Below are 69459 nucleotides of genomic sequence, written 5' to 3' on the forward strand. Positions count from 1 at the left end.
GTACTATTATCTGCCCAGGGGCTATGCATATATGCATATAAGTTCTTTGGTTAATCTCTTCCCGCCTTCCTCCTCTGAAATATGTCAGTCTGTTGCATGTTCAATGTCTCTGGATATATTTTGTTCATCAGTTTGTTTTGTTCATTAAATTCCACATATGAGTGAGGTCATATGATACTTGTCTTTCTCGGACTGACTTATTTCATTTAGCATAATACTCTCCAGGTCCCTCCATGCTGTCTCAAACGGTGAGAGATTCTTCTTTTTTAGAGTTGCATAGTATTCCATTGTGTACATGTACCACAATTTTTTAATCCATTCAACTACCAATGGGTACTTGGGCTGTTTCCAGACCTTAGCTATTGTAAACTGGGCTGCTCTGAACATAGGGGTGCATATATTATTTCTAATTGGTGTTTCAGGCTTCTTAGGATATATTCCTAGAAGTGGGATCACTGGGTCAAATGGCAGCTCCATTTGTAATTTTTTGAGGAAATGCCACACTGTTTTCCACAGTAGTTGCACCAAGTGAATGATAATTCAATATGGTTGCTGTCCTTGTAGGAACAGACACAGTGGCAGACAGGGAAAACGCCATGGGAAAACGCAGACACAGGGCAGAAGGAGGCCCTGTGACAACAGAGGCAGACATTGGCCTCAGCAGCTGTCAGCCAAGCTCTGCCAGGAACAACCAAAAGCCAGGAGAGAGATGGCTCTTGCTCTCTAATTCTAGCCTTCAGGACGGCGAGAGAACACAATACCAGTTTTGTTTTCCTATTTTTTAAAAATATATATATTATTGATTTTTTACAGAGAGGAAGGGAGAGGGATAGAGTTAGAAACATCGATCAGCTGCCTCCTGCACACCCCCTACTGGGGATGTGCCCGCAACCAAGGTACATGCCCTTGACCAGAATTGAACCTGGGACCCCACGCTCTATCCACTGAGCCAAACCGGTGAGGGCTGTTTTTCTATTTTTACTGAGACATAACTAACATATAACATTATATTAGTTTCAGATGTACAACATAATAATGTGATATTTGTATATATTGTGAAAATATCACCACAGTTAGTCTAGTTAACATCTACCACTACACAAAGTTACAATTTTTTTCTAGTGATGAGAAGTGTTAGATCTACTCTTCTAAAAGCCTTCAGTGTGCAGAGAGTGTTATTAATTATGGTCGGTCACCCTGCTCTGCAACGCATCCCATGACTTGTTTAGTTTCTATCTGGAAGTGTGTGCCTTTTGAGCACAAGAGTAGTGATTCTGGAATTGGGAGTTTTTCACTGTAAAGAGCAAAAGTTATGGTGAGGAGGACCTGGTTGGGGCGGGGTGAAATATTACAAGAATTACGGCCCTGCGTAATAGGTGGGCGGAGCCACCCAAATGAGAATGTCCACATTCAATCTTCAGTTCGCGCTCGGACTGGGTTGGACTGCACTACCCGTGGGATCGCCTCCGCGCTTCTGGCCTCGATGGTGGGGACTGTGGGGACCACGTTGAGCCCCGTCTTCTTGCTCTGGATTCTGCCACAGCACTCCGCCTGGGCTGCGCCTCTCGGTGAGTTCGGTGAGCTCGGGGAGCCCGGGGAGCTCGGGGAGCTCGGGGAGCTCGGGGAGCCCGGGGAGCTCGGGGAGCTCAGGGAGTTCGGGGAGCCCGGGGAGTCCGGGGATGAAATCTGCGTTTGGGAAAGGGACAAGCATTAACCTGCGAACCGGAGTGGGGGAACCAGAGGGGATGCCCTTGAGGGGTTCGGGAACCCTGTGGCCGGGTGGCGCCGTGACACAGCCGACCCCTCCTCAATCGTCCCCGCGGCTGCCCGGTCTGCACAGCGGGTCGTCAGTCCCCTTCCAGGCGAGAAGAGGGACTGAAACGAGCAGGGGGGGGGGGGGGGGGACTTGGTAGCTGGCTCCTTGGTAAAGGCCTCCTCCCCGACCCGCGGGCCTCGCTAGCGCGCCCCCTCCCCCTCCCCTCTCCTCCCCCCTCCCCTAGCTAGCGCCCCTCCCCTTCCCCCTCCCCCTCCCCTCCCCCTCCCTCCTACCCTCCCCTCCCTCCTCCCATCGCTAGCGCGCCTCTAACCCTAACCCTCCCCTCCCCCTCCCCTCCCCCTCCCCTCTCCCCGCCCCCCTCCCCCGCCCCTCCCCTCCCCTCGCTAGCGCGCCCCCTCCCCTCCCCCTCCCCTCCCCCTCCCCTCCCCCTCCCCTCACTAGCGCGCCTCCGCCCCCTCCCCTTCCCCCTCCCCTCCCCTCCCCCCTCCCCTCTCCTCCCCCCTCCCCTCCCCTCCCCTCCCTCCCTACCCCCCCCCCCACCTTGCAGCACTGGAGGCTTCTCGGGAAGTGGGAGCCCGAGGCCCTGGCCTGTGGGATGTGGGGCGGGGACAGGACAGGGGGCATCTCTCACGTTAGTAACTCAAGGACAGCTGCGGGCCCCTCTTCTGCTCGCATGGCTTTCCCTGGGAAAACTGCTCTTGAACTTCTAAGCTCCTCTAGCAGTCAACCACGGCTTCAACCTGAAGTCCGACACACACACACACACACACACACACACACACGCGCGCGCGCGCGCTCACTTCCCTAATGAGTCACCGCCGCTCCTCACCCCAGCTCACATTGTTTTAAACTCAGTTTGTTGGCGTCCTAAGAACCAGTGCCTGCAACACCTTCCCATTCTGAAGTGACCCTCCCTCCACCAGTGTCACCTGACCTCCTCACCTGAGGACACCCCCAGCAGAAGCCTCTGCACCTGGCCCACAGAACCCGGAGCGGGGGAGGGGGGAGGGGGGCAGGAAGCATCGAAAGCTAGGAGAGAGAGATGGCTCTCCTGACACCGTGATGTCTAATTCTAGCCTTCAGAACTGCAAAAGAACACAATTCCAGTTTTGCTTTTTTGTTTTTCTATACTTTTTGCAAAGTAGACCCCTGAGAATGGTGGTAAAAAAGGGCACTCTCCCTCTACCTATGGTCCCAAACCCATATTTTCTAGCTACTGGGGAGGTAGCAACATATAAAGGTCATACACGGGGACAGGTGTCTGCAAACCTTTTCATGTCCTTTTTAAAAGTATTTTAATTTTATGTGTGTGTGTGTGTGTGTGTGTGTGTGTTATTGATTTCAGAGAGGAAAAAAAAGAGAGATACATCAATGATGAGAGAGTCATTGATTGGCTGCCTCCTGCACGCCACACTCTGGGGATCAAGCCCACAACCCAGGCACGGAACCGTGACCTCCCCATTCATAGGTAGAGGCTCAACCACTGAGCCACGCCAGCCGGGCTCTTTATTATTTTTTTTTTTTGAAAAAAATCTTCCATATGTTTTGAGTTATACTGCCATTCATTGTAACTTTTGTTGTTTGTTTTTTATTCAGTTACCATTTACATTCAGTATTATTTAGTATTAGTTCTAGGTGTATGGCTTAGTGGTTAGGCAACTCATACTTTACAAAGTGTCACACCTTTACATTTCAAGTACTCAGCCCTTTTTACATCTCCCCCATCCCTGCCAGTTTCAATGTGACTTCTTCTGAAAATCCTTGATATAAGGCTACTGATCAGCTAGTCTTCTGTTGGTTATTCAGGTTAATTGTTTTATATTTTTGCTGTACTTCTAGTTTGCTCCTGGGAGGAGGTGAGTGTAACTTCCACCTACTTTGCCACCATCTTGGATCTGCCTTCCTGCAAACTTTTTTTACAAAGAGCGATAATGAATGTCAGGCCACTTACTATCTGCCTCTGTATACAACAGGCACCTTCATGTTTGCAGAGGGAAAGCACAACATGCAAGTGAGTGGGGAACCAGATTTGGATACTGTCATAGTTTCCTGGCCCCACATTTAGGGTGTCCCACATATGGATGTCATGCCTGTTAGAAAATCATCTCCTAGGGTTCCTGCAGGGTGTGTTGAAGAGCTAGAAACATGCCCTATTTTGCCTGTGGCTTCTGGATGGAGTGAATGTGAGAGGATGTGGGTCCCACAGCTGGGGGCCTTTTCTCCCCTCCTTTCTGTAGACTGGATTCCTTGATCCCAGGAGACTGTGAGAGACACGGATGGAGCTTTAGGGCTCTGCTGGTGCAACATTTCTGGTATCAAGATCAGCATCTCATTCATTCCCTGTGACCCTGCTCATCTCAGTGCCTGAAGAATCATTTCTGTCTTGTGACCACTGCGTTTATTTGACTTAGTGACACTCATGATGGGAAACTCTAATAGTCCATAGCCAGAGGCCTCATCTCTACCATCCCCTGGTGCTTTACCACAGCCTCTTTAAGTGATCTATCATCTGCAAAGCCTGAAATACTTCTAGTCAGCGGTTCTCAACCTGTGGGTCGCGACCCCTTTGGCGGTCGAACGACCCTTTCACAGGGGTCGCCTAAGACCACCCTGCAACTTAGATATTTACATGACGATTCATAACAGTAGCAACATGACAGGTATGAAGTAGCAACGAAAATAATTTATGGTTGGCTCACAACATGAGGAACTGCATTTAAAGGGCCAGAAGGTTGAGAACCACTGCTTTAAGTGATGTGGATTTCCCTGCTGCAAGTGACATGGCCTTGCTTCTGAACACTAGGGATCTGAGCTGTGATTCTCCAGTAGAAATGCCATGAAGGCCCTATAGCACCTTGTGCTACTACAGGTATTTCTGGTATCCTTGGTCTGCTGGGCCTTATGCCTCAAGAACAAGGTCCATTCACATTCACGTATTGTCGATGACTTCTTTCATGTTACCACAGCAGTGCTGAGTAGTTGCAGCTGAGATCTATCATCTGCAAAGCCTGAAATACTTACTGGATACTCATTTATTGAAAGTTTTTTGGACCAGGCTGGCAATTAAATAGGAGGAAAAAATGATCATACCCCTGCAATCTTAGAGAGGTTTTAAGATTGGTACTCTTCTCTATCATTTTGTCCAGGATAAAATACTACTTTAACAATCTATTAGGAAAAAAGAAATAACAGTTTCAGAAGGTTGCACTTGAATTCCCCTACTGTGTAGCACTCAACCTACAAGAAATTCACTAACTACAATAATTTCCTATTCTTGTTACAAACCTGGGGAATGCGAAATGACCAGTGTGTGGGTGGCTGGATTAAATGATAGCACTGTGAGCAGGACCTGGGGCAGGTGTCTGTTCATTACCGGCGCCCCCACACCATGCACCACTTTAGTAACAGGGCCCAAGATGATACCTCTCATCTCTGGGAATGATGTCTCACACACTAGCTCCAATGTGAATGTAGGTATGTAGGTGGTTTCTGTTTCCCAGTGTACACTTAGCCAAGTCAATGACCATTTGGCACTTGCTGTCAGCTTGAAGGGTCCCTCCTCATGGGAACCGGGCCTCTCCTTCTAGTAATGGGTTACGGATCTCAGAAGTGGCTCCGTTCTCAAAACTGGGAAAAGAGCCAGCCTCTTTCTAGGGAGGCTGCTTTTAGCCTCCCAAGTATTTATCCTTGTGTTTTGTCTCTGATTTTATTACTTACGTCCAGCACTCTCTGAGTTGGCTGTTTATGTATTTTGTCTCTAGGATCACTGTGTTCCCTGAGCCAAAGGAACCTTTCTGGTCGTTTCAGTAATGGCACTCTGCTTGCTTGTGCCAGTTGAGCTCCTATATCTAATCCCATCATTTTGTCCAGGATAAGACACTGTTTTATTCTGTCAGGATTTTCATCTCCATTACTACTGGGAGCCCATTTCTGAAATACTACCTCCACTTGATAATTCTTGGCATCAGAGACAGCCAGCACTGACACTCCTGACAATGGTGTTCCCTTCTTACTGTCGGGGAGGAAGAATTTTTCCTCCACTCATCTAGGTTCTTCTGGCTGGTCTAACACTTAAATTAACGTCAGACACATTAACATGTAAAAATCAAATTTTAATATGGTATGTACAGGAGATCATAGAAATCGGAAACTCTCTGAAGTAACCACAGTAAGCAGATTTTATGCTTTTAAACAAAGAAATCATAAATTTGTGAAGAATTAACAAAGGCATTTTGGCTTGGAGTGGTAAATTAGCAATGAAGCAAGAAGGTTATGTTATACAGCCTTCTTGGCCCTAAATTCCCTATCTCTGGTGCTAAGAATGTCTCTCTACCTCCTGGTATAGGGAAAGTACATTTCGCATAGATTTGTTGCCTGCTTTCAGTGGGACAAAGGACGGTCAGAGTATCCTTCTTGCACCAGCTGTTTCTTAAATAACTTTAATTCAAAATTATCAATATGCCAAAGTGACACATTTAAACCCTGGCATCATCAAGCATTCATAATAAGTTCGATAAAGAATCCTTCATGCATTCCCTTGAGCAAAGTTGATGGACATTTTCTGGTTGTTCTGACTTTTCATACTATGACCATTCTGAGTCTATGCATTTCCCTGAGTCTTTTAATCCCTCCCTGTACTATCTGTGTTGGAGGCTCCTGATATTCTCTTTCATACAGTGTAGCCATCCATTTCCTCAAACTCCTAATACCTATCCTAGTAGCAGGTAAGCACCCTCTCCCAGGGCTGTGCTAAATCCTGTGACCTATAGTTGTCAACTCCCCCTCTTCAACATTGGGTTCCCTTCTCACTCTGTCCCCACTATCATCCGGTTTCCTCAGGAGCAGCCCGCTGCACACTCAAACATCTCCCCACAATCCTCTGGCATCAAGACCTTTTTCTCCCCTATGAAACCTGGTACATCCCTGGACTTGTTATAGGCTCACTGATGCTGGTTATTGGCCTGGAGGATAGAGGGGACATACTGGGGATTGTGTGGTCTCCTGCCAGGCAGTGGCCTCCAGGGCCTCCTCAAGCAAGGGAGGGTCACTGGCCTTCACCTGGTGATTAGAGGGGCCTGGCAGAGTCAGTTCTTGCTCTACCAGCCCAGCCCAGCCCATCAGAGGGATTCACTTGCTGTCAAGAGATGGGGGAGAGGCACTTGTGGGCACTTTTCTTCCAACCCCAACCTTCACTTGCATTTTTCCCTCACAGGTGCTATCTCTCTTAGCTATAAATTCACCATTACTCCTGATGGACAACCATGGTGTAAGATTCAAGGCCAGATCAATGGAAATGAATTTCTTGATTATAACTGTAATAGCCAGAAGAATGCCACAGAGGTCTGGGAGAGACAGACTAAAACTCTAAAAGGCCTGATGGGAGAGCTCAAAAAGAACCTGCTTGACATTAAACCAGAAATTATTAAAATCATTGGTAAGTTTGCAAGGCCCATGGTAGGAGTAGAACACCGTGATAGCGTTAGGGAACAATTGCATTTATGTAAATACTAGAGGCCCAGAACACAAAAGTTGTGCATGGGTGGGGTCCCTAGGCCTGGCTGGTGATTAGGGACTATCGGGGCCACTTCACCCAGTCCTGATCAGGGCCGGGCTGGCTGGAGCCTTCCAGTTGCTGGCCAGGGCCTGTCAGATGGGCGGAGGGACAGGGGGAGGGACTGCAGGAGGCTTGCTGGCCATGGGAGGTTGGCTGTGGGGGGCGCACTGACCACCAGGGGGCAGATCATGCATTGAGTATCTGCCCCGTGGTGGTCAGTACACGTCATAGTGACTGGTTGACTGGTCGTTCTGGTCATTTGGTCGTACTAGTCGCTTAGGCTTTTATATATATAGATTGGAAGTTGGTTCCACCTAAGAGGCCCAGCAGCCAGGATAGGACACAGAAGACAGAGCAAGACTAGGAGATAGGAGGGAAGAGAGGGCTGGACACAAGGTGGTAGCAAAGGATGTATCAAGACCCAAAGCTGACCTCTTTCCCATGGTGGTAGGGATAGATTCTTTCTCCCTGCAGGGCACCATGATGTGTAAGCAGGAATCCAATGGACACAACAATGCATCCTGGAAGTTTGGCTTTAATGGACATAAATCTCTCCTCTTTAACGTGGAGAACAAAAGCTGGACAGTGTTGCGACCTGAAGGGCAACCGTTAAAGGAGACATTGGCCAGTGACAGAGCTATGACTGGTGAACTTGTTAGTATCGCTACTCAAGATTGTATAGACTGGCTTCAACAAGTTTCCGGAACCCAGGGTGAAGTTCTGAGCACAAAAGGTAACTGTGCAGAGGGGATGACATTGTACAGGTCTCTTGAAATTACATTGACGTTGTGTGTGTGTGTCTGTGTGTTGTGTGTGGTTTGAAAAAGTGATCCAACCGAGGGGTTTTGGGGGTTTTTTTGGAGTCTAACAGTCATTGGTATGTTCTGAAATCCCTCCTTTCCCTTGTCACCTCCTCTTCTTCACTGCACATAACCCTAGAACACTCACTGTGGCTTTCTTGCTGACCCCAAGGGCATCATTGGGCTATAGAACTTTTTCCTTGTACTGTTTCCTCTTTGTAGCATTACTTTCCTTCTTCATCTCAACTGGCCTACTTTTGGAAATCCTTCAAAACCACCTCAAATCAGCTCCTGAGAGGACTTCTCAATCACCTTCCTCAATCACCTTGTGTCGCAGCAGGAGTGACTGGGTATATTGTAACCTTTGCTTCCCCCATTAGCTGTGTGAGCTTCAAGGGGACAGGGCCCATCTCCGCTCTTTGTTCCAACCCCAGGATCTGTCACATTGGCTGCCACATGTAGAGGGGTAGAAACTGTTTGCATTGCAGGATTGCCTGAGACAGCACCTCAGATTTGGGTTCTGCACAGGATGTCACTCTGTGTTTCCACTACAGCTCCATCAACCATTGCCGCAGCCACAGTTCCGTCCAAGGCCACAACCAGCATGCCCATCATTTCGATCCTCCCTGTGATCCTCACCGGCTTGATCATAGTAGGTATCCGCTGCTGGGGCCTTATAGTAACGGGTGCTGAGGGCAGGATTGAGTGGGAAGTGAAAGGCAGATGGCCAGGGGTGAGGGAGGTGAATTCCCAACCTGACCCCTGATCCCGCCTCACTGAAACTTCTCCTCCTGGAAATTAGACCAGGAGACTAACACATGTTATCACTGAACAGCAGTAAGTTGCACAAGCTCAGCCCTGAGTTCCGCTGTCTCCTCACTGTTGATGCCAGTGGGAAAGGGAGAGGCCCACACCAAGGCTTAAGGCCTATAGATGCTGAAGGGGTTTAGGGATTTCAGTTCTGACTCAAATTCTCTATTTGGGAATAGTTTGGGGTCCCAATGTGGGTGGAGTGGAGACAGCAGGCACAGAGGACATGGGCAGTGCTCACATTCGGGTGAGAGTAGTATGCTGGCTCCGTGTGATATGTCCAAGGAAGGGGAATATCCAGGGGACTGGATCTAATCCCAGGAAGAGTGTTGGAAGGCCTTGCAAACCCAACTCAAGAAGCTGAAGTTCACAGAAAGTGGTTTTGAACAGTCCAGTAAGGAGGGAGGCAAACAGTAAGGACGGTGCAGGGAGGCAAGAGTAAGGTTAGAAGGGGCCAGTTCTCAGTGAACCCCTGAGATTCCTGGCTGAACCCTGATGCAGTCACCTGGCAGACAGCGTCTTCCACACTCCAGATCCTGAGCCACTGAGTGGCCCAGGGCAGAGGTGACTCAGGACATAGGTGGGGCGGACCACGAATGGATGGGGCGGGGCAGGGGCCTTCATACTGAGAGCTCCATGTGCGGCTAGGTAAGAGGCTGGGAGAGAAGGAAAAAGAAGGATGTTTGACTGCATCCCTCCCCAAGCTGCCAGGTGTTAGAATGTGCTCTCCTGTCCATCAGAGCTCCCACCAGGTCCTTTAGACCCTCCCACCCCCAGGAGAATCAGACTTGAGTGAAGGGAGCAGATTGACTCATTAACCCAGAACATCTATAGCAGGGCTGGGGTGACTCTGTGATGTGCAAAGGGTGGGAAGAGCTTGGTACAGGCTGCTGGTCCCAGGGCAGGGGTGGCAGGTTCAGGGAAGACGTGACTCTGGTGAGGGCAGGGCTGGAGATGGGGAGTGATTGGGGTGCTGTAACCCCAGGAGAACTGACCCAGGATTTCTTCAGCCACTGGGACCAACACTCGCCCTTTTCTGCAGGCTGCCGATGCGACCAAGGAGGCCCTGGTGGTGTGGACCATCTCAGCAACTCTGTCTTTTGCTTGGCTACCTCTGGATGACCTGCTGTTCTGTTTTTTAAAAATTAATTTATCTTTATTATTTTTAATCTTTATCGTTGCAAGTATTAGATATGCTATTCATTTTATTTAAAAAACTTTATGTTTAATTTATTGGCATGGCAGGTTAATAAAATTATATAGGTTTCAATTATATAATACATCATCTGTGCACTGTATTGTATGTTCACCACCCACTCCTTCCACCACCATTTATCTCCTTCACCCTCATCTACCTCCCCCAGCCCCCTTTACCTCTGATAATCACCATATTATTGTCTGTGTCTATGAGTTTGTGGGGTTTGCTTGATCCTTGACTATTTTCACCCAGCTCCCCTCCCCTCTAACAGCTGTCAGTCTGTTCTCTGTATCTATGAGTCTGTTTCTATTTTTTTAGCTTATTTTATTCTTTCTATTCTACATATAAGTGAGATCATATAGTATTTGTCTTTCTCTGACTGGCTTATTTCACTTAACATAATATTATCCAGGTCCATCCACTGTCGCAAAAGGTAAGGTTTCCTACCTTTTTTACAGCCGAGTAGTATTCCATTGTTTAAATGTACCAGAGCTGCTTTATCCACTCATCTATTGATGGGCACTGGGTCTCTTTCCAATCTGGGCTGTTGTAAATAATGCCGCAATGAACATAGGGGTGAATATATTCTTTCCAATCAGTGTTTCGGGTTTCTTTGGATATATTCCCAGAAGTGGAATCGCTGAGTCATATGGCAGTTCCACTTTTAATTGTTTGAGATATGGAGATTTGTTTTATAACCCAGTAGAGAATTCACAGCATCTCACTGTTCCTCCATGTTATGAGGTAAATAGTACCAGTGATTCTGCTAGAACGTCTTGTGGAAACAGAGAATGTAAGGGTCACTCTTCAGTTAGCAGGCATCTTTTATTGGTCTCAAACATTACCCTGATGCTCTGAATGCAAACAAATGTTCTAGGACTTAACCAATGAGAACCTTATGATTTCTCCAAATCCCCCACCCAACACAGTGACTTTCCTGTCATCTCTCCCCCTGACTCACCTCCTTCAGCTAGAAGTAAGTCTTCTCAGCAGAAACATCCCTACTTCGCAAATATTTTTTTATTTCTTCACAGACGAAGGGTTCAGAATATCCTGGGTGTCCCAAACAAATGTATGGCTGCCTTGGTGCAACAGCAGAGCTGAGTAGTTGCAACAGACTTTTAGGCCTGGAATATGTAATAGACACACATTCACAGAAGTCTCAGACCAGGTTGCTATCAAAGAGAGATGGGATAGGGATCATGCACCCGCATCCTTTTAGGTAAAGGCTACTAATCTCTGTCATTTCGTGCAGGATACAATACTGCTTTAACATTCTCCTTGGGAAAGAGGGACGAAAAATGAGAAGGAAGTACTTGTATGTCCCCACTGTGGTAGCCCTCACCCCATAGAAAATTCACTAACTACAAAGATCTCTCCATTCTTGGTACAAATATGGAGAATGTAAAGTGATCGTTGTTGCATCTGTGGATGCAGTGAAACCTCTATGAGAAGGACCTGGACAGATTTACATTCATTGCCTGCCCTTGTCCCCATGCACCACTTCAACAACAGGGGAGCCATGAGGATGCTTTCAATGCCCAGGGATGATGTCAATCACACACCTGGTCCAACCTGTCTCATAAGTTCTGGATTTTCTATTCCATGTTGTGTGTTCAACCCTGGTTTCAAACTCCAAAGACCCATCCTACTAGAAGATTAGCTCCATCTCCGAGAGCCATGCTAAACTCCATGACCCATCACTGTTAACTCTCCCTTCGCCAACATTGGGTTCTCTCTTCCTCAGCTTTCTCAGGATCAGACCCTACACACTCTACCTTCTCCCTGCAGAACCCTGGCATGTTTTTGCCAGTCCTCTGGCATCTAGACCTTTTCTTCCCCTAGCTGGCCTGGCATGTCCCAGTGTTGGTTATAGACTGACGGATGCTGAGTACTGGCCTAGTGGACAAAGAGGACGTATCCGGGGATATGTGGTTTCCTGCCAGGCAGAGGCTTCCTGATCCACCCCAAGCAAGGGAGCCCCTTCCATTTGGGGCTCAGCTTAGTGTTGCCCATAGCGGGTGGCTCTCCGATCTGGAAGGACAGCACAAGAACCCCACCAGGGCTGCGGGGGTCCGCTGGGCAAGCGGGAAGATGGCGGCGGCATGGGTCTCTATGACTTCTGGGTCTCAGTTCTCAAACATCTTAGCTGAACCATCAAGGTCTAATGGAAGTATGCTTCGCCATTCCTCATCTTCATATGTGGTGTATCCACCAGATAAGCCTTTCCTTAATTGTGATCTACGATGCTCCCCAAATAAGCCTTCACTTGCCTATCCAGTAAGCAACAGCGAAGCCATATTTTCTGCTCTGAAGAATCTTCAAGAAAAAGACTCAACACTTAGAACATGAAAGGATTCAGGTAGAAGAAAGTGTGAAAACCTTGTCTAGAGAAACAATTGAATATAGGAAAGTATTGGATGAACAGATACAAGGAAGGGAGAATTCAAAAAATGAGGAATCAAAGGAAAATCAGAACTGACATCTCAGTTATTAGCTGCAGAAAGTAAATGCAATCTTTTAGAAAAGCAATTAGAATACATGTGTAATATGATAAAGGATGCAGAAATGGAAAGGACATCTGTCTTAGAGAAACAGGTTTCCCTTGAAAGAGAATGACAACATGATCAAACACATGTTCAGAGCCAACTTGGAAAATTGGATCTACTTGAGCAGGAATATAACAAACTACACACAATGCAGACCCTTGACTGGTTATATGAACCCTTGTTCCCCCCATTAGCTGTATAGGCTCCATGAAAACAGGCTCCAGCCCCACCCTCCTTTCCACCCCAAGGCCTGTCTCAGCAGCTGCCCCAAAGTAGAGGGGTAGAAACTGTCTGTATTTTAGGGTGACCTGGTGCAGCAGAAAGTGAGGAGGCATCTCCTCAGATTAAGTGCCTGGACAAAGGCTTTCACTCTTGTGTTTTCATTTCAGCACCACCAATCACAGCCCAGGCACAGCTCCATCCAAGACCAAGTCCATCACTTCAGTTCCTCAAACCCCTGTAATTCCCTAACTTACTCAATCCTCCTTGGCAGAGTAATATAGGGTAATAGGTACTGTGGGCAGCACTGAGAGTCAATCAAGAAGCAGATACACTGGCATGAGGACGGCAAAGGTGAATTCCCAGCCAAATCCTGCCCCATTGCCTGGCCATCTCATCCTGGAAATTAACTCAGCTGAATATGTGTAAGTCAGGGTTCTCCTGAGAACCAGAATCAATAGGAGATATAGAGCCAGACTACAGATAGAGAGAGGTAGAGGTAGAGATAGAGAGATAGAGATAGAGGATTCTGGAAAAAATATTTTGAGGAATGAACAATAAATTAGATACTATCTGTGTGGGGGAGGGGGAAGGACCTTTGTGGGTGCTGTGAGATCTAGCAGCATACGCTGAGGGACCCAGGACAAGTCTCATTCAACTATGAGTCTGGTAATGGGCACCAGAACTCTGTTCAGGGTGAGGAAACTGCCGAGGCCCCTCTCTCTGCAGTGGAAGAAGAACCCTGGTGAGTGCTGAGCTGTGCAGATACCCACAGGGGAGAGTTGCAGAAGGCCAGCCTTCCCTGGGAGGGATTCCAGCACAGAACTGGAGGAGAAAAGTAGGACTCTTGCCGCAGCCAAAGCAGAGGTGAGAGAAACCTTCCCGGAGCTTCCCTCCTCCCACGGCCCACTGCTGATCTCTCTGAGGCAGGGACCTCTCTGAGGTGGATGGCAGTGGGGACTGAGTACCCCGGCTACCTCAGTGGTGTGGGATGATGCTGGAGAAATCAGTTTCTCTCCAGTGACACCCAGAGTTCTGCGAGGGCACCTCTATGAGAAGCGGAGGGGGGCGGGGGAGATTGGGAAAGAGGCACATAAGGGATGTAACTCCTGGTGACTGTACTTTGCCACAAGCAGGGAGTACCACACCCAAGGATCTTGCTATCAGGTCTGTGAGCACCCCAAAAGCACAAGTGCTAACGCCACACACACACACACACACACACACACACACACACACACATGCACACACACTCACGGACACACACACACACATTCTGCAGCTGTGTAGTGTCTGTGTGCGGTGTGGGAGAGCTCAATACACAGAAAGTGTGCATCTGAAAACAGGCCGCACTAGGCTATCAGCGGTATTCTGGCAGAAACCCGCAAGGCCAGCACACGTGAAATGAGTTATTAAAGTGTTGAAAGAAACTATTTTCCAACCAGAATACCCAGTCTGTCAATGTGAAGCAGAATAATGACTTTCCTATAGAAACAAAAGCTGAGGGAGTTCATCACTAGACTTTCTTTGCAAGAACTACTGAAAGGAGTTTTCAAGCTGAAATTTAAAAAAAAAAAAAAAGCTAATGAAGGAAGGCCTGCTTCCCGCCCCCCTTCCCCTCCCTCCCACGAGATGGGCTGTCGAGTGACTGCGGCGCGTCCTGGCTGGAGAGCACAGCATGAAGCAGTGGGGAAGAGAAAATACTACAGAGTAGCTAATGGATGTGAAAATGATGTTTTATTTTTGTGGCCAGCATCTGTGAGATCTGTAATAAAATGACGGCTGCCTGTGACTCATGGTTCATCCAAACAGGAAATCGAATGAGTTAATCTGCGCCTTCTCTAACTTCCCTGAACTTGCCATTTGTCTGCAAACAACGTTCACCCGCTCAGCCTGCCTGGTCAGCACGTGCTCTGCTATCTGTTTGTAAACAAACGGCGCCCTCTGTCGACAGGCGATGCCTGGGGATCTCCTTGACAAGCCAGCCTTACTGTCAGCGGAGCACGGGGGACCCACAGGTAGGCGATGCTCCCCTTTTGCTGTAACTGGATTCCTTGCCCCACGAAGGCCACCAGGGACACCCCGTGAAGCTATAGGTGTGAGCCGAGCCCTGCTGGTGCAACATTTCTGGTGTCGGGATCAATCCCCTGCATTTGTTTTCTTTCTTTTTCTATTTTTATTGAGATACTAGAGGCCCAGCGCGCGAACCCTGAGTGACTTTCTCCCGCGCGGGGCCCTGACTGGCTCCCTCCCGCGCGGAGCCCTGACTCCCTCCCGCGCTGGGACCAGTCTCCTTCCCGCGTGGGGACCAGACTCCCTCCCGCGCGGGGACCAGACTCCCTCCCGCGCTGGGACCAGACTCCCTCCCGCGCGGGGACCAGACTCCCTTCCCCTCGGGGACCAGACTCCCTCCCGCTCGGGGACCAGACTCCCTCCCGCGCGGGGACCAGAATCCCTCCCGCGCGGGGACCAGTCTCCCTCCCGCGCGGGGACCAGAATCCCTCCCGCGCGGGGACCAGACTCCCTCCCGCGCGGGGACCAGACTCCCTCCCGCGCGGGGACCAGACTCCCTCCCGCGCTGGGACCAGTCTCCTTCCCGCGTGGGGACCAGACTCCCTCCGGCGCGGGGACCAGACTCCCTCCCGCGCGGGGACCAGACTCCCTCCCGCGCGGGGACCAGTCTCCTTCCCGCGCGGGGACCAGACTCCCTCCCGCGCTGGGACCAGACTCCCTCCCGCGCGGGGACCAGTCTCCTTCCCGCGCGGGGACCAGACTCCCTCCCGCGCGGGGACCAGTCTCCTTCCCGCGCGGGGACCAGACTCCCTCCCGCGCGGGGACCAGAATCCCTCCCGCGCGGGGACCAGTCTCCTTCCCGCGCGGGGACCAGACTCCCTCCCGCGCGGGGACCAGAATCCCTCCCGCGCGGGGACCAGTCTCCCTCCCGCGCGGGGACCAGACTCCCTCCCGCGCGGGGACCAGACTCCCTCCCGCGCGGGGACCAGACTCCCTCCCGCGCGGGGACCAGACTCCCTCCCGCGCGGGGACCAGAATCCCTCCCGCGCGGGGACCAGTCTCCCTCCCGCGCGGGGACCAGACTCCCTCCCGCGCGGGGACCAGACTCCCTCCCGCGCTGGGACCAGTCTCCTTCCCGCGTGGGGACCAGACTCCCTCCGGCGCGGGGACCAGACTCCCTCCCGCGCGGGGACCAGACTCCCTCCCGCGCGGGGACCAGTCTCCTTCCCGCGCGGGGACCAGACTCCCTCCCGCGCTGGGACCAGACTCCCTCCCGCGCGGGGACCAGTCTCCTTCCCGCGCGGGGACCAGACTCCCTCCCGCGCGGGGACCAGTCTCCTTCCCGCGCGGGGACCAGACTCCCTCCCGCGCGGGGACCAGAATCCCTCCCGCGCGGGGACCAGACTCCCTCCCGCGCGGGGACCAGACTCCCTCCCGCGCGGGGACCAGACTCCCTCCCGCGCGGGGACCAGACTCCCTCCCGCGCGGGGACCAGAATCCCTCCCGCGCGGGGACCAGACGCCCTCCGGCGCGGGGACCAGACTCCCTCCCGCTCGGGGACCAGACTCCCTTCCCCTCGGGGACCAGACTCCCTTCCCCTCGGGGACCAGACTCCCTCCCGCTCGGGGACCAGACTCCCTCCCGAGCGCGGCCCTGAGTGACTTTCTCCAGCGCGCGGCCGGACTGACTGCACCTCCCGGGAGCGAGCCGGGGGCGGGCCCGCGGCGGCTGGGGCTGGAGGAGGCGGAGACAAAGTGCGGGCTTTATAAAGGCGGCACCCGCCTCCGGGCGCCACACGGACACCGGGCGACCGCGCGTGCTGTTAACCTCGGGTCCCGGCTGTGCCCGCTCCGCTTTGGGTGGAGATGGAGCGGTCCGTAGGGCTCAGCGCCGTCTTCTTGCTCTTAGAGCTTCTGCTTTGGGACCCGGCTGCTCCTCTCTGTGAGTTGGGGAATGGAATGTGGGGCGAGGGACCGCCATTTAGACGGGAACCTGAGGATGTGATGGGAGGGAGCCCACGGTGGGGTTCGGAGCCTTCCCGCCGGGAGGGGCTCAGACCCGCCGACCCTCGGCCATCAGCTCTGCGGGCCCCTTTCCGTCTCCGGGGCGTCTGCTTAGCTGCCGCCTCTTTCCAGGGAACAGGGACAGGGATGGGGGATGCGGGCGAGGAGGGCGCTGCCTGCGGGGACTTCTGATGAAGCCCCTTCGCCACCCTGAGCCGCGACGCCCGCCCCCCCCCCCCAATAAAGGCTTCTTCAGAGCGTCCACAAAACACACCGTGACTCCGAGCCCGGGCTGCCGCGGCTCGTAGGCTTCCTCCCAGCGCCCCAGCCCGGTCGCTCCTGGCAGCGCCGGAGCGCGCACCGCAGGCCGGCTGCCGTGGCCCCTCCGCTGCCCGCAGAGAAGGAAGATGAGCAAGTGGAGTTGGCGTCCAGCCAGCCCTTGGCCTCCACGCGGGAGAGGACGGCGCTGAGAAGCGGGCGGGGCGGCCGGGAAAGCAGCCGCCCAAGGAGCCCAGCGAAGGGCCCACACCTGAGACCTCGGGGCGGACCACAGGGGAGCGAACAGGGCGCTGCCCGGACCCGGAAACCACGGCTCCAGGGAGGAAACCAGGGCAGACCCAGGGCACCGAAGAGGGAGGAAGAGGAGGGCATCTCGCAGGGGTCCGCCCAGGAGGAGCGGGGACCGGCCACCTGCTTCCTCCTTCTGGGATGGGCAGCTCCGCTCCCTCTGCCCCCGCCTCCCCGGCCTGCACCGCCTCACTACACGGCACAGCAGCCGGGCCTGCGGGTGGAGGGGGAGCAGTTTTCCTTTGGGCTCGGCTCCCAGCACCCAACACCCCCACGTGCACCCCCCCCTCCCCCGCCTCCTGACAAAGCTGGCGTCCCACTTAGCAGCACCCCGTGCCCGCCACATCCTGGCGCCCTGGGCGGTGGGGGCATTGCTGACTGGGCTCCTGGTTTAGGGGGTCCCTTCCCCACTCTTACCTCTGGCTTCCCATGAAGAGGGCCTCGGAATGCTCCCCTGGCCTTAAAGGGGCCTGAGCCCCATCTCACTCTGACATGCCCACTCCGCTGTCCTCCAGCAGCACCTGTGGCCATGGATAGGGCTGTTTGGCCCCAAGATGCCCCAACCAACCTGTGTCTCATCAGCTGCGGCTCACACTCTCTCTTCCACGAGGTCCTAGCCCTGCACTGGGTTGAACAGCGCCCCCCTGGGGCACAGAAGGGAAGGCAGGAGAGGTGTGAGCCCCAACACCATCTGCCTCCAGTGTCCTCCCCTCACATGGGGCACTAACAAGGAGCCAGCCTTGCCCACTCCCACTCCCTGCTCCTCCCCACCCCCAGGGTTCTGGTTCCATCTTTCCTCTGTTCACAAACTCCCTCTGGACAGTTGTGTTGTTTTTGTTCCATGTTCCATTCTTAGACATCTGTCATTGCTGTTGCTGCCAGCACCCAAAGTTCATCCTCACTGCCTCCTCTTCTGCCCACACTCCCCTCCAAGATGGTCTTAGGGAGGGGCCAGGGGAAAAGCAGGCAGGGAACCCACTGCCCCAGCCCAGGGAAGGTGGGGCTCTGCCCCCAGGATGCTGCAGCAGAGTGAGCAGGGGGCCTGTGTTGACAGCAGAGAGTGTAGGGCCACCTTCTCCCCCTGTTCTGCCTGAGAGGAGGTAGCCATGATTTGTCCCAGCCTGGGACCCTCCCTCTGGTTTCCTACTTGCAGTTACTTGAAGAAAAATATATCCTTTTCTGGAAAAATAAAGAAAGTGGAAGCCCGAGCCCCTGACATCTGGACCTGAACAGGACAAGGGCTGCCCAGCCATCAGGGGGATTCACTTCCTGTCAGGAATGGGAGAGGGACACTTAGGGTTACTTTTATTCCAACTACAACCTTCCCCTGCATTTTCTCCACACAGGTGCTAAATCTCTGGGCTATAAATTCACAGTCACTCCTAATGGACAACCATGGTGTGAAATTCAAGGCCAGGTCAATGGAAAAACATTTCTTCATTATACCTGTGGTAGCCAGGAAGTCAAACTCTTCAGTGTTCTGGATGTGAATGCCATACAGGCCTGGAATCAGCAGAGAGAAACTCTGCAAGATGTGGTGGACGAGCTCAAAAAGATCCCGCCTAACATGAAAGCAGAGATTACTGCACCCAGCGGTACGTTTACAAAACCCAGGGTAGAGGCAGAACAGGGTAGTAGAGTTAGGGAACAATTGTGTTTATGTGAATATTGGAAGTTGGTCCCACCCAAGAGACTCAGGAGCCACCGAGGACAGAGCAGGACCAGGAGATAAGAGGGAGCAGTGGGCTGGACACCAGGTGGGGACAAAGGCTCTGTCAAGACCCAAGGCTGACCTCTTTCCCTTGGTTTTGGGGACAGGTCCTCTCTCCCTGCAGAGCAGCATGATGTGTGAGCAGGAATCCAGTGGACCCACCAGAGCATCCTGGGAGTTTGGATTAGATGGACAGATATCTGTCCACTTTGACCCAAGGAATGGAAACTGGGCAGAGCTAAATGATGAAGGCAGACTGTTAAAGAAAACATTGATGCGTGACAAACATAGGACCGAACTCCTTAATAGGACCTCAGTTGGAGACTGTATGAAGTGGCTTAAAGACGTTTTGTGTCCCCAGGATGAAATTCTGAGCACAAAAGGTAATTCTGCAGAGGGAATGAAGTTGGAGGTCCCTTGAAATGACATTCACACTGTGTGTGTGTGTGTGTGTGTGTGTGTGTGTGTGTGTGTGTGTGTGTGTGTGTGTGGTTTGAAAAAGTGACCCACCTACCACACCGGAGTTTTCTGGAGGAAAAAGGCCTTAAATGTGCTCTGCAATCCCTGTTTGGTTTCTCTCTTCTTCACGTCTCTTCCTTTGGTTTCTCACTTCCTCACGTCTCTGCCTGAACATAACCTTGGAACACTCACCATGGATTTCTTGCTGACTGCAAACCTGTGGGCATTCTGTTTTCAGACCTTTTCCTTGTCCTGTTGCCCCTTCTCACCTTCACTTCTCTCTTCAACTCACCTGGCCTATTCTGAAAATCCTTTAACACCACCTCAAATCAGCTCCTGAGAGGATTCTCTACCATCTTCCTCATGTGTCACCGCCTCTTCTATCCCAGCAGGAGTAATTATTGTAACCCTTGCTTCCCCATTAGCTGTGTGAGTCCCAAGTGGCCAGGGCCCATCTCCACTCTTTGCTCCAAGCCCAGGATCTGTCACCTTAGCTGCCACACGTAGAGGGTAGACACTGTCTGAATCATAGGATTACCTGGGACAGTCTGGGCTGAGGAGGCATCTTCTCAGAATTGGGTTCTGCACAGATGTCACTCTTGTGTTCCATTGCAGCTGCATCAACCACTGCCACAGCGACAGTCCCATCCAAGGCCACAACCAACACGCCCATCGCCTGGTGGATCTACCCTGTGATCTTCACCTGTGTAACCATAGTTGGCATCTTAGTCTGGGTCCTTTACAGTAACAGGTATCGAGGGCTTAATTATGTGGAAAATGTTGGAAGGCCATGTAGACCCAATTCAAAAGGCTGAAGTTCACAGAAAGTGGCAGTGAACGGCCAGTTGGGGGGTGGGGGAGGCAAACAGAAAGGACTACTTAAGGAGGCAAACCTTAAGGCTAGAAGGAGGCCTGGAATTCCTGGCTGAGCCCTGGTGTACTCACCTGACAGCCAGCCTCTCCACGTTTCAGATCCTCAGCTACTGAGGAACCCCTATGAATAGGGCAGGGCTGGGACCTTCATACTGAGAGTTCCAGGTGCTGCTAGGTAAGAGGCTGGGAGAGAAGGGAAAAGAAGAATGATTGTCTGCAACCCTCCCCAGGCTGTCAGGTGTCAGGATGGGCCTTCCTGTCCATCAGAGCTCCCACCAGGTCCTTTAGACCCTCCCACGCCCAGGAGAATCAGACCTGAATGAAGGGAGCAATTGAGTCATTACTTTAGTCCTGAGCTCAGAACGTCTTTGGCAGGGTTGGGGTGACTCTGTGATGTGCAAAGGGTGGGCAGAGCTTGGTACAGGCTGCTGGCCCCGGGGCAGGGGTGGCAGCTTCAGGGAAGATGTGACTCTGCTGAGGTCAGGGCTGGAGATGGGGAGTCACTGGGGTGCTGGAGCCACAGGAGAACTGACCCAGGATTTCCTCCGCCACTGGGACCAACACTCGCCCTTTTCTGCAGGCTGCCGATGCGACCATGAAGGCCCTGGTGGTGTGAACCATCTCAGCGACTCTGCCTTTGCTTGGCTGCCTCTGGATGACCTGCTGCTCGTTTTTATTTTTATTTTTTTTTTTGAGGGGGGGGGGAGTCTCTAATTCTTCTCTGTCTCTTTCTTTTTTTTTTTTTTTTTTTTTTTTGCTCGTTTTTAGAACACGAGGAGTTCAAACCTTCTGTCCAGAGACCAGGGACAGATCAGGATGAGACAGTAGAGGCAGCATCTCATGTCCGTTATTGCATTTGCTGAGTATCCTCCTCAGGGCCTTTTAAACATATCATGTCACTTTCTGTGGTGCTAAGAGATGTAATTCCTGCATTTAGACATTAATAGCTTCAATAAGAAATCTCCACAAAAAGAACATTTTCCATCTTTTTCTGGAAGATCAATTACATCTCTGCATCATGACTTTTTATGCAAATGAATTACCAAAAAGTGCCAAACCTCACAATTTCTTTCTGTCCACAAAAGTAATTATGTATTTTTAAAGAACAAAATTATATTGACAATTGTTTCCATTAGTAGCTTATAACAGTACAATATTAAATAAACATGCTTATATTCTAAAAAAATGAATTCCTTTGTTGTTTTGTATTATTCTTTTTTTAGAGAATTTTTTAGTTTATCTGAGCCAAACATGACAAATACCAACAGCAAGATCTCAAACCCTAAGAATAACAAAGTGTTTTTTCTGTCTATGAGATTTTTGTTTGTTTTTTTTTCTTTCTTTTTTCTTTTTTTGCTTAATCCCTTCTATTTCACCCTGCACCCCAACACATCCCCTCTGACAGCTGTCAGTCTGTCCTCTGTATCCATGAGTCTGTCTGTTAGTTTATTTTGTTCATCAGATTCCACATATAAGTGAAAATATATAGTACTTGTCTTTCTCTGACTGGTTTATTTTACTTGGGATAATGCTCTCCAGTTCCATTCATGCTGTCTTAAGAGGTAAGGTTTCATTCTTCGTTCCCTCCTCCTCCTCCTCACTTCTTCCTTCTTTCTTCTCTTCCCCCACCCCTTCTCCTCCTTCTTTTTGGTCAGTCATCACCAGAGGATCTTTTTTCTATTGATTTTAGAGAGTGTGGAAGGGAGGGGGGAGAGTGTCCAGTGGCTCCAGCTGAGGGGAGGTCTTAGCTTGGTGTAAGGACTAGGAAGTCCTGAGTCCCACCCTGCCCCCATCCATGAGCCTTCTCCCCATTAAATAAGCAGCATAGACTAAGGCCTCCTGCTTCGAACACTCACCTAGTGAAGACAATGAGCTCCATGTGACAGTAAGTTCAATTGTCCTAAGACTGAAGATTGGTGGAGGAAGCCTATGCCAGGCCTCTCTCCTCTTAAACTGAGAGACAGAATAGCAGCAAACTCTGTGAATTAACAGATATAAAAGATATAGAAGGTTCTGGACTGACTCTCTAGAGCCATTATGCAAAAGGGGCCTGTGCTGTGTGCTTTGAAAGACAAGGGACATGTAGGGTTGGGCAGGGCACAGGCTTGGTTGGGATTAGATCTTGGTGGATCCAGGTGATCTATGTATAACAAGAGACTCCATGCATAGGGCTGGGGGACAGAAGCCTGGATTTAATCCCTGGCAGGAGGCAACCAGGAAGGGCCTGGGAGGCTCATCCCACAAGGCTGGGTGAAGGAGGGAAGTGACTGGGAGAACAGGAGGGAGGGGGGAGGCTGGCATGAAAGACCTGGCAAGAAGGCCAGGTGGGAGAAGGACGGACCTCTCTGGACACCTGCACATCCTGGTTCAGCCCAAAGCTTGTTCCTGGCCCCCAGACTCACACCAGACCCCAGGAGCTGGTGGGATCAGCTCCTGACGCTGTATTACTGGATGGGGACTATATCCCACACGTCCACACACAGGAATCAGGTATCTGGATGAATTTCTGGCTGATGTGCCTGTGCTAGTTCCTTCATCTTTCCATGCTCCCATTTCACATTTGTGATATAGGAAACGCTACCTGAGGGACTGAGAAGATTAGTGAGGAGACCATGCAAGTAGCCTGGTGCTGCCCTCCCAGAGGTTGGGGGCCAGGGACTCTAGGATGAGAGAGATGGGCCATGCACTGCGGGCCATGGCACTTCCTCTGTCGCTTGAGCTGCCTTTGAATGTGCGGCTATGAACCATACACCGAACCCTCTGAACAAGAATCAGGAGAGCTTCTCAGACTGAAGAGGCCATGGTTTTACTCTGGTTTAGGATGATTCTCCCCAGAGGATCCCCATGCTACTTAAGTGCTGGTTGGTGCTGTGTGAATGGTTGAAGGAATGAGACCAGTGTGAGGAGAAAAGGCCAGAGGCTAAAACCATTTGCAGAACTGAAAGCCTTAAGTGCCCTGAGCCCTATCAGAGGCCTCCAGGTGGCACTGTAGGCCTTTCAACACTTGCCTGCAGAACAAGCTTGGAAATAAAAATCCTGAATCAGTATTCCAAAGAGGGAGTACTTTAGTCAACAAAAAGCCTTGGGCTCCACTGGGATAGAAACCATTAGAAACACATGTTGATGAAGACAGCTAAGAATGTCTTCTACCTTTTTCTTTAAAAGGAAAGTGCTCTCGGACCGAAAATCTTGAGTCTTTAAGAAAAGAAGAAATGATCATGAAGTTGAAAAGGAGATGGAAAGCTGTAAGTGGTCAGGAGAATGGGGTGGAGGAAGGGGGCTGAGGGTCCCGAGGAGAAGGGATTGAAATGCTAGGGCACTTCCCCCAAGGAGCAGGTGCCCGCCTGGGGGAGAGGCAACCCAGAGGACCAGGGGCAGGGACGACACCCAGGGATTCATTCCCTCCTTGGACCCTACTGATGCGGTCCCAGGTAGCGATGGCGTGGACTGTGGGCAGCAAATTCGGTCTTGTCCTCCTGGCCCAGCTTCTACTACAGGACCGTCCCTGGGCAGAGCTCTGCAGTGAAGCCAGAAAGGAACCTGCTGGGCAGAGGGGGTGGGGGGCACTAGGACGGGGACCAGGACAGGGCGCCCACTGGGGTTCAGAAACTTCCCGAGGGTTGGTGCTGCCACACCTTGTTCAACTCCCCTCCCCGTGTACCAGGCAAGGCAAGGTCAGGGACACAAAACAGGGGACTTGGACTAAAGAGTGATGCTGGGCGAACGGGTGGGGTCACGGGGGTAGGGGAGGGAGCAGGAAATTCTGCTAATGCCCAGCCCTCACCCCACAGTTCCCAGCCCTCCCTGGGAAGAGGGCCCCCAGCCCGGGTCCTCCTGTGGATGAGGAATGTTCACGGGGTTCACGATCCACAGACTGGATATCCCAGCTCCACTCCACTTTCCCAGCAAACCCTCTAACACCCCCACTGCTCTCCACCTGGACCTTCCCAGCAGCTTTTCCAGAGGGTCACCCCAGGCAGTGCAGGCGCTCACTTCCCCAGTCTCACTGCAGCCACAGCCCCTCCCTAGTCACTGCTCCTCCCCCAGCCCAGCCACTGCATCACTGTCCATTTCACCAAGACCGTCCATGTATAAGTGGTTCTATTTGGCCTGTGGGTTCAGGCTGGAGTGAATGAGAGGATGTGGGACCCACTGGTAGGCCGGTGCTCCCCTCTTCCTGTAGAGTGGATCCCTTGCCCCACGAAGGCCACCAGGGACACCCCGTGAAGCTATGGGTGTGAGCCCAGTCCTGCTGGTGCAACATTTCTGGTGTCAGGATCAATCCCCTGCATTTGTTTTCTTTCTTTTTCTTTTTTTATTGAGATACTAGAAAACTTTGTGCACTGGTGGGGTGGGGGTGTCCCTCAGCCCCACTTGTGCCCTCTCACAGTCTGGGACCCTTCAGGAGATAATGACCTGATGGCTTAGGCTAGCTCCCGGGTGGCAGAGGGCAGGCCCAATCCCTAGGTGCAGCCCCTGGTTGGGCTCAGAGCAGGGCCAATTGGGGAGTTGGGGCACCGCCCCCTGTCATGCACAGAGCAGGGTGGATCGGAAGGTTGCAATGCCACCCTCAGTCATGCTCAGGGTAGGGCCGATTGGGGGGTTGGGGCGCCGCCCCCTGTTATCCTCAAGGCAGGGTCGATGGGCGCCACCCCCTGTCAGGCACAGAGCAGGGCCAGTCAGGGGGTTGGGGAGCTCCCCTCTGTCACACACAGAGTACAGCCGATAGGGGAGTTGGGGCACCGCCCCCTGTCACACACAGAGCAGGGAGGATCAAGGGGTTGGGGCACTCGCTGGCACTGTCACACTCAGGGCAGGGCCCATGGGAAGGTTGTGGCTCCACCCCGTCACACACAGGGCAGGGCCCATGGGGGGGTTGGGGCCCTGCACCCTGTCACACACAGAGCCGCAGGGCGATAGGGGGTTTGGGTGCTGCCCCCATCACTCTGCTCCAGGGGCCAGGAGGCCTTCTGGCTCCACTGATCCCAGTGCTGGGAGGCCTCATGGCTCTGCTTGACACAGGGGCAGTGAGGCCTCGCTGCTCCCCTGATCCCAGTGCTGGGAGGCCTCGCGGCTCTGCTGATCCCAGGTTTGGGAGGCCTCGTGGCTCCGCTGATCCTGGTGCTGGGAGGCATATTACCCTTTAACTATATAGGATAGAGACCTGGTGCACGGGGGCGGGGGGGGGGGGTGGCGGGGGGACAGCTGGTTTGCCCTGAAGGGTGTTCTTGATCAGGGTGGGGGTCCCGCTTGGGTCCCTGGCCAGCCTGGGTGAGAGGATGATGGCTGTTTGCAGCTGGTCACACCCCCTTCAGGGTGGGGGTCCCCACTGGGGTTCCTGGCCAGTCTGGGTGAGGGGTTGAGGGCCGTTTTCAGGCTGGCGGGTGACTGAAGCTCCCAATCTCTCCTTTTTTTCGTGTTTTTTTTTTTTTTTTAATTCTGGGATTTATTTACCTTCTATGGCTGTCACTGTAGCTGAGAGCCGGCTTTAGCTCTGAGGCTCGGCTCCAGCTCTGAGACCTCGGCTGCTGAAAGCAGGTATCTGGTTTTTTTGGCTTCTATAATTGAAACACTGTTGCAACTCCAGCTCAGCCAGCTGGCTGAAAGCATGGGGTTTGTTTAGCTTCTATAATTGCAACATTGTTTCTTAGAGTGCAAGCTCAGAGCCCAGCAGTGGAAGGGGGGGAACTTTGGCTTCCTCCTTCACTGGAGCAAGCAAGCCTCCTGTTCGCTTCAGCTGCCTGACTGCCGGCCGCCATCTTGGTTGGTAGTTAATTTGCATATTGCCCTGATTAGCCAATGGGAAGCGTGTCAGAGGTATGGTTAATTACCATGTTTGTCTATTATTAGACAGGACTAGAGGCCCAGTGCACAAAAATTTGTGCACTCGGGGGGGAGGGGGTGTCCCTTAGCCCGGCCTGTGCCCTCTTGCAGTCTGGGACCCCTCAGGGGATGACCATCTGCTGGCTTAGGCCCACTCCCCGGGGGATTTGGCCTAAGATGGCAATCAGACATTCCTCTAGCAGCCAGGCAGCGGGGAGCAGGCCTAAACTGCAGTCGGACATCCTTAGCGCTGCTGAGGAGGCAGGAGAGGCTCCCACCACCACCGCTGTACTGGCAGCCATCAGCCTGGCTTGTGGCTGAGCAGAGCTCCTCCCATGTGAGAGCGCCCTGACCACCAGAGGGCAGCTCCTGCATTGAGCGTCTGCCCCCTGGTGGTCAGTGTGTGTCATAGTAGTGACCAGTCATTCCCAGTCCTTCTGCTGTTAGGGTAGGTTTTCATATTACCCTTTTACTATATAGGATTGAGGCCTGGTGCATAGGAGGGGGCCGGCTGGTTTGCTCTGAAGGGTGTCCAGGATCAGGGTGGGGTGCCTGGCCAGCCTTGGTGAGGGGCTGATGGCTGTTTGCAGCTGGTCACACCCCCTTCAGGATGCAGGTCCCCACTGGTGTGCCTGACCAGCCTGGATGACGGGCTGATGGCTGTTTGCAGCTGGCCACACCCCCTTCAGGGTGGGGGTCCCCACTGGGGTGCCTGGCCAGTCTGGGTGAGGGGCTGAGGGCTGTTTTCAGGCTGGCGGTTGACTGAAGCTCCCAGCCTCTTTTTTTTTCTTCTTTTTTTTTCTGGGATTTATTTACCTTCTATAGCTGTCACTGGAGCTGAGAGCCTGCTCCAGCTCTGAGGCCACGGCTGGCTTAAAGCAGGTATCTGAGTTTGTTTAGCTTCTATAATTGCAACATTGTTGCATCTGGAGCTCAGAGCTGGGCTAAGGCAGGCGGGAAACCTTGGCTTCCTCCATCACTGGAGCAAGCAAGCCTCTACCATCTTTGTTGGCAGTTAATTTGCATATCCTGCTGATTAGCCAATGGGAAGGGTAGCAAAGTTACAATTAATTACCATGTTTCTTTATTATTAGATAGGATGATTGACATATAACATTGTATTCATTTCAAATGTACAACATAATGATTTGGTATTTGTATTTATTGTGAAAAGATCACCACAGTAAGTCTAGTTGACATCTATCACCACACATAGTTACAATGTTTTTGCTGTGAGAAGTGTTAGATGTGCCTCCTAATAACTCTCAGTTTACAATATAGTATTATAACCACAGTCCCCATGCTCTGCAGCCCCACGACTTGTTTAGTTTATACCTGGAAGTTTGTGCCTTGGATAGGCAATGGGGTGAAGAAGACCTGAGGTGGTATAAGGCCCAATGGGGTGGGGGTGGGAGTGGGGTATGTATGAAATATTACAAGAATTGCATTCCCTAACTGGTTTGGCTCAGTGGATAGAGTGTTGGCCTGCAGACTGAAGGGTCCGGGGTTCGATTCAGGTCAAGGGCATGTACCTTGGTTGCCGGCACATCCCCAGTAGGGGTTGTGCAGGAGGCAGCTGATCTATGTTTCTAACTCTCTATCCCTCTCCTTTCCTCTCTGTAAAAAATATATTTTAAAAATATATTTAAAAAGAAAGAAAAGAATTATAGCCCCAGGAATGGAGAGGGACTTAACAGATGAATGGCAGCCAAGCTGTGACACTATTGAGGTGTTTTCACTAAATAAAATTCCCTTCCTATCTATACCCCCTCACTTTGCACTCCTACCCCCAAACCACGGAGCTTGAGAGGTGGGGGTGAGGGGCCGGGCACAGGCCAAATCTGCGGGCAGTGGCAAGGGACCCGTAGTGAGGCCTGGAGCAGGGGGCACGGGTGGCGCGCGCGCAAGATGGGACAGCCAATGGGTAGCTGGGCGCAGGACAGGATAACCAAACACCAGACAAGCCGGGACAAGGGGGCGGGGCGCAACACAGAACAGCCAAAAGAGAGCCAATGGGGAGCGGGGCACCCCCGGGGGCGGGTCGGCAGCCACTTGACACCCCAGGCTAGCGGACTACCCAGACCAGGCACCCGCTGGTTCACCGGGCTCACCGCGCGCGTGCTGTGAACCCTCCAGTCCTGGCTGTGCCCTTTCCCGGTTTGGGTGGCAATGGAGGTGTCTGTGGTCTTCTTGCTCTTGCTTCTGCTTTGGGACCTGGCTACTGCACACTGTAGGTTGAGGAATGGAATGTGAGGCGAGGGACCGGCATTGAGACGGGAACCTGAGGGATGTGATGGGCGGGAGCCCACGGTGGGGTTCGGAGCCTTCCGCCGGGAGGAGCGCAGGCCCGCCGACCCTCCTCCATCGGCTCTGCGGGCGCCTTTCCGTCTCCGGGGCGTCTGCTTAGCTGCCGCCTCTTTCCAGGGAACAGGGACGGGGAGGAGGATAGGGGCGAGGAGGACGCTGCGGGGATTTCCGATGAAGCCCGTTCCCCCACCCGAGCCGCGACGCACGCCCTACCCCCGCCTCACTAAATGCTTCTTAAAGTGAAGGCAAAACCCACCGTGACTCTGAGTCCGGGCTGGCGAGGCTCCGAGAACGCATCTGGTTTTGCTAGTAGCGGCGGCGGCGGAGCCAGGCCGGTCGTCGGGGCCCGAGCACGCTGGCTCCTAGCAGCCCAGGAGCGCGCACCACAGGCCGGCGGCCGAGCTCGCGCATCCCGGCGTGGCCCCTCCGCTGCCCGCAGAGAAGGAAGATGAGCGAGTGGAGTTCGATCCAGCCAGCCCTTGGCCTCCACGCGGGAGAGGACGGCGCTGAGAAGCGGGCGGGGCGGCCGGGAAAGCAGCCGCCCGAGGAGCCCAGCGAAGCGCCCACACCTGGGGCCTCGGGGCGGACCACAGGGGAGCAAGCAGGGCGCTGCCCGGACCCGGAAACCACGGCTCCAGGGAGGAAGCCAGGGCAGACCCAGGACACGGGAGAGGGAGGAAGAGGAGGGCATCTCGCAGGGGTCCTCCGAGGAGGAGCAGCGACCGGCCACCTGCTTCCACCCGTGGAGCGTCTCCTTCTGGGATGGGCAGCTCCGCTCCCTCTGTCCCGCCTCCCCGCCCCGCCGTCGCCGCCTGCACCTCCACACTACTCTCTCCTCGCCCGCAGGACCGTGACTGAGCCCCTTCCTCCCCTAACAGGCGACCCGGACTGACTCCCTCCCTGGAGACGGGCTCGGACTGACTTCTTCCCAGAATGACCTCCAACTGCCCCCCCACCCCGACCCCCACCCCAACCACCACCACCACCCCCACCACCACCGCGGGACCCGACTGTCTCCCCCTGAGACAGTGGGACCCAGACTGACAAGCTCCCCTTGGCAGGTCCGGACTGATTCCCTCCGGGCCCGGGGCCAGACTGACTCATGCACAGGTGAGGGGGCGGGGAGCGGACCGGCCTTAGTGACTGGGTATCCAGGGCGGCAAGGGTCTCCGGGTGCCGCACCCACTCCTCAGCTCTGGAAGTGTGCGCTGCGGCTTTGGGTGGAGTGGTCTGTGGGGCTAAGCCCCTGCTTGTTGCTCTTGCTTCCACTTTGGAAACCGGCTGATCCTGGATGTGAGTTGGGGAGTGGAATGTGGCATTATTCTGTTTTCAGACCTGTTCCTCGTCCTGTTGCCTCTTCTCACCTTCACTTCTCTCTTCAACTCGCCTGGCCTATTCTGGAAATCCTTTAACACCACCTCAGAGCAGCTCCTGGGAGGATTCTCTACCACCTTCCTCATGTGTCACCGCCTCTTCTATCCCAGCAGGAGTAATTATTGTAACCCTTGCTTCCCCATTAGCCGTGAGCCCCAAGTGGCCAGGGCCCATCCCCTCTCTTTGCTCCAAGCCCAGGATCTGTCACCTTAGCTGCCACACGTAGAGGGTAGAAACTGTCTGCATCATAGGATTACCTGGTGCTGCAGGGGCTGAGGAGGCATCTTATCAGAATGGGGTGCTGCACAGGTGTCACTGTTGTGTTCCATTGCAGCTGCATCAACCACTGCCATCGCCACTGACCCATCCAAGGCCACAACCAACACACCCATCGCCTGGTGGATCTACCTTTTGATCTTCACCTGCGCAACCATAGTTGGCATCTTAGTCTGGGTCCTTTACAGTAACAGGTATTGAGGGCTTAATTGTGTGGGAAATGGTGGAAGGCCTTGTAGACCCAATTCAAAAGGCTGAGGTTCACAGAAAGTGGCTTAGAACGGCCAGTTAGGGGGTGGGGGGAGGCAAACAGAAAGGACTACTTAAGGAGGCAACTCTTACAGTTAGAAGGAAGCCTGGGATTCCTGACTGAGCCCTGGTGTAATCACCTGACAGCCAGCCTCCTGCACGTTTCAGATCCTGAGCCACTGAGGGGCCCCTATGAATAGGGCAGGGCTGGGACCTTCATACTGAGAGCTCCAGGTGCCGCTAGGTAAGAGGCTGGGAGAAGGGAAAGAAGCATGATTGTCTGCAACCCTCCCCAGGCTGTCAGGTGTCAGGATGGGCCTTCCTGTCCATCAGAGCTCCCACCAGGTCCTTTACAGCCTCCCCCCCCCATCCCCACCCCCACCCCCAGGAGAATCAGACCTGAGTGAAGGGAGCAGATTGACTCATTAACCCAGAACATCGGTAGCAGGGCTGGGGTGACTCTGTGATGTGCAAAGGGTGGGCAGAGCTTGGTACACGCTGCTGGCCCCGGGGCAGGGGTGGCAGGTTCAGGGAAGATGTGACTCTGCTGAGGGCAGGGCTGGAGATGGAGAGTCACTGGGGTGCTGGACCCCAGGAGAACTGACCCAGGATTTCCTCAGCCACTGGGACCAACACTCGCCCTTTTCTGCAGGCTGCCGATGCGACCATGAAGGCCCTGGTGATGTGGACCATCTCAGCGACTCTGCCTTTGCTTGGCTGCCTCTGGATGATCTTCTGCTCGTTGTTAGAACACGAGGAGTTCAAACCTCTGTCCAGAGACCAGGGTCAGATCAGGATGAGACAGTAGAGGCAGCATCTCATGTCCGTTATTGCATTTGCTGAGTATCCTCCTCAGGGCTTTTTAAACATATCATGTCACTTTCTGTGGTGCTAAGAGATGTAATTCCTGCATTTAGACATTAATAGCTTCAATAAGAAATCTCCACAAAGAGAACATTTTCCATCGTTTTTGTGGAGGATCAGTTACATCTCTGCATCTTGTATTTTATGCAAATGATATTGCCAAAAAGTGCCAAACCTCACAATTTCTTTCTGTCCACAAAAGAAATTATGTATTTTTTCTTTTTTTTCTTTTTTTTTTTCTTTTGCGGTGCGCTGCAAGGCGGCGTGCGCTGCGAGGGGCGATGAGCTGCGAGTGGGAGTGCGCTGCGAGGGGCGGGGCGGCGAGCGGCGAGGGGCCGGGCGGCGCGCGGCGAGGGGGCGGTGCCTCGTGAGGGGTCTAATTATGTATTTTTTTAAATATATTTTATTGATTTTTTACAGAGGGGAAGGGAGAGAGATAGAGAGTTAGAAACATCGATGAGAGAGAAACATCGATCAGCTGCCTCCTGCACATCTCCCACTGGGGATGTGCTCACCACCCGGGTACATGCCCTTGACCGGAATCCAACCTGGGACCTTTCAGTCCGCAGGCCGACGCTCTATCCACTGAGCAAACCGGTTTCGGCAAATTATGTATTTTTTTGATGTTTCAATGAAATATGGCTAATTTTGAATACTTTTTTTCTATTAATTAAATCTTTATTGTTCAGATTATTACATTGGTTCCTCTTTTTTCCCACCATAACTCCCCTCCTCCCAGTTCCCACCCCACCCTCCGCCCTCACTCCCCCACCCACTGTCCTCATCCATAGGTGCACGATTTTTGTCCAGTCTCTTCCTGCATCCCCCACACCCCTTTCCACCCCAAGAATGGTCAGTCCATTCCCTTTCTATGTCCCTGATTCTATTACAATCACCAGTTCATTCTCTTCATCAGATTACTTATTCACTTGATTTTTAAATTCACTTGTTGATAAATGTGTATTTGTTGTTCATAATTTGTATCTTTACCTTTTTCTTCTTCTTCCTCTTCTTAAAGGATACCTTTCAACTTTCAAATACTACTGGGCGAGTGAGGCCCAGTGACCAGTACCAGGCGTGCAGGCTGGTGAACGGAGCACCCCGGGGCGCAAGACAGGACAGCCAATGGGGAGCTGCAGTGCAAGACAGGCCAGCCAATGGGCTGCTGCAGTGCAAGACAGGACAGCCAATGGGGAGCTGCAGTCGGCCCGTCCCTTCTCCGGGAGCCGGCGCAGGGCAGTTTGTGAATGAGCAGGAGAGCGAGCTACACACGGGTCTGCGCAGACCTGCAGCACAGGCGGTTCAGGGGGCTACCGCGCGTGGTGTTAATAACCCTCGGGTCCCGGCTGTGCCCGCTCCCGCTTTGGGTGGAGATGGAGCGGTCTGTAGGGCTCAGCGCCGTCTTCTTGCTCTTGCTTCCACTTTGGGACCCGGCTACTGCACACTGTAAGTTGGGGAATGGAATGTGGGGCGAGGGACCGGCATTCAGACGGGAACCTGAGGATGTGATGGGAGGGAGCCCACGGTGGGGTTCCGAGCCTTCCCGCCAGGAGGGGCGCAGACCCGCCGACCCTCGGCCATCAGCACTGCGGGCGCCTTTCCGTCTCGGGGCGTCTGGGAACAGGGACGGGGATGAGGGATGGGGGCGAGGAGGACGCTGCGGGGATTTCTGATGAAGCCTCTTCCCCACCCCGAGCCGCGACGCCCGCCCCCCTCACTAAATGCTTCTTAAAGTGAACGCAAAACACACCGGGACTCCGAGTCCGGGCTGGCGCGGCCCGTAGAAAGCATCGGCTTTTGCTAGTAGAAGCAGCACCAGCGGCCCGTCGAGCGGGGGGCGGGGAGCAAGCGGGGGGGGGGGGGGGCGGAGGCAGCGGAGGGGCTCGTGGGGGGCGCGGGGCAGCGGGGGTGCAGTAGAGGAGCGCGTGGGGGGGGCGCGTGGCAGCGGGAGCGCGCGGGGCCGCGGGGAGTCGCGTGGGGGGGCAGCCGGGGAGCGCGTGGGGGGGCGTGGCAGCGGGAGGGCGAGGGGCAGCGGGGAGTCGCGTGGGGGGCGCGGGGCAGCGGGGAGTCGCGTGGGGGGGCGCGGGGCAGCGGAGGGGCGCTCGCGGGGGGGACGCGGGGCAGCGGGGGGCGCGCGGGGGGCACAGGGGGGGTTGAGGAGGGCGGAGGGGCGGGGCAACGGCGCGGGGAGCGGGGGCGGGGCAACGGCGCGGGGAGAGGGGGCGGGGCAGCGCGGGGGGCGGGCCGGGTGGTGGAGAGGGCGGGGCAGCGGGGCGGGGCGGGGGCGGGGCAGCGCGGGGGGCGGGCCGGGTGGTGGAGAGGGCGGGGCAGCGGGGCGGGGCGGGGGCGGGGCAGCGCGGGGGGGCGGGGCGGGGCAGCGCGGGGGGGCGGGGCGGGGCAGCGCGGGGGGGCGGGGCGGGGCGGGGCGGGGCAGCGCTGGGGGCATGCGTGGTGGCGCAGAGCTGTGCTGCCGGCGACCCAGTGCCGGAGCCGGTCGCTCCTGGCTGCCGCGGATCGCGCACCAGAGGGATAGCAGCAAAGCTGTGACACTATTGATGTAGAAAATGAGTTGTATGGCCTATTGTAAAATCTTTGCGAAGAATTTGGAATTTATCCGATATGCTGCCCACAGAGAAGGAAGACGAGCGAGTGGAGTTCGATCCAACCAGCCCTTGGCCTCTACGCGGGAGAGGACGGCGCTGAGAAGCGGGCGGGGCGGGCGGGGCGGCCGGGAAAGCAGCCGCTGGAGGAGCCCAGCGAAGCGCCCACACCTGAGGCCTCAGGGCGGACCACAGGGGATCAAACAGGGCGCTGCCCGGACCCGGGAAACCACGACTCCAGGGGGGAAGCCAGGGCAGACCCAGGACACCGGAGAGGGAGGAAGAGGAGGGCATCTCGCAGGGGTCCGCCCCGGAGGAGCGGCGACCGGCCACCCGCTTACACCCGCGGAGCGTCTCTTTCTGGGATGGGCAGCTTCGCTCCCTCTGCCCCGCCTCCCCGGCCTCCACCGCCCGCCTGCGCCGCCTGCACCGCCTCACTACACCGCACAGCAGCCGGGCCCTGGGGGCGGAGGGGGAGCCGTTTTCCTTTGGGCTCGGTTCTCAGCACCCCCTCACCCCCACGTGCATCCTCCCGCACCCCCGCCCCGGCCTCCTGACAAAGCTGACGTCCCAGTTAGCAGCACCCCGTGCCCGCTGCGTCCCTGCGCCCTGGGTGGTGGGGGCATTGCTGACTGGGCTCCTGGTTTAGGGGTCCCTTCCCCACTCTTACCTCTGGCTCCCCATGAGGGGGCCTGGGAGGGCTCCCCTGGCCTTAAAGGGGCCTGAGCCCCATCTCACTCTGACATGCCCACTCCGCTGTCCTCCAGCAGCACCCATGGCCATGGATAGGGCTGTTTGGCCCCAAGATGCCCCAACCAATCTGTGTCTCACCAGGGGCGGCTCACACTCTCTCTTCCACGAGGTGCCTAGCCCTGCACTGGGTTGAACAGCGCCCCCCTGGGGCACAGAAGGGAAGGCGGGAGGGGTGTGAGCCCCTGACACCATCTGCTTCCACTCTAGGCCTCCAGTGTCCTCCCCTCACATGGGGCACTAACAAGGAGCCAGCCTTGCCCACTCCCACCCCCTGCTCCTCCCCACCCCCGGAGGTTCTGGTTCCATCTTTCCTCTGTTCACACACTCTCTCTGGACAGTTGTGTTGTTTTTTGTTCCGTGTTTCATTCTTAGACATCTGTCATTGCTGCTGCTGCCAGCGCCCAATGTTCATCCTCACTGCCTCCTGTGCTGCCCACACTCCCCTCCAAGATGCTCTTGGGAGGGGCCAGGGGCAAAGCAGGCTGGGAACCCACTGCCCCAGCCCAGGGAAGGTGGGGCTCTGCCCTAGGATGCTGCCACAGAGTGAGCAGGAGGCCTGTGTTGACAGCAGAGAGTGTAGGGCCACCTTCTCCCCCTGTTGCGCTGGGGAGGAGGTAGCCATGATTTGACCCAGCCTGGGCCCCTCCCTCTGGCTTCCTACTTGCAGTTACTTGAAGAAAAATATATCCTTCTCTGAAAAAAACAAAAAACAAAAAAACTGGAAGCCTGAGCCTCTGATGTCTGGACCTGAACAGGACAAGGGCTGCCCAGCCATCAGGGGGATTCACTTCCTGTCAAGAATGGAGGAGGGGCACTTAGGGTTACTTTTATTCCAACTACAACCTTCCCCTGCATTTTCTCCTCACAGGTGCTAAATCTCTGGGCTATAAATTCACAGTCACTCCTAATGGACAACCATGGTGTGAAATTCAAGGCCAGGTCAATGGAAACACATTTCTTCATTATACCTGTGGTAGCCAGGAGGTCAAACTCTTCAGTGTTCTGGATGTGAATGCCACACAGGCCTGGAATCAGCAGAGAGACACTCTGCAAGATGTGGTGGAAGAGCTCAAGAAGACCCCGCCTAACATGAAAGCAGAGATTACTGCACCCAGCGGTACGTTTACAAAACCCAGGGTAGAGGTGGAACAGGGTTTAGGGTTAGGGAACAATTGTGTTTATGTGAATATTGGAAGTTGGTCCCACCCAAGAGACTCAGGAGCCACCGAGGACAGAGCAGGACCAGGAGATAAGAGGGAGCAGCGGGCTGGACACCAGGTGGGGACAAAGGCTCTGCCAAGACCCAAGGCTGACCTCTTTCCCTTGGTTTTGGGGACAGGTCCTCTCTCCCTGCAGAGCAGCATGATGTGTGAGCAGGAATCCAGTGGACCCACTGGAGCATCCTGGGAGTTTGGATTAGATGGACAGATATCTGTCCACTTTGACCCAAGGAATGGAAACTGGGCAGTGCTGCAAGGTGAAGGCAGAGTGTTAAAGCAAACATTGGCGAGTGACAAAGATACAACCAATCTCCTTGTTAGGACCTCAGTTGGAGACTGTAGGAAGTGGCTTAAAGAAGTTTTGTGTCTCCTGAGCACAAAAGGTAATTCTACAGAGGAAATGAAGTTGTATGTCCCTTGAAATGACGTTTACACTGTGTGTGGTGTTGTATGTTGTGTGTGGTTTGAGAAAGTGACCCATCCACCACAGTGAGGGTTTTTTGGAGAATAAGGGCCATAGGTTAGTTCTGTGATCCCTCCTTTGGCTTCTCACTTCCTCATGTCACATAACCTTGGACCACTCTCTGTGCATTTCTTGCTGACTGCAAACATTCGGTCATTGTTCTGTTTTCAGACCTTTTTCTTGTCCTGTTCCCTCTTCTCACCTTCACTTGTCTTCTTCAACTCACCTGGTCTATTTCTGGAAATCCTTTAACACCACCTCAGAGCAGCTCCCAGGAGGATTCTCTACCACCTTCCTCACGTGTCACCTCCTCTTCTGTCCCATATGGAGTGGTTCCTGTAGCCATTGCTTCCCCCATCAGCTGTGTGAGCCCATCTCCTCCCTTTGCTCCAACCCCAGGATCTGTCCAGTGGCTGCCACATGTAGAGGGTAGACACTGTCTGCATCATAGGATTCCCTGGGACAGCGTGGGCTGAGGAGGCTTCTCCGTAGAATTGGGTTCTGCATGGATGCTACCCTTTTTTGTTCCATTACAGCTGCATCAACCACTGCCACAGCCACAGTCCCGTCCAAGGCCAACACGCCCATCACTTCAATTCTCCCTGTGATCCTCACCTGCTCGGTCATCATTGGCATCTTAGGCTGAGGCCTTTACGGTAACAGGTACTGCGGGCTTAATTGTGTGGGAAATGAGGGACAGAAGGCCTGGGGTGAGGACAGGGAAAGATGAATTCCAGCCTGACCCCTGACCCCGCCCTCCTTAAACTTCTCCTCCTGGAAATTAGGCCAGGAGACTAACACATGTTATCACTGAACAGCAATAAGTTGCACAAGCTCAGCCCTGAGTGCTGCTGTCTCCGCACTGTTGATGCCAGTGGGAAAGGGAGAGGCCCACACCAAGGCTTAAGGCCTGTAGATGCTAAAGGGGTTTAGGGATTGCAGTCCTGACTCCGATTCTCTGTTTGGGAGTGTTTGGGGCCCCCAGTGTGGGTGGTGTGGGGACAGAGGCACACAGGGCATGGGCAGTGCTCACATTCAGGTGAGAGCAGCATGCTGGCTCCATGTGATGTGTCCAGGGGAAAGGAATATCCAAGGGGCTAAGAGGAGAGGGACCTCAGTCTAATCCCAGGAAGGGGTGGAAGGCCTTACAAACACAACTCAAAAGGATGAAGTTCACAGAAAGTGGCTGTGAACCAGCCAGTAAGGGGGAGAGGCAAACAGTAAGGACTACTTAAGGAGGCAAACCTTAAGGTTAGAAGGAGGCCTGGAATTCCTGGCTGAGCCCTGGTGTAATCACCTGACAGCAAGCCTCCTCCACGTTTCAGATCCTCAGCCATTGAGGGGTCCTTATGAATAGTGCAGGGCTGGGACCTTCATAATGAGAGTTCCAGGTGCTGCTAGGTAAGAGCCTGGGAGAGAAGGGATAAGAAGGATGATTATCTGCAACCCTCCCTAGGCTGTCAGGTGTCAGGATGGGCCTTCCTGTCCATCAGAGCTCCCACCAGGTCCTTTACAGCCTCCCACCCCCAGGAGAATCAGACCTGAGTGAAGGGAGCAGATTGACTCATTAACCCAGAACATCTGCAGCAGGCCTGAGGTGACGCTGTGATATGCAAAGGGTGGGCAGAACTTGGTACAGGCTGCTGGTCTCAGGGCAGGGGTGGCAGGTTCAGGGAAGATGTGACTCTGGTGAGGGCAGGGCTGGAGATGGGGAGTGACTGGGGTGCTGGAGCCCCAGGAGAACTGACCCAGGATTTCCTCAGCCACTGGGACCAACACTCGCCCTTTTCCCCAGGCTGCCGATGCGACCAAGGAGGCCCTGGTGGTGTGGACCATCTCAGCGACTCTGCCTTTGCTTGGCTGCCTCTGGATGACCTGCTGCTCCTTTTTAGAACACGAGGAGTTCAAACCTTCTGTCCAGAGACCAGGATCAGATCAGGATGAGACAGTAGAGGCAGCATCTCATGTCTGTTATTGCATTTGCTGAGTATCCTCCTCAGGGCTTTTTAAACATATCATGTCACTTTCTGTGGTGCTAAGAGATGTCATTCCTGCATTTAGACATTAATAGCTTTAATAAGAAATCTCAACAAAGAGAACATTTTCCGTCTTTTTTGTGGAAGATCAGATACATCTCTGCATCTGGACTTTTCAAAAAGTGCCAAACCTCAGGACTTCTTTCTGTCCACAAAAACAAGTATATATTTTAAAATAACAAAATTATATTTACAGTTGTTTCCATTAGTAGCTTATAACAGTATATTTAAATAAACATGTTTATATTCTAAAAAACTTAAAGCCTTTGTAGTTTTGTATTATTCCTTTTTTAGAGAATTTTTTAGTTATCTGAGCCAAACATGATAAACACCAACAGCAAGATCTCAAACCCTGAGAATAACAAGGTGTTTTTTTCTGTCTGTGAGAGTTTTGTGGGTTTTTGTTTGTTTTTGTTTTTTTTGCTTAATCCCTTCTTTTTCACCCTGCACCCCAACACATCCCCTCTGACAGCTGTCAGTCTGTCCTCTGTATCCATTAGTCTGTCTGTTAGTTTATTTTGTTCATCAGATTCCACATATAAGTGAAAATATATAGTACTTGTCTTTCTCTGACTGGTTTATTTTACTTGGGATAATGCTCTCCAGTTCCATTCATGCTGTCTTAAGAGGTAAGGTTTCATTCTTCGTTCCCTCCTCCTCCTCCTCACTTCTTCCTTCTTTCTTCTCTTCCCCCACCCCTCCTCCTCCTTCTTTTTGGTCAGTCCTCACCAGAGGATCTTTTTTCTATTGATTTTAGAGAGTGTGGAAGGGAGGGGGGAGAGTTTCCAGTGGCTCTGGCTGAGGGGGGGTCTTAGCTTGGTGTAAGGACTAGGAAGTCCTGAGTCCCACCCTGCCCCCATCCATGAGCCTTCTCCCCATTAAATAAGCAGCATAGACTAAGGCCTCCTACTCCGCACAGCCACCTAGTGAAGACAATGAGCTCCATGTGACAGTAAGCTCAATTGTCCCAAGGTTGAAGGTTGGTGGAGGAAGCCTATGCCAGGCCTCTCTCCTCTTAAACTGAGGGACATAGAATAGCAGCAAACTCTGTGAATTAACAGATATAAAAGATATAGAAGGTTCTGGACCTACTCACTAGAGCCATTATGCAAAAGGGGCCTGGGCTGTGTGCTTGGAAGACAAGAGACATAAAGATACAAATTATGAACAACAAATACACATCTATCAACAAGTGAATCTAAAAGTCAAGTGAATAAATAATCTGATGAACAGAATGAACTGGTGGTTATAATAGAATCAGGGACATAAAAAGGGAATGGTCTGACTATTCTTGGAGGGGAAAGGGGTGTGGGGGATGTGGGAAGAGACTGGACAAAAATCGTACACCTATAGATGAGGACAGTGGGTGGGGAGTGAGGGCAGAGGGTGGGGTGGGAACTGGGTGGAGGGGAGTTATGGGGGGAAAAAAGAGGAACAAATGTAATAATCTGAACAATAAAGATTTAATTTAAATAAATAAATAAATAAATAAATAAAAAGACAAGAGACATGTAGGGTTGAGCAGGGCACAGGCTTGGTTGGGGTTAGATCTTGGTGGATCCAGGTGATCTGTGTGTAACAAGAGACTCCATGCATAGGGCTGAGGGACAGAAGCCTGGATTTAATCCCTGAGAGGAGGCAACCAGGAAGGGCCTGGGAGGCTCATCCCACAAGGCTGGGTGAAGGAGGGAAGTGACTGGGAGAACAGGAGGGAGGGGGGAGGCTGGCATGAAAGACCTGGCAAGAAGGCCAGGTGGGAGAAGGACGGACCTCTCTGGACACCTGCACATCCTGGTTCAGCCCAAAGCTTGTTCCTGGCCCCCAGACTCACACCAGACCCCAGGAGCTGGTGGGATCAGCTCCTGATGCTGTATTACTGGATGGGGACTATATCCCAAGGTCCACATACAGGAATCAGGTATCTGGATGAATTTCTGGCTGATGTGCCTGTGCTAGTTCCTTCATCTTTCCATGCTCCTGTTTCACATTTGTGATATAGGAAACGCTACCTGAGGGACTGAGAAGATTAAGTGAGGAGACCATGCAAGTAGCCTGGTGCTGCCCTCCCAGAGGTTGGGGGCCAGGGCCTCTAGGATGAGAGAGATGGGCCATGCACTGCGGGCCATGGCACTTCCTCTATCACTTGAGCTGCCTTTGAATGTGTGGATATGAACCATACACAGGACCCTCTGAACAAGAATCAGGAGAGCTTCTCAGACTGAAGAGGCCATGGTTTTACTCTGGTTTAGGATGATTCTCCCCAGAGGACCCCCCACGCTACTTAAGTGCTGGTTGGTGCTGTGTGAATGGTTGAATGAATGAGACCAGTGTGAGGAGGAAAAGGCCAAAGTGGCTAAAACCATTTGCAGAACTGAAAGCCTTAAGTGCCCTGAGCCCTATCAGAGGCCTCCAGGTGGCACTGTAGGTCCTTCCATTCTTGTCTGCAGAACAAGCTTGGAAATATAAATCCTGAATCAGTATCTCAAACGTATTCCAGCTCTTTCTCCATCATCAAGGTGCGTGCATTAGCTTCTCCTTCGCCATGTCTTCCCACAGAGTTTCAGGATCAAGAGGTTCCTGGCCAAGAAGCAAAAGCAGAACCGGCCCATTCCACAATGGATTCACATGAAAACTGGTAATAAAATCAAGTACAACTCAATGAGAAGACATTGGAGAAGAACCAAACTGCGTATATGAGGAATCACACATGACAGATGACTCACATATTTATGCTGTATCCAGGTTGCCTCCACCTTTAAATGATTGAAAAGATCCCTACTATCTGAACAGTTGGGGCACTTTAATTGGAAAAATTAATGGACTCATGATTCTGCTCCGTTGGGTTTTTTTTTTCTGCAGTAGTAGCCTGGTTCAGTGGTAAATGTGTGAGACCTTTAAAAAGCAATAATAAAAATAAAGCGTATTCCAAAGAGGAATTATTTTTAACAAAATGCCTTGGGTCATAACTAGTTTGGCTCAGTGGATAGAGCATCAGTCTGCAGAGCGAAGGGTCCCAGGTTTGATTATGGTCAAGAGCACATGCCAGGGTTGCGGGCTGGATCCTTAGCAGTGGGCGTGCCGGAGGCAGCCAATCAATGATTCCCTCTCATCATTAATGTTTTTATCTCTCTCTCCCTCTCCCGTCCTCTCTGAAAACAATAAAAATATATTATTTTAAAAATGCCTTGGGCTCTACTGGGTTAGAAATGGCTAGGAAAACATCACTGATGTCAGGACAGCTAAGAATGTTTCTGCCCTTTCATAAAGACAGAAGTGCTCCTAGAAATGAAAATCTTGAGTCTTTTGGGAAAAGAAGGAATGATGTGAAATCAGGAAAGAAACAGAAAGGGATAGGTAGGTAGCCAGGAGAATGGGGTGGAGGAAGGGTACTGGAAGGCTGAGGAAATTCTTAGAACACTGGAGAAAGTGCTGGAGCCCACAGGTAACTGATTAGGGTGTGAGGATGTGGTAGCTCATTAAAAGCCTAATGCCTTCCCTGTGTGGGTGTATGTGTGTAATTAAAGATTGGATGGATGGATTGATGGGTTAATTTCTTAGTGGACTTCCTGTCTTGAGAGTCAATGGCTGCATCAGATATCCCACCATCCTCATTTCCCATCCCATCTCCCCCCGGGCAGGAGTCCTCACCCAAGCTAAGCAATGATTCAGTCTTCTTGGACTCTTAGATGGTTTCCAAATGTCTATGTATCTGAAAGCATTCCAGGCCTTCTCATCTTCCTGGGTTTTAGTTAACCTTTAACCAGTTCAAAGGTCACTTCTTAGGAAGCCTTCACCTCACCTCTTTCCTCAGACTGAATTAAGCACCCCCAATTCTGTCATCCTTAGAAAGGTCTACCTGGTAAACATGTCTAACTGAATGATAACCAGACATTTGCTGTCTCAGTACAATATGAGCTCCGCGAGGACACAGCACAACCCCTGCTAATCCTTACACCCCTGAACCTGATAGTGACTGTCACATAATGAGTCAGTAAATATGGGGGCGACATGTGCTGCCTGGGGAAAGTAGGTGCTGAGGGAGGTGTCTTTTTAATTTGACAGGGCTTTTGTTTTTTTCTTTGTTTTAGTACCACCATTACAGTCCTCAGCCATCCTGTCATACACAGAGATCATCCTACTGATCATTTCAGTCTTCTTCTACATCTGCCTTGGCATCCCGGTCCTTTGGAAATTAGGCATCGTGGGAGGTGAGAAGCAGGCTGGCCTCTGGCTCTTGGGCAGGACATAGTCTGTTAAGGACTTTGGAGAGGGGAGCCATGGTCTCCCGAAGCCCCTGGCCCCTGGCCCCTGGCCCATCTCTACATAGAAATAATGCACTTTCTTAGTGCTGAGCCCCCACACTCCACAGTAGCCATTGGAAATCATGTATGTGAAAGTGTAAGGGGTCAATGGGGCTAGTAGGGGGACATATGTAATACTTTCAACAATAACGATTTAATAAAAATAAATAAATGCTTTTCCTATGAAATTGGCAAATTTTAAATCATACATAATTGTTAGTTAGCCTCATATCATATTATGGTTATTTTTAATATTCATAGTTATTATAACTAGTATTTTAAAAGTTTGATGATACCTTCAGGGGTCATTCTTTTCACAAGTGAAAGTTCCTCCTCATAACCAGCCTCCTTAAGCTCTCTGAGGCCCAAGGCAACGAGAAATCCTTATGGTGCTTCAAGGGCATCCCACAGTGACTACTGTTGTTGGGGTAAATACCTCAGAGGCGAAGGAACCTGCAGGCCGTGGTGGTAGCCTTTAGGGCTAAGAGGCCACTTTCTTCAGCCTCAAAGTCACTCAGATACAGACCCTTAAAAATCTTTTAAATTTCTCCTTTTCATTCAATGACAAGAAATATTGGGCTAATTTTTTTTTCCTTTCTTCAATTTTGACCTTCTAGTTCTTCCTCCTACTCTATTCTGGATCTGAAATCTATAGGTTCCTAAATGTCAACTCTGAAAATAAAACATAAGGGTAGAGACTGCTATTTTTCTATGCAGTTATTTATTTTTGCCCTTCTAAAAATACCTTTAACAGTGTACAATTCAGAACATTCAAGTGTGTAATCAAAAACTTTCCAGACATACTAAAAAGCAAGAAAATGTGATCCACAATCAAGAAAAAATATGAATCCATAAGAACTGACTCAGAAATAAACAAGACTCAGAAGCTGCTCATAAGCAGCTAGGACTCTCCAGTGTAGTCTCCTCTGGGTGGCATTTTCATATGCCTTATTATGTCAGTAAAACACATCTCCTCTTGATCTTATATAATCTAACTAGAGACCCGGTGCATAGATTTGTGCACTGGTGGGGTCCCTCAGCCTGGCCTACGGATATCCTCCTGGATTGTGAGAGGGCACAGGCCAGGCCGAGGGACCCCACTGGTGCACGATCGGGGCTGGGGAGGGACTGCTGGAGGGCTCCAGGACATGTATGGCTGTCTCACCCAGTCCTGATTGGCTGAACCCCAGCAGCAAGCCAACCTACCGGTTGGAGCATCTGCCCCCTGGTGATCAGTGCATGTCATAGCTACCAGTGGAACAGTTGCTTAGGCTTTTATATATATAGATTGAAGGCCACTCCACAAACTGTAGAGATAATTCATCAGGTCCCCATATTGGGCTGCGTTCATATTTCTAGTTTTGTTTGTGGAAACCTGAGTAAATGTGACTACTGATTTTTATATTTTTCAACAGCACTGTGTTACCCAAGTACAACATCTCAGGAACCTAATGTGGAAAAAATCAGGGATGCTGGAGGTGAAGGACTGAGGATGGTGCCTGTTGGTTCCCCAGTTGAGCTAGTCCATTCGTCTGGAGCAGTCCTGGAAGTCACAAGAATTTGTGGAGAGCCCTTTCTCCCCAAGAGCTCATGCCCCTTTGAATAGATGCCCTGAGCAGGTCTGGCTGGTTGGAAAAAAAATGTTGGCTTTATTGACTGTGCCAGGCAGTGGCTAATTGGAGGCTTCAGCATAATATTGTGAAGACACTAAGAGTTCCAACGTTCTCTGTTATCCTTTCATTTCTGGGTTGATACAAACTTTATTTTCCCTCAAACCTTGTTTTCTCCTTTTGGGTCCTAGAATGCTGATGCTGCAAATGAACAGGCGAGACCCCCGCATGCCACCTGTGGAGGTGCAGTGAGAGTCAGCATGCATCTGGTTAGTGGAACTGCCAAGAGGAATATATGCAAACCCGGTGCTGACCGACCACAGTGTTACATGTCATAATGTTAAACATGTCCGCAGGTTTATTCCCCAGACGAGAGCAGGGGAGCATATGTTGTGTCAAAGTGAGGAGTATCAGGAAGTGAAATTGAGAAGCCCTGGGAGGTTGATAGTAGTCATTCCCCTTATTACTTTATAAAGACTGAAATATAGAAATGTAATAGAATAAGTTGTATTTTTTTATTTTTTTTAAAATATATATTTTATTGATATTTTACAGAGAGGAAGGGAGAGGAATAGAGAGTTAGAAACATCGATGAGAGAGAAACATCCATCAGCTGCCTCCTGCACACCCCCTACTGGGGATGTGCCCGCAACCAAGGTACATGCCCTTGGCCGGAATCGAACCTGGGACCTTTCAGTCCGCAGGCCGACGCTCTATCCACTGAGCCAAACCGGTTAGGGCAAGTTGTATTTTTTTAAAAAGAAAGTTTGGCTTTGATATAAACCCTGCCCTGACTCAAGTGTGGCTGGCCAAGAACCACTGTTTAGAACAAGAGCAGACAGAGTGGGCTTTGGGGCACTTCTGACCATCAATGTGGAGTCACTGTTCGCCAGAGCCGTCACGTCAAGTACTGTGTCAAGACCGAGGGAATGGCGTGTAACGCACCACACAAAACCACAAGCCTGGACCCTCGCATAAGGACTCCACCTGGACACCGATAGGAGTGGGGCCTCCGCTCCCGGTGGGCAATAAGGACTCGGGCTCCGACCTCCCAGTGCTTGGAGCCCTGCCCGCCTTCCCCCTAGACGGGTGCGGCCACCTGCGGTGCGACCCCCGCCCGCTTCTCTCTCCACCTGCGGACCCTCCAGTGGCTGGGAGAGTGCGCCTGATGATCGGTTCTACGGAAGGCTCCCTCCCCGCCTCTGTGTGTGACCTGCGTGTGATTCTATTGGCATCCCGGGAAGGTCCCCCCTGATAAACCGGGCATCTTGGAAAGACGCAAACGCGCGTGAGTGACTCTGCGGGGCGGCCCCTAGCTCAGGACAAGCACACTCAGCGAGCGAGGCGCGCCACAAGTCACCCGCTCCCCTCCTCCCCCGGTGCGCCCGCCCGCAGCGTCCCTTTCCGGGCTGGGGTGGGCGGGGAGGATCAGCCGGAGGATCAGCGGGCGGGGCCAGGGCGGAGCTGCGGGCGGAGGGCGGAGCCGCCGCTGTCGCTGTTCCTGGTGCTGATCGCGGGGAGGCACGTTGTGGCCGAGCGCACCCGGGGTCCCGACAGAGGGTCCCGGGACGCGAGGAAGCCCTGGAAAGGACTAGCTGCGGAGCCAGGCCGGGCCGGCGATGCCTCCCGCTGCTGCGATTTCTTCCGGCGACCGATCGCCCCCGGCCTTAGGGGCGCATCCGGGCCCCGAGGAGGGCGAGCTTTGAGGCTCGGAGGCCTCCTTCCGCCGCGGCCGCGCAGGAGGGCACAGGGCCCGGGTCGTCCGCCCTAGCGCTCTGCGGCCCCGCTTCGGCTCGCTTCCTCCCCCGCCGGCCGCCATGGCCTGCGCCGCCCGGAAGGGCGCGGGCCCGGAGCGCAGGCGGCCGCCGCCCCCGGGGCTGCGCGCGCTGCTGCTGCTCTGCCTGTGGCTGCCGGGCGGTCGCGCCTCGGGCCCGGCCCCCGCGACGCTGTCCGAGCTGCACACGCAGCTCTCGGGCGTGGAGCAGCTGCTCGGGGAGTTCCGCCAGCAGCTGCAGCAGGAGCGGCCGCAGGAGGAGCTGGAGCTGGAGCTGCGCGCGGGCGGCGGCCCTCCGCCGGGCTGCCCCGGCCCGGGCGGCGGCGGCTACAGCGTCATGCCCGACGTCATCATCCGCACCAAGGACTCCCTCGCGGCGGGCGCCAGCTTCCTGAGCGCGCCGGCGGCGGTGCGGGACGGGCGGCAGTGCGTGGCGGCCTGCTGCTCCGAGCCGCGCTGCTCCGTGGCCGTGGTGGAGCTGCCCCGCCCGCCCGCGCCCCCGGCCGCCGGGCTCGGCTGCTTCCTCTTCAACTGCACGGCGCGCGGCCGCAACGTCTGCAGGTTCGCGCTGCACCGCGGCTACAGCAGCTACAGCCTCAGCCGCGCGCTGGAAGGGCAGCGGGACCGGGCAGCAGGCTTCCCGGCGCCCGCCCGGGCCTCGCCGCGGCTGGGTAAGCAGCAGGGCACTGGAGGAGGCGGGGGCCAGAGCGCTGGGGCCCTGCTGTCCTTGCGCCTGTTGGGTGGCTGCCCCTGGCAGACCCGCCTAGGCAGGACCGCTGGGCACTCCCCAGCCAGGACACTCCTTGTTCCAAGGTGCACGCGTCGGAAGGGTGGCTTTCATTTCTCAGCCTTAGAGGTGGTTTCGGAAAAACCCCAGCAGATTAAGCAGAGCTAGGCACGGTGGGCTGCTTCTGTAATTTTTCTGGGCTTCGGGATAGAGGCTGATCTGGGAGAGGATTCACGGAAAGGCAATTCAAAGGAGAAAAGCTCAGAGGCCAAAAAAAGTTTTTTTTACCCAGAATATCGAAACCTCTTTTTGAGTCTGACCTCACTTTTGAATCTTGACTAGGAGGCCCTACTAATTTCTCAGCCTCAGCTATATCATTTGCACCCGCACAGTATTGATTCATATTCCAGAACCTCTTGTCGTTAAGGTTCTGTTTACAGCAGTGCTGTAAATCAGATGAGTGAACAGTATTATTGTTCTTTAAATAAAATGCCACCTTGATATGCTCCCTCAAAATTGGTGTGTCTTGCCAAGTATGTTTAGTTTTCAAAAGAAATCAATGTTACCATAGTACTTAACATTGGTTTATTACATTTTTATGAAACAAACTCAAAATTACATTTATCTTGTTCTTTCTCCGCAAGTCAAATATTTTTAAGTGGCATGAACCTTTCCTCTTATCATTTGTTTATTTTTTTTTAAATGTGTTTTATTGATTTTTTACAGAGAGAAAGGGAGAAGGAAAGAGAGCTAGAAACATCGATCAGCTGCCTCCTGCACACCTCCCACTGGGGATGTGCCCGCAATCAAGGTACATGCCCTTGACCGGAACCGAACCTGGGACCCTTCAGTCTGCAGGCCAACGCTCTATCCACTGAGCCAAACCGGTCAGGGCCATTTGTTTATTTTAAGGCCTGTTTCTGGGTAGATAAGCTCTGGCTCATTTTAAAATACGTTGTACAATGTGATTTGCCTGGACTTGAACTGAGGGGACAATGTCTGTTATTTCAAATATAACAGTGATCAATTTAGAGGCTATGAGGACTTCACATCTCACAGCTAAATCACCTACATGATTCAAAAATGGCTTTTTTTCCTTCCAGGAAGGCATGATTAATTAGTTTTATAATATGCGGGGTATTTCAGCACTTTTCTGATTCTTCCATCTGAAATCTTTGGGGTTAAATCTTTGAGGGTTTAAAATTGGTATATCATTAGCATCCATTGCTATTTATAGCATATAGTTATATTTCAGTTTGTTTACTTAATAATAGTATTTTAAGATAAATTTCAATACATTTGGCTGCTAACCCTAAGTCTTACTGCTGAACGATATGATGCTTTCCAGAATTGTAACGTGGTAAACCGTTGTGTAGAAAGCAATGAACCTTCCAGAACCAAAGAAGAGTTCTCTGTAAACCTCTATGAAAGGGCCCATTGGTAATGCAGTTGTCGCCTCTCTCCTTACCTGGGAGAAGCAGAATAAAGACATCAGGCGTGGATCTGAGTTACAAGTCCTCATTGTCTTAAGTGACTATAAAAATGGGACTCATTATGTTCTCAGTAGACATTTGTGCCCTTTGGCAATAGCAAGTGTGCGTGTTCCTTGCAACATGTCATTAGAAAAGGGCTCTCCCCTGTGGTGGCAGCAGCATTCTCATTCAGAAAAGTCAGAGCTCAGGGAGCTGCAGTCCCTCACATAAGCCCTGTTTCTGGGCCGTGAGAGGATCACCAGATGAGAAGATAGGGCTGGATAGGTGAGTCTGTGAACATCCTGGGAGGAATGGCAACTTGTTGGGGCTTTTCTGATTAGCATTCCAGAAGAATCTTTCTAGCTGCCATGTGTTGAGTGACTACTCATGGTTGCCTCTTGGGGAACTGCTAGGACTGCAGTCATCTTCACACCTCAGGCACCGGAACCTCTAGGACCTTCAGAAGTTTGCTTAGGAGACAACTTTGGCTGCAGAGGAAGAAAGACATTATCTTCCACAATCATTCAGACTAAGTTAAGGAGGAACAAGTCTAGGGCAGCCTTTGGATCAGAGCTTTGGCCCTGGAGGACAGAGCAAATAGTAGATGCCTTTGGGTGAGCTTACTAATAAGAAGCTGGTTTGGCTCAGTGGAGAGAGCCTCAGCCTGCAGACTGAAGGGTTGCTGGTTCAATTCCCGTCAAGGGCACATGTCTGGTTGTGGGCTCGATCCCCAGTTAGGGGGCGGGCAGGAGGCAGCTGATCAATGATTCTCTCTCATCATGATGTTTCTATCTCTCTCTCCCTTCCTCTCTGAAATCAATAAAAAAATTTTTATAAAAGAAGCTTAAATCAAGTAACATATTCACAACTCTGCTCTTAGAAATGCAACTTCTCCCATCAGTCTTCACTGAAGCCGCCCTCAGTTAAGGATTACTATTTAAGCGAGTAAGGGGGTCCTCAAAAAATGTATACACACTTTAATAGCTGATAGCTCCGTTTTGAAAATGAAATGTATTCCCATACGCACTGGCTTCATAATTATTCAAAGTGTGTGTATACATTTTGGGGGGACACCCTATGTAAGTAGCCTTAAGTTATTTAGTTCCATTCTCGATCGCAGGTAAATGCATACTTGTTTTGCTATTAGGGAACAACTCAGAAACTCAGTGTGCTGGCTCCTGTTGTAAAAAATTAGTTATTAGAAGCTGTGAATTTCCTAGGTGAAAAATTATAACATTCTATGTGGGCTTTATTTTGCATGGATCCAAGAACGTGCCTTAACTTTCCAAATTTTGCACCCATTGAACACTTTATGTCACTCCTGTTTTAAAAACTTGTGAATAAGAACCTTTATATCAGAGGTGGATTTGTGTTTTTTTAAGGTTTATTTCAAGAATGTTTAAAATTAATTCATTTAACAACTTTGAACATAGGTCATTTATAAATTAAGTGAAAATGTCAGTCTAAAGAATAAAACTACCAATTTATACATTGGAGGGCCTAGTTCACTGTTCTGCTTATATTACAACCAAATTCCAGATTCATAACTTGTTGCTGTCTTATTCATTATGTAAAGGGAATGCAATGAAAATCGATAAAAAATAACTTTCAGATGCTATATATATTTTCTTAGCAGTTCTTTACTGAACTAAATCTCTTGTAGCAAACGAGATGCCTCTTAATTAAAATTAGAAAAACTGGGGCATCATCTCTCCTGTGGATTCTTTTCTTTCACAGAAAAAGATGAGCCCCCACTTAGCAAGGCTGGGGACGATGTGGTTCTGCGTCTGCCCACAGACGGGCTGGTTTTGGACGGCCGCGAGAGCACAGACGACCACGCCATCGTCCAGTACGAGTGGACACTGCTGCAGGGTGACCCGTCAGTGGACATGAAGGTAATCATGTCATCGTTGTCATGAAAACTGATGTTTCGGGGAAGTGGTCTTTGGTCATGTCCTTCCACTTATGCTCCCCAAATGTCTTTGAGCCAGCAGGAGAGGTATAAAATGGAGAACGTATAAAAGTGAGAGTCCAGCCGAAACCGGTTTGGCTCCGTGGATAGAGCGTTGGCCTGCGGACTGAGAGGTCCCAGGTTCGATTCCGGTCAAGGGCACGTACCTGGGTTGCGGGCATATCCCCAGTGGGAGATGTGCAGGAGGCAGCTGATCGATGTTTCTCTCTCACCGATGTTTCTGGCTCTCTATCTCTCTCCCTTCCTCTCCGTAAAAAAAATCAATAAAAATATATTTAATAAATAAAAAAAAAAAAGCGAGAGTCCAAAAAATGGTTTGGTCTATAACTCAGTACTTTTCTACTGAGTAAACAGCACTCCGGGCCCTTTGCTTTGAAGCTGGCTTTGCTCTTGCTGCTTTTTTTTTTTCTTCTCTCAAAAGGCTTTTCTGCATTTTATTTTATTTTAACTCTTTTTTTTTCTATTGCTTAAAGTATTACAAAGAGTATTACATATGTCTCCTTTTTTCTTTCCCCCGCCCTTGACAATCCCCTGGCCTCCCCTACCCCCCAGTGTCTTATGTCCATTGGTTATGCTTATATGCATGCATACAAGTCCTTGATCTCTTACCCACCCTCCTCCTGCCCTCCCACCCTCCCGGGCCTTCCTGCTGTAGTTTGACAGTCTGTTCGAGGCAGCTCTACCTCTGTATCTATTTTTTTAAAATATATTTTATTGATTTTTTACAGAGAGGAAGGGAGAGAGATAGAGAGTTAGAAACATCGATGAGAGAGAAACATCGATCAGCCACCTCCTGCACACCTCCTACTGGGGATGTGCCCGCAACCCAGGTACATGCCCTTGACCGGAATCGAACCTGGGACCTTTCAGTCCGCAGGCTGACGCTCTATCCACTGAGCCAAACCGGTTCCGGCCTATTTTTGTTCATAAGTTTATAATGGTCTTTATTATCCAGAAATGAGTGAGATCCTGTGATATTTTTCCTTCATTGACTGGCTTATTTCACTTAGCATAATGCGCTCCAGTTCCATCCATGCCGTTTCTTGCTGCTTTTTTGCTGGCTTCACCAGATACCAAAAACCTCCGAGGAAAAAAGACTCCTGCTTTGTTCTAATGACTCAGATTACTGTTTACAATTTTTTATTTCTTCTTTTCTTAGTTCAAGATCCAGGTAGAGAATCTGAAAATTACAAAGGGGTATAAAGAGGAAAATAACAGCAGAACGAGCCCGTTCTTCACCTGATCCAGAAAGCAAACATTTAACCTAGCAGTTTGGGCCTGTTTGAGACAGTGAGTGACCATGAGTGGGAGACAGTGACTAATGAGACAATGAGCGACTAAGTCAGGTGCTCCACCCTAATTGTCATCAGGCTGGTCTGGGCCCAGCCGCAGTTGCTAAGGTGGGATTGAGCTCGGTGTCAGCAGCTGCAGGCAGTACACAGTACTTCCTGGCTTGTGCAGATAAACTTCCCCCAAACCACTCACAGTGGTTCTCAAGCTGTGGGTTGAGTAGAGGAAGTGGGGGGAATCTGTATTGGTTTGCTAGGGCTGCAACAGCAAAGTAACCCAGACTGCTTGGGTTAAACAACCTATGTTTATGTCCTCACAGTTCTGGAGGGGAGAAGTCCAAGATTAAGGTTCCAACAGAGTTGGTTTCTTCTAAGGCCGATAGTTTCTTCTTGGCTTATGGTTGGCTGTTTTCCTTCCTGTGTCTTCACGTGGTGACCCTCTGTGGGGAGCCACTGATTTGTATTCTATTGAGATTGCAACAAACACAATCACCTCGTCTCTCAAGACTGATCTACGTACACTGACTCACTCAGTGGTTATGCCGTCTTAGAATTGGGCTGGGCCCTTGTTCCACACGGTACCCAGCCTCCCATCCGTATCCCATCAGAGCCCCTTCTGCGGCATACCTTCCAGAGGTCTCCCACTATCTGCCTAGCTATTCCCAGATATGCACGCTCACTACTTCGCCTCAGGTCCTCCGGCGTCTTTAATCAGCTGTAATTATTGGGCACACAGGATATGCCTCCCTGTTACTTCTGTGTATTGTACTGGGTCTCCTCTTTGGAAAAGCACTGGACACATCTTTCTTTATTCTTAAGAGTCCCTTAACTCTTTGGGGAAAAAAATGAATGTCACCACTTGGAATGCTTTCCTCAGAACGCGATATTCCCCCTTCTTTCAGATGAATTGATTTCCAGACAACCCACCACCCAGCCTCTTCTGGATTTTCTCAGACTCATCCACACACTTGCTAAAACCTGGCACCCCTTTTTGAACCCCGTATGTCAACTGAAGATGTGTGTATCTTCTTGACACAGCTGTCAGCTCCTGTGATCCAGACATTGTTTCTACTTCTATTAATGAAGCTTAATTTACATAAGCTGCTTTAGTAGCTGCGTCGTGGGCATGTGGAGTTTTCCATTGGCAGGATTACCTGAAGCCTGCTTCATCTTTTACATGAACTGCTGCCCTGGTGGCCTCCCCATCTTGTTTGTGTAATTGATTGATTGAACCTGAGTGCAGGACCTTATATTTATCCTTTTCACATCTCAATAGAAATAGCCTAGCCAGTGTGGCTCAGTGGTTGAGTGTCGAACTATGAGCCAGGAGGTCAGGGTTGAATTCCCAGTCAGGGCACATGCTAAGTTCCAGTGCCCCCAGGATGCTGAAGGTCATTACCCAGGTCTGGATCCAGGCCTGGTGTTTCCTTCATTGGAGAGGAGGGGCCTGGGAAGGCATCACAGCCCAGGGACGGGATGCTCTGTCCTCCACCCTGAGTTGGATAAGGCTTCCCGCACACCGCAGGCCCACAGTTTTAGTCTGACACTGGTGTGCCGAGAGTTGACCCCAGAGGCCCAGCAACTCACTCACCTTCACAGAGAGCTCTGGCCCAGCCTGGTGACCACAGTGAATAGACGCCCACGAGGGTGATCAGCGGGGAATAGTTAGGGGAACTCGGACACAGAAACAGAAGCCAGAGAAGTAGGGAGTTCAGAAGACAGGAGTGGCCAACAATGTTACATACAGTAAGGGGGCCGGTTTTATTTTTGGGAGAAAAAAAAAGACAAGAGGAATAAGGATTGTTGAACTCGATGCTAGGTAACCCTTACAAGGTCAGTTAGAGAGTTTTACCAGCACAGTGCCTGGGGAATGATGGAGAAAGAAGCCAGATGGGTAGGACAAACAATCAATGGAAAATGAGCAAATGAAACAGCATGTGCTACATGGACAGCCTTTTCAAAAAGTTGAGCTGAACTGAAAAGGAAATAACACTGTAGCTGGAGAAGATCTGGGGAATTTTTATTTCTCGTTGTTTTGTTTGTTAGGGCAAGAGAAACTTGAGCTTCATAATAGCAGTGAGGTCTTAGAAGGAAAGGGGTCAAGGACTAGATGATGGGTGGAGTGTGAGACGGAGACAGGTCACCTAATGACTGGAGGAAAGGAGGTGCCGATGGTACAGGGACGGGTACGGTGGCAGTGAATGGAGTTGCCGTGATTATAGCCATACTTATGGCCCTAATTTTCTTCTGGAAGTAGAGGGGTCTCCTGCTGAGAAGGAGGGACTGGCTGTTGGGTGTGGAGCTGGGAAGAGGCGCAGGTTTGGAACAGCGGCTGTTGAAGACAAGTGAAGGATTGTCAGTCGAGGGTATTGTCAGTCCAGATAGCATTGGGAACTGGGAATTCAAAGGAGAGCCAACCTGCCAGGATGGGGTATGGCTTAGTATTCCGCAGCCTTGGGCGGGGAATGGGGAGGCAGGTCATGGGGCTGCTATGAGGAGGACACTGCTTTCCACTTGAGGGCGACGCTGGGCTCTGCCTCACATCTCTAACCAAATGTGATGCTTCCTGTTCCGGCGGCAGGTGCCTCAGTCAGGGACGCTGAAGCTGTCCCACCTGCAGGAAGGACGGTACACCTTTCAGCTCACCGTGACGGACACTGCGGGGCAGAGGAGCGCCGACAACGTCTCGGTGACCGTGCTGCCCCCGGCCTTCCCCACGCGAGGTGAGGAGGAAGTTTTTCCCTGGAATTCACAGCAGCCAACAGAACCCAGACTGTGTACAGAGGGTGGGATCAGAGTGGCATTTTGTATTCTAACTACGCATTCCACGGGCTCTTCCGTTTTATTTTTGGGTCTTGTTGACAGAGAGTCTCTACTAAAACTGTGATCACAAAAGTAGCTCCTTTATGCTTCGGGCCAGCAACACCGCTGGACTGAGGTGGGGATAGACTGTGAGAGCCGTGGGACCCGGAGCGGCTCCATCTTTCTTTACTGGATTTCATAAAAGACAATCATGAGGCTTTCCCAGGAGAGGATCTAGTTTAAAGGTGTGTGGCCTGTCTGATATGTACGCTCAATAGTGCAGCAAGGAGCACACTGAAGACAAATCAGCCATAGCCAGTTTGGCTCAGTGGCTAGAGCGTCAGTCCTCAGACTGAAGGGTCCCGGGTTCGATGTTGGCCAAGGGTACATCCTTTGGTTGCAGGCTTCTAGCCTGAAATCTTTCGTCTGCATTCCCAGTGTCAGGAAGTCCCCCGGTTGTTACATAGCTGAGCCTACTAGAGTGGGCTTACTCTGGAGTGGGGAAATGCCTTTTAGGGAAATCCATTGTAGCTCCGATTAAAAACTCCTAAGAGCTCCAAAAAGGAGACAATGTCATTATTTAGAGAAGAAAAATTCATACCAGCCAGTACCTAAAGATTCTGTTTATTCTTTATAGTACCAAGGAGGTATGGTAGTCAACAAATAGGGGTCAGTAGTAAAAAGTTAATCTCAGTAAAAATCATTGCTTAGGAAACGAGAATGTAAGACACGGCCTGTGTAAAATGGTGTACCGGCTACAGCGGTCAGCCACCCACGTGCCATGCAGGGTCGGGGCTGACCGAGAAGGTGATGGGATGAAGGAACTAACGCAGAGTGAGGCCCGAGTGAGGAGGCCCAGGTCAGGGTGGGGAGGACCAGAGCTGCTTCCTCTCTCGTCCCACCTCGTGGCAATGTCGGCGTGGAGAAGAGCCCTAACGTGAAGCCCGGGTGATTCCCGAGAACTAAGTCAGGGCCTCTTGCTCCAGCTCCGACTGTTAGGTGCTTCCTTATCTGTATCTCCTCACCCACATGCATTTCATCACACGATGAGTCTCTGTCCTCCTGACGGTGGAAGGCAGCTCTCCTGCAGTCCTGTGACTGGAGTCTTGTCTGTGAACAGGATGCTCAAAGGTTTGCTCACGCCACCACTTCTTTTGTGACGACGGCTGTTGCATTGACATCACACTGGCTTGTGATGGAGTCGAGCAGTGTCCTGACGGATCTGATGAAGCTTTCTGTCAAAATTGTGAGTCGGCTGCGTGGCCTGTTGGGGCAGAAGGGATGCCTGTATCCTCTTGATTATATGCAAGTCAATAGACAGTCCTCGGGTTACGTCAGACTCGATGTATGTCATTTCGTGGCTACGTCGCCATCTCCCATTTATTTATAAGAAAAAAGTTCCGTCATTTCGATGTATGTACATATGTGCTTTATGTTTTTTATTATTTACTACAGGTAAAGGCCAGGAATTGTTCTCTTTTAAATTTTTTTTTGCTGTTTCACTTCATTACTGCTGTGTCTGTGCTCCACATGAGTGACGTGTAGGTGCTTATGTAGGTGGGTTCCGACTTACGGCGAAAATCGAGTTACATGGCGCCGTAGGAACGGATCGCCCACGTCACCCGAGGACCTACTGTATAGCTGTAGCTCTTTTTCCGCCCGGTTTCAGGTATAACTTGATGTGAACAGGCTTTGCCTTAAATGAAGCAGCATTTATTGAGTCTCATGCTAGTTACAAAGGTCAGAGAGCTTATATTGCTTCATTTTTCAGAAATTGTTTGCACTTTTCCAAAAGATTCTTCACCATCCGAAAAATGCTCTATCATATATGCTTTTTAAAGAACTGAAGTGAGTTAACATTTTGTTTGGATACATTTTTTAGAAAATGCATGACAGACTGTGGTGTGGCTAAGTCATCTGCAAAGCAGTCGCATGTCGTATGCATACACATGACCCACAGGAAAGAAGAAAAGCTGCAGAAAGTTAATCAAGTGTTGGCTTGAGGAAGGATGAGGAATCTCACAAGGTTTAAAAGTTTTCTCTTCATCAATTTGTATGTGACAGAAAGTTAATTACTAGAAGAGAGATCACTCATTTTGAAAACGAGAGAGAAGTTTTTATGAGACTGTGACATGTCTTAACTGGATACGTTATTATTCCCAAATACCCATGACTTCAAATCTACTGCAGATTTAGGGGTTTTAGTTGAAGCTCAGAAAAGAAGCCCAATAAACAACTAACCAGCTCTCGCCCGCTTCAGTGAGCCTTGACCGGAAGACGGAGACTCACCTGGCGACTGCCCAGCCTAGAACCATAGCAGCGAGCAAAGATGCAGCAGGGCACTTCTTGGAGAAGTCTCAGAAAGCCGCCGCCCCACAGCCGCCACCGGAGTTACCAGACACGGAGAGGAATCATTCCACCTCCTGGGGACCAAAGATTCAAACTGACCCCCTGATGCCAGGTAAGGGCTTGAGACAGGTTCTCCAGGACAGATTTCTATGAGGACACTTGGCTCAAAATTAAGGTTATATTTGGAGAGTGATAAGGAACTATCTTAAAAGAAAGAGGAGCATTCCAATGAAGAATTTGGCCAAAAGAAAAAATAAAACCTCCCATTTGCACTGATTAGTTTTTATAGTAAGAAACACCTACTAAATACAAGCATACATTCATACCTGGATACACACACTCCAGAGGTATCAATAATCAATACATTTATTTGTAAATAAATTAGAGATAAGAAACACTTATATCCCGGCAACTAATGCCCTAAGTGTTAAATTTGAGGTTATTTTGAGATGAAGCAGTATAATCCCAATATATTCATGAAAATCCTCCTCACACTAAGCAAGTGAAAGTGAAGGAAGTAATATGTCATTTTGAAATGGTTGTATGTGCTGGTGATTCAGTGTTATGCCTCCAATTTAACTAAATCTGTAACTTTTAATTTTAAAATAAGGCTAATAGGATTTTTAAATGCATCCACACTGTTGAAGCATTATAGGATTATATCGTTTTAAGTTAATTTTTACTCATTTATATGTGTACCATTGTATGATATGAGAAATATAGACCATCACTTATGTATGCTTTTGTGAATATCTTTTCAGTACTCAAACTCTGCATACATTAAACTGAAATAATCTATCACTAGTTTAATAACTTCTTTGTGACAATTTTTTGTTCATTGCAGAAGGTACAGAAGATGCAAATAAGAAAAAAGGAAATGACTTAAAATATCAGCCTTTATTGAAAACAAATGTTAATGTTTTGGTATATTTGCTTCCAATATTTTGTTTATCTACTTTGTGGATTTTAAATGCTTCCGTACAAATATGTTTGCAAAAATTCCATAGGGGGCCTTTCTTTTTCTTTTTAAATACATTTTTATTGATTTCAGAGAGGAAGGGAGACGGAGAGAGACATAGAAACATCAATGATGACAGAGAATCATTGATTCGGATATGTGCCCTGATGGGGAATTGAACCATGACCTTCTGGTGTATAGCTCTACACTCAACCACTGAGCCACGCTGGCAGGGCCTTCTGCTTTGACAGTTTAGGTTCAGTGCCCTTCAGATGCCTGCTTTGGTCAATTCCTTGTTGATACTGCCACCTAATGGGCAAATCAGTCACTTCAGCCCTGCCTTGGAATTTTAGTCGTTTTCTCTACATGGAAAAGACAGCCACCTAAGAAACAGTCAAGGGAGACCAGGTGTTTTTGGCAGGAGGAATGAAGAGCTGACGGAGAGAAGTGAGTTTTCAGAGACCAGGGTAGAGGAACTCTTGCTACGTACTGTGTTAGGCCCACGTGAAAGCAGTTCCTCATCAGTTAATAAGGGATTTCAACCAGATGCCTAAGGCCCCATCCAGGACTGAGAGCCTGTTTCAGGGATGTTAAGTAGCCTGACGTTCATACAGAACTTCATCTGCCCAAATCTGTGCTAGACTGCTCAGTGACCCTGTCAGTGGGGACCCTTAGAGCTTAGGAGAAAAAGCTTAAAGTACATGCCTGAGGAAAGGGTGGCATGGCGTGCTCAAGGAGGAGCACACACCGGGTCCTTGGTCTTAAGGGTTTTTAATCTGTTGTCTTAAGGCGGGAGTTTCAGCCTGGCTGGTGTGATTCAGTGGTTGAGCATCAGCCCATGAACCAGCAGGTGGTCAGGTTCAATTCCTGGTCAGGGCACATGCCTGGGTTTCAGGCTCAATCCCCAGTAGGGGGCATGCAGGAGGCGGCAATCAGTGAGTCTCTCTCATCATTGATGTTTCTATCTCTCCTCTTCTCCCTCTCCCTCTTTCTCTCTAAAATCAATAAAGTCCTATTTTTAAAAAACAGTAGTAAAAAAAAATAAAGGCAGGAGTTTTAGGATAGGTCTCAGGGGAGGGTCTCAACAGAATATTCAACAGCTTTCCAGGTGTGACCTTTCACATGCTGATGCATCAAGATGAGTGTATAGGGGAGCTGGGGATCATTCCCTGGTCAGCTTCACTGCTTTCTTTACTTTTATCTCGGGTTTGTCTGGCTCTTGTTGTTGTTGTTTGTTCCCTTGACTGCATCCGTTCTGAGGGTTGGCTGGCACTAGTGGCACCCACTGGGCCTCCGTTATCTATCTCCCGGACCAGGTGATTTAAGCTGCCTGCTTGCTGGTTGGGGAGGAGAGGTGTAAACCATCTGCTCCTAATTGTTCTTGGTTAGGGAAGATACGATCCTGTGTTATTAGCAGGCTGTTAATTGCTTGGCCTTGTTTAACTGCTTGTCTCAGTGCCCTCATCCCACCTGCCAAGGAATTTCCTAGCTTCTTACTGTGTTCCCAGCGCCGCCTTCTGGGGAGTGAGGACTCAGCCTCAGCATCATTTTGAAAATAATGTTGCCACCCAGTTTGAGATATATTTGCAGTCTCTGTTTCAGATATGAAGCCTTTGACTTGGGCTATGAATATGTAAGGAATGAAGTTTCAGAGATGAAGAGAGAGTAGATATTCAGTTATTTATAATATATTTTGTTTTTTGTTTGTTTGTTTGTTTGTTTTAAATATATTTTATTGATTTTTCACAGAGAGGAAGGGAGAGAGATAGTTAGAAACATCGATGAGAGGGAAATAGCGATCAGCTGCCTCCTGCACATCTCCTACTGGGGATGTGCACACAACCCAGGTACATGCCCTTGACCGGAATCGAACCCGGGACCTCTCAGTCCACAGGCCGACGCTCTATCCACAGAGCCAAACCGGTTTCGGCTATTTTGTTTTTTTCCCAATTATTAAAGTGATATGCATTTATAGTAGAAATTTGGAGAATACAGAAAAAATTTTATATCATGTAGCAAAGCTCACTGTTAACATTGTTACATTTTCTTCTGGTTACTTTTATTTATACACATATGCACACACATTTACTTTTAACAACATTAGGATATTATTTATACAAGACTCATTTTTCTTACTTAAGAGCATTTTTATGTGTTACTAAATATCCATGAAAAACACAGCGTTTGAAAATCCAGGGCCAAAGAAATGGGCAGAGTAGAACTTTGAAAGTGTCGGAGAGGCCCTCACAGCACGTGGCGTTCATTTAGACAACAGCCTTCTCCCCAGCTTCCAATCCTATGTGCGTTGAAATGATGTTATATTCAGCATAACATAGATTTAAAAATACATTATTGTTCATGACCTATGCCTGTTCTACAAGAATCAACAGCTAGTACAAGAAATATGAACCAGTTAAGTGTTCTGCTGCCTCCTTCCCCCACACACGTTTTGAGGATAAAAAAATTAACTCATTTTAGATATACTGAAGCGATACCAAGGTTAATGCTAGTAATGTAGTACAGAAAGTAGGAGAGGCAGTCTTTCATCTATCACATTGGCAGAGGTGAAAGAGTAATAATTAATGCTTAAACGAGTACAGGGAAGCAAGTCTCATGCACTTTTGGTGGGATTAACTTTATGATTTTCCACTATCCAGATGATTTGTGATCCTTAGTAAATTCATGTATTTTTCTTAGTACAAATTACCAAATAAATGCAGCTAGTCCCTTTAAATAGTCTTGTTTCAGTTGCAGGTGTCCTGAACATTTCTGTTGACGCCATATGAGTAAGGAAGCTTTAAAATGTTTGTTTCTCCATAAAATTCCTCATGTCGGCTGATCATTTCTAATTTACAGACATTAAGCCTTGTATTTCCCCAAAATCGCACTTGAAATCACACCACAGTGTGAGGGTAACGTTACTAACTCATTATTATACTGTCAATGTAACAAGCACACAAATGCTATAAATTACTAGAGAGGAAATGATAGAATGGACCGGCCATTGCTCATTAGGAGAACCTGGGATAAAATTGTAAGATTTTATCTTTCTTTTTTTTTTTTTTTTAAATATTTTATTGATTTTTTACAGAGAGGAAGGGAGAGGGATAGAGAGTTAGAAACATCGATGAGAGAGAAACATCGATCAGCCGCCTCCTGCACATCTCCCACTGGGGATGTGCCTGCAACCCAGGTACATGCCCTTGACCGGAATCGAACCCGGGACCTTTCAGTCCGCAGGCCGACGCTCTATCCACTGAGCCAAACCGGTTTCGGCTTTCTTTTTTTTTTTTTTTTTTTTTTAATATATTTTATTGATTTTTTACAGAGAGGAAGGGAGAGAGATAGTTAGAAACATCGATGAGAGAAACATCGATCAGGTGCCTCCTGCACATCTCCTACTGGGGATGTGCCCGCAACCCAGGTACATGCCCTTGACCGGAATCAAACCCAGGACCTTTCGGTCCGCAGGCCGACGCTCTATCCACTGAGCCAAGCCGGTTTCAGCAGATTTTATCTTTTCTTAATATCTCCTCTCAGTAGTATACATAGGGTCAGGTGAGAAAGTGAAATAGCACGTCCACGTGCCTTCTGTATGCTCTGTTCGTTTTTTATGAAGAAAAACCTCTCAGGACTGTGTCTGCTTTCCATTGTATGAAGTTCAGAGATTACCCTTGACTTCTCTGGCCGAGTCCCTTCCTTCCTTCTCTGAGGTGGAGGTGGGAGTCCTGGCACAATATGCTTGTTCCCCTCTCTCTGTCCAGTGGTTTTGTACTGGCCACACATTCTGCTGTATTAAATCGATCACATTACTTATCTAGTGTATTGGTGATAAGCTTAGGCCTGTGCTTATTAGAGAAATAGATGCTGTATATTCATGTCTTTCTTCTAAAGTTTCTGATGTACCCTCAATATGTGTTCTACTTATTTTCCAGATAGTGATTCCTCGGGGAAGAACGAAAAAGAAGAAAATTATATTTTTGAGTCAAAGAGCAATCGAGGAGGAGGGGAACACCCAGCCCCAGAAATAGGTAAATATGTGTGGGGAGCCGGCACGGCCATGGCATACTCAGCCCCAGGGCACCTTATGTGCTGCGCCAGCTCAGGCTGGTTCAGTGACCCTGAGTGGGGGCGGTGAAGGATGGAGAAAAGACAAACAAGAGAAAAGGCTGGGTCTGGGTGGGACGCTGCTCCCAGATGGAGAGACAGCGCCACAGACTACAAGCCCTGTCTTTATTTTATAGACAGATTCCACGAGGCAAAGTAAGGGCGTGGTCAAGATGTGTACAACATTCTCATAGGTTTCGATCCTACTCAGTTTCATGCACCTGGACTCTATCAAGCCCACATCACTCAGACATGTGGGTCCACGTGTTCGGACCATAGGTTCAAGCTTACAACTACAGCTGTTGGCTATAATTGTGCTGGGAGAGCTCTGCCCTCCAAGCTGGGACTTGCACGTGGCCATGAGAGGACTGTGCCCTCTCATTAGTCCAAGGCTTGAATCTGTTCAAACACTGTAGCCGCTCCCCACAAATATGTACCTTGAAAATTCATCGCAGAGTATAAAAATTTTTTTTAATTCTTCACTCAGTTTTTTATTTTTTTGTTATTTTTATTGATTTCAGAGAGGAATGGAGAGGGAGAGAGAAATAGAAACAGAATCATTGATCGGCTGCCTCCTGCACATCCTGGGGATCGAGCCTACAACCCAAGCATGTGCCCTTGACCGGAGTCAAACCCGGGACCTTTCAGTCTGCAGGCTGACACTCACTGAATCAAACCAGCTAGGATGCAGAGTATAAAGATTTGCAGAATCACATACCCTCTAGTTGAGGATACCAGAAAAAACTTTTAACAGCTCAAGACAAGAGCAGTGGTCTATGGATCAGAACTGATTTCTCATCATCTCCTGTATCAAGCTTCACCTTCGGGCACTTACACTAGTCACCTCACATCTTTGAACCTCAGCTTCCTCTTTTATAAGTTGATTGAACTAGATAATCACCATGGTCCCTTCCAGGTGTAACCTTCTGTGAAGAGTAATATTCGTGGCATTGTGGTTAAGAAGATGCCAGGTTCAGATCTTCCTCCACCACTGGGCAGGTTTCCTTCTCTCTCTGGATCTCTATTTCCTCCTGTGTAAGATGGAGCTAAGAACTATACCTGCCCGAGTTGTTAGGGAGAATACCTGGGACAGTAAATACAAAGCACTTAGCACAGTGTTTGGCTCATACAATGACGGTTATTATTACCGAGTTATTTGTGATACAAGAGTAAAGGTCTTAGAGTACCCAGTTCTCTCCAAGTGTTCTGATGCAAAGACAGAGCCAATAGGAACACGGAAAGTGTGTAGGAAGTAGAGGGAATATTTAGTAAGTGGAAGAAAAGTCTCTTCATTACATAATTTTGGTTGTTTTTAACGAGAAAGAAAACACTTCCTACATAGTCCTGTAGGAAGTCAGGCTTTAGTCCTAAATCCCTAAACTAACTAGTGAAAATTTAGGGGAACGACAGACGATTCTTCAGTTATAGATCTAAGTTGAGAAAACTTCCTTTTTCACCCTAGAATGTCTTTTGTAATATTTACACAATATTAAAGTGTGCCGAGCTGGCACATCCATGGGTGAACCTGAGGGGGAGCGGTGAAGGATTTAGAAAAGACAGACAAGAGAAAAAAAGCTAGGTCTAGGTGGGACGCTGCCCTCTCTGATGGAGAGACAGCGCCCGGCCTGCAAGCCGAGTCTTTATTTTATAGCCAGATCCCAGGAGGCAAAGTAAGGGTGGTTACAACGTTCTCACGGGTTTCGAATCTACTCAATGACATGCACCTGATTAAGCTTTGTTTACTTGCGGCACCTCACGCAACCCATATCACTCAGCCACGTGGGGCCACAGGTTTGGACCATAAGGTCAAGCTTACAACTATAGCCTTTGGCTATAATCGTGCTGGGACTTGCACGTGGCTTTGCCACGAGAGGATCATGCCCTCTCATTAGTCCCAGGCTTGAACCTGTCCAAACGCTGTAGCCACTCTCCACATTTGAGTATAATTTTTTAACAATGGATGGCCAAAATATTCCAGATGTCAAACACATGGGTGCTGCCCCGTCTGCTGTCCTGCTGGACTCACCCTGACCCAAGATATTTGAATAAAAAGAGCCACTCCCGGTCATAGGAACAGAATACCCAGTTTGCCCCCTTGGCTGGTTTCTGAGAAAAATATCATGATGTGGTTGAACAGGGGTTAGAAAGTTTTAAATCTCAAAGAACCCAAACTAAAAACATTGAAGAAATACTTAAAAGTCCATAAGAATTTTCTGTATTCTAGCAAGCACTTTCTGGGAGATTTCATTTTCCTTGTCACCAAAGCAGTAAACAGGAATCAGGTTTGACAGTTCAGCAGCCTCCTATCTGACTTAGCCCATAGAAAATCCCCCTAGAATCTCTAGGGCCTAGATTGTATGTGTTTTACTGTACCCTGTAGCCTCAACACTGGAGCTCATCCTTAAGGGCAGCCTTTAATCATTTTCTTGCCTGAACAAGAGGCTGGCCCTTCTCTCCTTTGTCCCATTCCTTTCTAACATTTCTAACCTACGTGGCTAGTACTGGAAGACGCAGGGAGTGGGGGGAGGAGGAACCGACACCTTCATGGGCCTTGGCTGTTTCAAAACTGCCTTCGTCAGGGTGGCCATTAGGAAACTCTAGTGGCCAAAGCTCAGCCGTCAGGTGGAGAAACTCTGCAGTGATCATAGAGTCCTGCAGGGGGGCTGTTGTGTGTGGAATGTATGAGCCAGCTGTAGTCAATGCTAGACCGTTGGTTTATCACAGATTTTTATCTTTCACAATTCTCTGTGGAATACCAGCCTTTGTTTGGTACCCAACAGTCACTACAACTTCCACATCCCCTCCTCCTGTGCCAGACACTCCCAGACACAATCTTCTTCAGGTGAAATGCCATTAGTATGTACTCAGCTCCAGGTCCTCTCGTCTTGGAGAGGAGACCACTCTACCTGGAACCAGTTTTAAGCCTGGAAAAATCAAAGCTATCAGGAGTGAACTTCCTCAGCTCCCTCCTATTGTAAGTTCTTGTGTGTTTGCACCCACCATCTCTTCCTTTCCTCTTGTACTAAAGGAGATGTTTCCTCTCCTGAGGTCAGTCTCTCCCCCAGCCTTGATGCAGGCCCTTATCTTCTCAGGTACATTTCTCCATCATGTATTAACCCTCCTGGGTTTTGTTATTTTTTATTGATTTCAGAGAGGAAGGGAGAGGGAGAGAGAGGTAGAAACATCAGTGACGAGAGAGAATCATTGATCGGCTGCCTCCTGCATGCCCCCTACTGGGGATCAAGCCTGCAACCTGGGTATGTGCCCTTGACCGGAATCGAACCTGGGACCTTTCACCGAGCCTCTATCCACTGAGCCAAACCAGCTAGGGCAGCCCTCCTGTTTTTAATGTTTCTTTATGGCTTATTCCCAACAGCTGCAGCCACATTCCGATCTCTCCCAACACAATGGTGCCCCTGGGTTTCTAACTGCTAAGCCCAGTGGCCTCCCGAGGCTTCACCTCCCCAGACCTCTCCTTAGCATCTATGCAGCTGAGCACTTTTCTCTTGACATAGTCTCTTCCTTCTGCTCTAAGACACCCTTCTGTCTTGGTTGCCCTACCATTTCTCTGACCCGTCTTTTCCTATTCTTTTGCGTCCTCTCCTTTTGTCTGCCCCCTTAATTGGTGGTGTTTCTCAGGGCCTTGTTCCCAACCTCCCTTCCTTCCTCTCTGGCAACCTCACCCACTTTCATGGCTGCAACCACCACCTTGATGCTAACGGCTCCCACATATTTAGGCCCGAATAACCCCAAACCTACTAGAAAACCACCTGGGTCACCTCTAGGAATCTCAATTTGAAAATGTCAAAAAATAAACATCTCAAAAATAAATAAATAAAAATAAACATCTCCCTTGCCCACCCAAAAAGACCCATCATACATCCAGGTCACTCAAGCCAAGACCCAGTGAACCAGACACACGGACACTCCTCTCACACCTGTACTTCTTACTGCGTTTTCCCACTTAAATGTCTATCTACCCAGAACGGAGGTCACTAGGCTATGACCTCCTCTACCCTTTGGAGCAGTACTGGACCCGGTGGTCCTGGAGCTGCACTGTCTGGGGCTGTGTCCTAGCTTCACCACTAACCATACACTCAGCCGAGTCACTTAATTCTCGGTGCCTTAGGTCCCTCATTTGTAAAATGGGGATAAGAATTCTACCAACTCACGTGGTGGCTGAGAATTAGACGAGTGAAGCGAGAAAGCACTGAGGACAGCTGGCACGCCTCAGCAGCGGCTTATCATCGTTGATGAGCAGCGCTTAGCTCAGTGTTAGGCACCTGGCTGCTAATTAATACAGAAAGAATGAATAAATGAAAGAAAAGGCTATAGAATCGGCTTATGCAATGGAGATTTTGCTCCTTTAGCTCCACCGGTTGGCAAGACCCTTATAGCTAAAAATAGCCCCACCATCTCATCTGAAAGACTAGGCTGACTAGAAAGTAGGTCAGACTAAAAATAAGGCCGGCGCTTGACAAAACTGATCTGCTTTTTTATATACAAGTTTGACTTTTTAAAATTCCACATGTAAATGATATCATATAGTAATGGTCTTTCTCTGTCTTATCTCAGTAAATAAGCCATAGAGAGCTAATGCATGGTATAATGAATATAGACAATAATACTGTACTTTAATGATGTGATAAATATTGCTTCAGTGGCAATTATATTACAATATATAAGTGTATCACCCAACTGGTGTGGCTCAGTGGTTGAGTATCGACCTATGAACCAGGAGGTCCCAGTTTGATTCCTAGTCAGGGCACATGCCCAGGTTGTGGGCTTGATCCCCAGTAGGAGGCGTGCAGGAGGCAGCCGATCAATAACTCTCTCATCATTGATGGTTTCCATCGCTCTCTCCCACTCCCTTCCTCTGAAATCAATAAAATATAATTTTAAAAAAACAATATATAAATGTATTCAAGTAACAGGCTATATACCTTAAATTTATCAAGTATTTATCAGTCTTTTTTCTTTTTTACAGAAAGACTGATCCAGGGCATACCCTGTTCCTCCCAAACTCCTGCAAGCCTCTAAGTCAGTGGTTCTCAACCTTGGCTGCACATTAGAATCACCTGGGAATCTTTTTAAAATCCTGATTCCTGGGCCTCATCCTCCGGAAATTCTGTTTCTTTGTTATGGGGTGGGGCCACAACATTAGTAACAAAGTGACAGAATTTCCAGAGGATGAGGCCCAGAAATGAGGATTTTTAAAAAGATTCCCAGGTGATTCTAATGTGCAGCCAAGGTTGAGAACCACTGCTCTAAAGGCTGCTTCTAGTCTGGCTGTGTAGGAACAGCCCCACAGGAAAACCCTGTTTCCCTCAACTACCCTTAGCCAGAATTACACCAGCATATTTTGAAGTTAATTTTCAACCATGGTTCTACGGGCTGAAACTAGGTTCACTAGATTTAGAAAAAATAAAAATTAACATCAGTTGTCCATACTTGTTTTTGGAGGGAATGATCATGTGTGAATCCATAAATGTCACCTGTTGACTGCAATGAAGTTTTCTGTGGTCACAGTGTCTACACTTGCCTGCTGACAGGGTGTCTTATTACAGTGGACATGAGGCTGATCTGACTGCAACATTTGTACCCATTGATGCCATTAAATTCTGTAGGAACCTGGTAGAAAATTTGGGTATAAAGAAGTCTGGCTTTGAGACCTCAATCTGCCATGTACAAGCTATGTGTGTGCTCTTAGATCAATTCATCTCTTGGCAACTCAGTTAATCTGCAAAATGCTGGTAATGCAGGTATCTGTCTACTTAAGTGAGTTACTTAGATTAAATGAAATAGTGCATACGAAGTGCTTATCCAATCACGTACCCACTGCCAGGCTGCCGGGCCGGCGTGGCTCAGTGGTTGAGCACGTCCCATGCATTAAGAGGTTACTGGTTCAATTCCCAATCAGGGCACATGCCCAAGTTGCAGGCTTGATCCCCAGTAGGAAGTATGCAGGAGGCAGCCGATCCGTTTCTCTCTCATTGATGTTTCTCTCTCTCCCCCATCTCTCTGAAAATCAATAAAAACACTGGCCCACCCTCTTTACTTCCACTGTTTACAGGTGCAGTGCTGCCACTGACACTGGGCTTGGCCATCACTGCGTTGCTGCTTCTCATGGTTGCTTGCCGACTACGCCTGCTCAAACAGAAACTGAAGAAAGCCCGTCCCATTACATCTGAGGAATCTGACTACCTCATCAATGGGATGTATCTCTAATAAATGTAACTTAAGTAGCTGGGGCAAGGACGTTTCACTTGTAATTTATTCCTACACTGGGTTTTGGATATTTAGAATCTTTTTTTTAACTGGGCTAAGAAAAGTATGGAAAACCCAGAAGATTCTACAAGCCCCAAACCTTTGTTCTTATTTATTGTAGAAATATTTCCCTTTGGAATTATGTGAAATATTTTGAAATTTAGAGGAGTCCATACAGTTAAAGACTTACAATCTAATTCTGATTTATGTATGCTGTCCCTGAAAATAGAAATTCGTAGTTACCCAAAACAGAAAATTTAGTATCTCAAGAGGTGGCCTTAGAACCGCAGTGTTAACAACTCCGTTCTTTTTAGAAGCCATGGGCCCCTGGCCACCCTGTGCCACATGGTGCACGACCTCCCCTTGTTCTGTGGCCCTCCTATTGCTCACTTTCCCCTTCCATAGCTCTCCCTTCTCCCCTCCCCTGCAAAACCTGTTTCTGAGAATGGACCTCAAGTGAGATGTTTCCAGCGCCGCTGACATCATGTCATGTAGGTGGCTGCCTCATTAGGCTGACCTTTGGGAGGAAAAACTCAGACTGAATTACAAATAGCTCTAACATGGGCATGACATGATACAGGAAATCAAGGTGGAAGGAGAGAACCTGGCAGGTCTAAAATTTTAATCGACTTCACTGAGCGCAAAGTGAGCAAGGAGGACTACTAGTATTTTATTTCGCCTACTCCACACTGCTCAGTGGTCCAGAACACAGCAGCTCATTTTTAGAAAAGTCACCAGTTTTCAACATTAGTCTGTATTGATGGGAGAGAAAAGTGCACTTAAATTGAAAAGCAGAATGATGAGTGGATTTCTGGGTGCCGCTTTGGTAAAATTGTCCCATGTTTACATATTAGCTGGTTGTTTCATCCACTGGAATGAGTTTTCCCCATTATTTATTTAATGTTATAATGTGCAGTCAGCTAACGCCAGGCCATGTATTCTCAGAGCATAAAGCAGTTTTGCACAAAGTCGTCTTTATAGAAAACTGGCATCTAGTTTAGCATCTCTTCTTTTTGTTTTTTTTGGTAGGATTTTAAAGGCAAATTATTCCCATCATCACCTAATGCCAGAATTATACATTTTCTAGAAATTATTCTTCTGAGTGGACTACAGAGTGTGATGCCTGTCTATACTCACATGATATTCCTATTTACATAATGTGTTTGTATTGTCGTTTTTTTACCGTAAGTGGCCAATCTTTTCAAATTCTAGGACACATTTTCAGAATGAACCCGAGATAGGTTGTTCCTTTAGCAAAGAGCTTAATTTGGGTTGGAGATATAACCGAAAACATTAACGAATGGGAAGTTAGTTCTAGAAAAATGGAAATTAG

The 69459-nt window shown here is 50.1% G+C and overlaps 3 protein-coding genes across 8 annotated transcripts in view; all 3 read left to right on the forward strand.

Annotated features, from left to right (window-relative positions):
• Positions 1 to 1402: 1402 nt before the first annotated feature.
• On the forward strand, positions 1403 to 38798 carry LOC132236791 (UL16-binding protein 1-like). Of its 5 annotated transcripts, none has more exons than XM_059700061.1 (6): positions 1403 to 1577; positions 6990 to 7211; positions 7783 to 8064; positions 8354 to 8481; positions 8686 to 8783; positions 38258 to 38343. In XM_059700061.1, exons 1-5 carry the CDS (start codon positions 1484 to 1486, stop codon positions 8761 to 8763), a joined length of 804 nt encoding a protein of 267 aa, XP_059556044.1. In that variant the 5' UTR covers positions 1403 to 1483; the 3' UTR covers positions 8764 to 8783; positions 38258 to 38343. The 5 variants fall into 5 exon arrangements, with proteins under 5 accessions (XP_059556044.1, XP_059556045.1, XP_059556041.1 ...); XM_059700062.1 differs by lacking the exon at positions 38258 to 38343 and adding an exon at positions 9984 to 10121; XM_059700058.1 differs by lacking the exon at positions 8354 to 8481 and having other exon boundaries at positions 38258 to 38798.
• On the forward strand, positions 32716 to 37150 carry LOC132236792 (UL-16 binding protein 5-like). Its single transcript, XM_059700063.1, has 4 exons — positions 32716 to 32872; positions 35648 to 35896; positions 36119 to 36382; positions 36999 to 37150. The coding sequence occupies exons 1-4, from the start codon at positions 32800 to 32802 to the stop codon at positions 37106 to 37108; spliced, it is 696 nt and encodes a 231-aa protein (XP_059556046.1). The 5' UTR covers positions 32716 to 32799; the 3' UTR covers positions 37109 to 37150.
• Positions 38799 to 45886: 7088 nt separating the features above from the next.
• The window catches only part of LRP11 (LDL receptor related protein 11), a 25858-nt gene continuing 2285 nt past the window's right edge, over positions 45887 to 69459 (forward strand). Inside the window, exons 1-8 of one of the 2 annotated variants that reach the window (XR_009453363.1) lie at positions 45887 to 46854; positions 50120 to 50277; positions 54225 to 54366; positions 55566 to 55691; positions 56706 to 56906; positions 61688 to 61783; positions 64619 to 64833; positions 67933 to 68117. Coding sequence is in view for 1 of the 2 variants with exons in the window: in XM_059700064.1 (XP_059556047.1) it covers positions 46227 to 46854; positions 50120 to 50277; positions 54225 to 54366; positions 55566 to 55691; positions 56706 to 56906; positions 61688 to 61783; positions 67933 to 68087 (1506 nt within the window). In the remaining variant the exon portion in view is untranslated. Of the gene's footprint in view, positions 46855 to 50119; positions 50278 to 54224; positions 54367 to 55565; positions 55692 to 56705; positions 56907 to 61687; positions 61784 to 64618; positions 64834 to 67932 lie in introns of both variants that reach the window. The other variant, XM_059700064.1, reaches the window with a different exon arrangement.

Source organism: Myotis daubentonii, chromosome 6 (genome assembly GCF_963259705.1).
Source record: "Myotis daubentonii chromosome 6, mMyoDau2.1, whole genome shotgun sequence".
In the NCBI taxonomy this organism is placed as follows: domain Eukaryota; kingdom Metazoa; phylum Chordata; class Mammalia; order Chiroptera; family Vespertilionidae; genus Myotis; species Myotis daubentonii.

What these genes read in the sequence shown, in the direction of transcription:
- LOC132236791 (XM_059700058.1), top strand. Translation starts at nt 1,484, where the DNA reads ATGGTGGGGACTGTGGGGACCACGTTGAGCCCCGTCTTCTTGCTCTGG. An exon ending in AGAAATTATTAAAATCATTG is followed by an intron (nt 7,212 to 7,782) that starts GTAAGTTTGCAA and finishes CCATGGTGGTAG; the next exon opens with GGATAGATTCTTTCTCCCTG. An exon ending in TGAAGTTCTGAGCACAAAAG is followed by an intron (nt 8,065 to 8,685) that starts GTAACTGTGCAG and finishes TTTCCACTACAG; the next exon opens with CTCCATCAACCATTGCCGCA.
- LOC132236792 (XM_059700063.1), top strand. Translation starts at nt 32,800, where the DNA reads ATGGAGCGGTCTGTAGGGCTCAGCGCCGTCTTCTTGCTCTTGCTTCCA. An exon ending in AGAGATTACTGCACCCAGCG is followed by an intron (nt 35,897 to 36,118) that starts GTACGTTTACAA and finishes TTTTGGGGACAG; the next exon opens with GTCCTCTCTCCCTGCAGAGC. An exon ending in GTGTCTCCTGAGCACAAAAG is followed by an intron (nt 36,383 to 36,998) that starts GTAATTCTACAG and finishes GTTCCATTACAG; the next exon opens with CTGCATCAACCACTGCCACA.